Here is a 72,089-nt window from a genome sequence, read left to right as displayed (position 1 = left end):
ATTGTACTATTTGCAACACTTCTCTTTTCACGCTTGCCGATGCATTATTTCAATCGTTTATATCTTTAATTAGCAATATGTAAAAATTATAAATGTTAGATATTAAAATAGTATAAAACAAAACGAATCTAACAAGATCACACATGACTATATTTTTTCTTAGCTATAAATCGTCAAAGCTAGTCAAAGTGGAGTACATGAATAGTGTAAAAGTCAAACTGTTGCAAGTATAAGAAAACGGAGGAAGTATATGTTATGTCTAATTATTTCAATTATAAACTATAATACAAACAATATAATTTTTTAAGGGCGGTAACATAGATGAAATTTGATCTCATATCTTGAATATTAATCCTTTGAAACTCGAACCAATTATGCTAATTGATCATCCATTTAACGTAGTGAAGTAGTATAGAAATATACACTAATAAATACTGCGTATATCCTTAGTGCGTGTCTTCTATAGTTCTATAAGTCATAAGATTGAATATAATCAAGGGTTTCTTACGATCTTTTTTTTCCTCAAATTAATGGTTTTTTATTAATTTTTTGGGGAAAAAAAAAACAAAAAAACTGCTTCGATTATATTAAATCTAGGTTTGCTATAATAACTAGGAATTTTTTTGGGTAGATTCTGAATAAGAGTGAAACAGAAAATTCACTTAAATACGGAGTAGTATTCAAGCTTAAAAATTGTCTTTTGTTCTAAAAAAAATATATAAAAAATAAAAAAAAAATTTTAAAAAAAAAAAAAAAAAACTTGAAAGGTCTACAATTGAAATTAATAAGACTTTTATAACAATAAAAGCATATGTTGTCATGCGTAGGGTCTGTTCATATTTACTGAATTGAGCCGAACTGATTGGAGCTTAACTGAACTGAACTGAACTGAATATATTATGAGAGTAGGAAATTAGGAGCTGAACTGAACTGATTTGATTGGAACTGAACTAAACTGATTGGAACTGAATCAAATTGAAATTAAGCTGAAGTGAACAGGCCCTACGTATGATTAAATAAATGTATTAAGAATCTTATGACTTATATTCAATATGAAATCAATTCAAATGATATTAAACACGTCATTTAATTTTTCCGTAAATGTAATGATTCATTGATTGTTAGTGTAAATAAAAATTTGTGAAAAATATATACAGGAATTTTTTTTTTTTTTTTTTTTGACATATACAGGGAACTTGGGGTGGTCATACCATCATCTAGTATAGTCAAGGTCTCAAAGATAAAATTTCATAGTACATGATGTACTCCATATTATTTGATCTTCTTACTAAGCATGCATGTAAACCAATAGTAAGGAAGTTGCAATAATAGTTGTATTTTGATTGGTAATGACGGCTGAAGTGGAAACTGTGTACTAGAATAAACCACAGCAGTTGGTAAAAGGTTTAGAATGGTCAGCAACTTCACCACCCTTCACAATTTTGATATGCATGCGTACGTGTAATGGTCCTACTTAATTAATTCTTTTAAATATTCACAATTTTAAATATAAGGTGAGCTTCCTAATTAATTAATTCTTTTAAATATTCACAAGTAAAGTTGTAAGCTTATTTCCTACGAATATTAACTAGACAAATACAATAGTTAGTAAATACATATAAAGTACTTCATATAAACTATAAAGCGTTACCTCTTAATTTTTTAGAGTGCATCACTTTTATAAATTGATTGTCACTACATTTAACTCACCCCATAACTGTGCGTTAATAAAATGGGACGAAATAATAATATTTTGAAGAGAATATTGAAATAGTCGTTTTTGTACGCCACACAATCAGTCTGAACAGTGCTGACAAATATAACAGTAAAGAAAGATAAAAATAAAGAGAGCAGTTCACTAAAAGACAAAAACTCAGGTGTCAGCTTATTGATAAATCCCACACGAAGAGGGAACAATAAAGTAATCATTGATTCATCGCTCGATTATTAATAAGAGGAAAAATAAAAGAGAATGAAAGGTAAACCTTGTTTCACAGTACATTTACTACACCTTATGCAAATTTTACCCAACTTTTAACCTACCCTCGTTATTTATCTAAAATACATACTCCTCCATTCATACAAAGAGCGAAGGATAGCTCAAGTAGTTAAAGCTTTCCTTCCGATTTCAGGTTTTTCTGGGATCGACTCTCACCCTCGCTCTTATACCTTTCTAAACACCAAAAAAAAAATGATTCATAAGGAGTAAATAATTTTTATACTTTAATTTTCACATAACTTTGACCATTAATAAATTTTATTTTTAATTTTACTATCCTACATGATATATACAAACTACATATATTTTTTTTTCTATAGTATTATATAGAGTGAGAAGGGATTTTAGGTGATGAATTCCACTTTCCCAAAATACCCCTCTCATTTTTATTAAATTTTAAAAAAACTACCATTCTTGTAAAAAAAAATATACTATTATCCTTATTTTTTTAAAAAAAAAATACCCACCATCCTTTTGTAAAAATTATCGAGCATGAGATCGTGTGTGTCGTCCCTAGGTCCCTTAGCTTGTTATGATTAAATAATATAGAAAAAGTAGTTAAAGGAAATTTGGTAAATAGTATTATATAAAACTAGTACGAGTATTGGAAGAAAAAATAGGAAGTATGTGATTTGAGAATTTGATGTACTTGTAACTCTTGTAGATATATATGCATCTAGCAAGTTCTAACATGAGGGATATCACTATACCCTATACATCGATCTTCTTAAAAGAATTATCAAAGAAAGTTAAAATGAATTATATAAATACTGTAGAAATTAATAATAGCACTCATATTTCTTTTAAAAAGTGGGTTGTGGGAATTAATTTTGTATAGAACAACATTGTTTGATGCTTTAACGCAATGCAAATAATAACACTTTTTAGTACTATGTTTTGTTTACAGTATTTAAGGGTGTACAGTATTTTGTACAAAAAAGAAATTAAAGGTGGGTTTTCTTTCTCATTGAGACAATGATGTTTGATGTCCATAAATATCTGAAACCTCCTAGTCTCTTACTACAAAACAACTTAAACAAGTAAAAAAAAAAAATAGAGGTTGAAAATAAATAGTTACAGTCCTAATAGATGTGTTAGTACTTTAAGACATTACGTATGAAAGGGAACTTAACCCAAATAAATACAAATCTCAAATACATGACAAGAGTTTATAATAAAATAGTGATACTATAACACTAAGGGCCTGTTCTCATTAACTGAACTCAGCTGAACTGAACTGAACTAAAATGAATATTTTATAAGAGAAGAAAATTAGGAGCTGAACTGAACTGAACTGAACTGAGCTAAACTGAATTGAGCTGAATTTAACTGAACTGAACTGAATTTCAATGTAAGAAAACAGGCCCTAAATATATGAACTGATAATAATAAAACTAACATGGTCTAAATCGCCAATGATATTTAAATAATCTAAGACCATAATCAATCGTCACATTAACCACTTACACAAGTTAGAAATGGGGTGGTGATTGACATACATAGCTGATAGCTCCCATATCTGTTCAACATAACTTTAAAAATGAACATTATTTGAAAGATACATATATAAAGGGCAATGTAGTCCAAAGTAAAGCAATTTCACAACGACATTTAGCAGTTTACTACTTATTTAAAAATGTTACTCAAACTCAGCTCACATATACTTAACCTACAAATAATTCAAAATGGATTAGGTTATGCGAAATAATTGTTGATTACCTGATTATATATTGATTGCTTACTTTACATCATCCAATTGATACAAGTACAATACATATTAACAATTATATAGTAATAAAATATCAAAATGTTTATACAACAACTTCAAAGAACACTCAATTTATGCAAAAAATATTTAAAGAATAAAATAGAATACATATGAGAAAATCACAAGCAAAAACAAAAAATGAAAATGACCCACATCAATATCTAAATAATTATAATTTCTTGGTGGGGGGCCTAGTGTGTTAAATTGACACTCTTCTCCTCTTTTTATAAAGGCAGTCCCTCTAAACTGAAAAACTCCCTCACTCTTTTCCAACTCCCCTTTCTCTCTCTCTCCTTTTTTTTCCACCACTTTCTCTCTCCTCTTTTTCACTAAATTTCAGCACATCCGTGGGCAGTTTCACAGAAACTCAAAATTAAAATTATTTTTTTATAAAAAAAAAAAATAAAAAAAAAAATAGCTGAAAGTGGATAAAACTTACACCTGCGCAATTTATGGGCTTTACTGATTAACCCACCAAGGCACCAACCAATTTTTAAGAGAGAGAAATTCTCTATTTTTTTTTTTTTTTTGCAAAATATATATTAAAAAAAATTAGAGAAAATAATGGAAATGAGTGTTTTTTCTCTGTATTGGGATCAGGAAAACTAAATTCTGCAACTGATAAACTACAGTAGCAGCAGCAGCAGCAGCAGCAGATTCACTAGTAGTAGTAGCAGTTTTTAGGAGTATTAAGCTCTAAAACTCTCTCTCACATGGGTTTTGCATGTGGATTTTGGTGGTCCCATTTGATTCTTTGATCTTCATTTTTAATCAATTCAATTAAAGTTTTCATCTTTCAACCAAGTTACCCATTTCTTCAGCTGGGTTTTGGTTGGTCTTATTGTTGAGAGATCCAAGTTTTGATTTTTTGGGAGTTTTAAATTTCATCAATTTCCCAAGTTTTCTTCTTGGAAAAAGGTAATTTTTTTAGCTATTTTTTTTTTCTTGCTTAAATATGTATGGTTATACTACTGGATTGTGTGTTTTTTGACAATGTTTTGATTTATTTATTTTTTGAAGGGAATGCTGAGGAAAAGATCAAGACAAGTGACAAGTACACAAGGCATAATTGCTGATCATAACAATAATAGTTCATGGATTCCACCTGAAAAATCCACAAAACCCACTTCATTTTTCCTCAACTCTCCTAAATTTCTCAAGAGTTTCTTCTCTTCCTCTTCTTCTTCTTCATCATCTTCCTCTTCGCCTTCGCCGTCGCCGGCTTCTACACTGAATGATCCAATAATGAGTCCAACTTCAATCCTTGATACTAAAGCATTCACTGCTTTAGCAAACTCATTTTGGGTTGTTGACAACACTAATAAAAACCCAAAAACCATCTCAGCAAACTCACAACACTCTTGGGAACAACCCAACAACACAAAGGGTATTGGACTTGCTCTCATTGATGAAAACAGTTCTGAATCCAACAACACTACCAACAACACCAGCAACACCACCAACAACAACAACACAACAAATTCCAAGCAACAGAAAAGAAAATTAGTTGTGTTTGGTTCACAACTTAGAATTCAAGTACCTCCCCTGCCTCCATCCTCTGTTTTCCCCTGTTTTTCCCCTGAATCACCAAGAGAATTTGGGATTAAAACACCCAAAAACAGTTATTGGCCTTTTGGAAACAAGGATTCACAAGTTCATCCTCAGGAATCCAATGGAAATAATGGTGGAAATGATAATCTTTCATTGAGTGATATGGAATTATCTGAGGATTATACTTGTGTAATATCTCATGGTCCAAACCCTAAAACTACTCATATTTTTGGGAATTGCATTGTTCAAAGTTGTTGTGGTGTTGTTGGGTCTTCATCCTTTTCATCTAGGAGAAATGGGTATTTGTCTAAATTTGGAAATTCGATTTCATCACCTGAGAATTTCCTTAGTTTTTGTCACCATTGCAAGAAGAAGCTTGGTGAAGGGAGTGACATTTACATGTACAGGTATATACAAATTCACTCTTACTCTCGTTTTTTTTAATTTTCTATGTGAAATGTTGTGATCTTGATTGTGCTAATAATGTTACACTCTATTCGTCCCGAGTCCGTAATCATTTTACTCTTTAATAGTGTAATTTGAACTAGTAATCAGGGTCGAAACGAAAAAGAAAATGAGTATTGGTATTATTGATATCCATTGTTATCTTGATTAGTAGAAATATGATATTGTATAAGGTTTGCCATTATAGTCATATAGAGTAGTTTGTGTGTTAATTCTTAATATAGACTTGGTCCAATTAATTATTGCATTTGATCCAATCAATCATTGTACCTTTAAGAATTTGGCCTATTGATCTAAGCAAGTAGGCATAGCCAATTGAATATGTAGGGTACTTTATGAATGGATCACTACTTTGAATTCTTTACAATAATTAGTACTCATTGTGTTTTTAATAATAATAGGCTACATTTAACCTCTTTTTTAACAAATTTTGTCAATACTTGATCATTATCTTCTTCCCATTGTATCATTAAACAAAATCAAAATTGTTACCTAATTATGCTCTTATGAGAGCACCCATTAAGAAATCTAGCTCGCAGTGATTTTCATCGCGGTTAAACTTCATATCATTATATGTACATACATTATAAGAGACTACGAGTATATAGTAGGACTATTTTTAGTTGGTTAAAGTTAAATGTGATCTATTATTATTTCAATTTACGAGGCGTTTTCGATGTACTAATGAGTTGCACAATTTTTTATGAAATACAGAGGGGAAAAGGCCTTTTGCAGTCAAGAATGCCGCTGCCAAGAAATGCTTTTCGATGAAGTGGAGAACTAGAAGTTTGTTCTCAGAGAATTTCAGCATCTTCAAACCAGAATTAGCTACCTAAAAACCTCCCCAATTTTTCCTACTATTTTTGATTATATAATAACCTAATTAAAATCCCTTTTTTTTTTTTTAATTTTAATTTATCCCTTCTTTACTCAATGTTGGTTTAGTCTTTAAGAAGTTTTGTCCAACAATTTGTATAAGAGAGAGGAGAATAGGAGATGCTGAGGTATTATATTAGATGTGAAAAAAATTAAATTTGTAGAGTTGATTTCTGATGATAATGATGACCTAAATTTTGATTCTCCCAATTTTTATATTCCGTACTAAATTATTTTTATTACTACCTCTTTTTATATTATTAGCAATGATTAAATATTTTTTATTTATATTTTATGTCAAATCGTTATAAATAATTTGAAATGGAGATATTACTATGAGTATATTAGTAATAAATGATGTTGATTATGTTTTAATGATGAAATTTTCTTCTTTTATCTTTGAAAAAAATGATTTATTAATACTCAATCATGCAATATAAACAATTAAAAAAAATAGTAAAGTGGGGTCCCTTAGTAACTTATTCCATTAAAGCTATGTCCTGTCTTGTTTGTCCATCTTGGTTGATCAATAATTATATCTCAAGACTCATACCAATTTTTTTGTCCATTTTACTTTAGTTGAGTAATCATCCAAACAACTACCACAATTGATAAGATCCAAAATACATGACATAATAACCAAGGAAATTCAATTATTTTGTTCATATAATTGAGTTGGTAAAAAAGACCCTATAAACATTACTATCATTATTTGTAAGTATTTGTCTTTAAGCTCTCAGCAACTTTGACGTTGAAGTAAAATATTGTTGTGTATCTCCATTAGAGTTCTTCGATTAGCTTTAAACGTGAATACGATGTTTTTTTTTCACAAGTGTCTATAGTCTAGCTACTTGTGCTATCTAAACTTTCCGCGCGTCTATCTTATTGATCCAAGCTATACTCGAAAGTCGAAACAAACATAAATTTATTACATGAACTGATTTTATTTGTTGATTGAGCTTGAATCGAATATAAATTTGATGGTTATTAATTGACGATAAATTTAAATATGACTTATTCAACTTAAAATCGATCAAATTGTCTTACTTATTTCAAAATGATTCAATCAAACTCAACAATCTGCAGCCTGACTATGACCTATGTGTCTGTTTTTAGTCTTGCTAAACAACAATTTAAATTACAATAAATGTTATGTCTAGGTCTCTAAATTCTTAAAGCTACAATAATTTTTCATGATTAACCTCTCACATCACTAAATATATCGACATTTACTAAAAGCTTTATGAATTTATTTCCCCATTTCCCTAAAAGTTAGACCTAAACACTTGAGTTTAGTTCCCTTAAACCTCATTCTCATGATTATCCTAACATTAGGTATAAGGCCTACTTTTAAGGGCATGCTTGGATTGGGGGTAAAACATTAAGGGGGTAATAAAAGTCAAACTTGAAAAAACAAAAGTAATTAGAGGTGTTGTTGTAGGAGACATGGTGCTTACAAATGAAATAAACTAGTTGTGCCATGAGGAAAAGAGAGAGATGGAGGAATTATTACTCTCAAAATGAGGGTAATAGTTACCCACCCTCCCCCTAGTGTAACTATTACCCCCAAAATGAGGGTATTGATTCCTCTTTCTTCACCTCACACCATACCATCACTACATAATCTTCTTACACTTACACCATCACTATCTCCTTCTTCCCTATTTTCACATTCATTTTGCTTAGTTTGACTTTTATTACCCCCTTAATGTATTACCCCCAATCCAAGCATGCCCTAAGTGATTCCCCTACATCACCAACATACAATAAGAACTACTTCGTATATATATATATGTAGCCTTTAATTTAAGGGTAAGGGACTTGTAGCTCCAAAACTTTATCAAACATGTCCTACATATTAAGGGTATGTGGCTTTTGAGCTAGTTAATTATTGCTTAGTAGCCTTTATATAAATCTTTAAAGAAATATTCTTAGTAGCTAGTTTCGTGCCCTTTTATGATCATGTCATCGATCTAGTGGAGTTGTGGCGTGACCGCGTGAGGGTTAATTGTGGAACCCATTAACGATATTTTTATTTTATTTTATTTATTTATTTTTAGGGAAATCGAGTAAATTTATTAATTAAGGGACATAAAGTATTTAATTCAATTCAAGTATTTGCGGGAACAATTAGCCATCTTGTGACTCGAAAAAAATAAATTAATTAACTACTACGTATGAAATATTTCGTATAAATTATTAATAATGATTGTTATGAGTAATGTTTGTCCTGCAAGTATATTGGGGAAAATATATCACACGTCAACTAGTGTATGACATGCTCAAATTATATTGCACACTCAACTCCATGTTTTTTTTACTTAAATGATGCATGATTTGGAGTAAGTTGCACCAATGTCACACCTTTTAATTTTATGACTAAGGTAAGATGTACACTTCTAAGCTAGATTAAACTAGTCTTTTTTAATTTTATTCTTAAACTAGACTACTACTATACAATAAGAAGTACAAAGGATAATAATTTATTTGAAGAGGTATACGTTAGGGTAACTCTGGAACTAATTGTTTTTTTTTATTTATTTTTTTTTTATTTGTTGTCTAAGTTTATAATTTACTAGGTAAGCTAATTAAAGGAACATTAAGTTAATGTCAATTTGGAGATCAAAGAAGACTATATACTCCTCTTTATAATTTACATGGCCTAAGAGAAACTCTTGGCTACTATATCCATTTATCCAAAATTTTATCCATATTAAGCTATTATCCATTCAATAAATTATGCTATCAATTCAATTTATCTAACGTATGTATGTAGACTTGCTAAGTTTGAAGTACTCCGTATTACATATTTTTAGAGGCGTGTTACAAGAAAACACCCTATAAAAGTCAAAATAAAGGAAATTAAATGTTGTGTAACTTCTTAAGAGTACATTTAGAGTAGTTAATGATAATGGAAATTGTCCCTTGTTCATCACCCAATAATGTATATTGAAACCTTAATGTGAAATTAACCTTTATTGAATACGCGTAACGCGTATCATAAACACAATATGCTTATAACCTCCCATTTTCTCTTGCTTTTGAAAGGTAGATACTAAATACACCATAATAGTGGGCTATGAGCCTATGAAGGGTAAATAAGTGGAACAAGATTAAGTTAATTTCTCTTTAGAACAATATAAAGATTTTTTTTTAATTTTTTTATTTTTTTTAATCAAAAACATCAATATAGTAATATTTAAGAAATGAAATTTTAAATCAATTCAAATACCCCATATATGGAAAAACAAAACCTTGGTTTAGTGCCAATATTTAATGTTAATATATTATCTGTGGGCTTCTATTCACCTTATTAACACAATTATGAACTCAATTAAGGTGTACCACCCACCGTTATTAAGTGGTCCAAAAAATATCTCTATCTTACAATCAAATTTAAATATAACACTCCGTACTTAATATAGATGATTGCTGCCCTAATGCCCTTGATTGTCCACCTCAATTACTACTCTATAATAATTACGATCTAAAACTCCAATCAAATATTTAAATTCATTTAACATTATTATCATTGTTTTTTTTTTCCTCCATATATATGAGTTAGATTACTTAGTTCAACCACTTATTGGCCGACGCCTTGGAATTTAAGAAATTAAGACTACCTACATAAATAATAATCTTTTTTTTTATTCTTCTTTTACAAGCTATTTTGCATGAAATAATAAATCAAATCATAGCTTGATCAAGATATATCATATATAAAGTACTTATATTATGGTTGTATATATCTTGAGTTAGGGACATACATACCACGTTCATTATTCACTATCAAAGCTAGCTAGGTGTCATACAGCTCGATTATTGTTCCTCGTATAATGCTTGAAAGAAATCGTTTATTAATATCTTTCGCAAATTATTCAAACTAAATTTAAGGAGGCTATTTGAAAGCGCAAGCCAATTGGATATGAAGATATAATTTGTCGTTTAATTATGTTTTGTGGAAAGTGTTGGGAAATTCCATCAACAATTTTAGGTGATACCAATTCAATTAAGCCTATTAAGAAGTTGATGTATCTTGAATTTGACATTAATTTGAACATTTAACATAAGGAGAAATTTAAATATTGATACATACGGAGTATTAGATAATATAAACGGTCAAACACGGCTTTACTAGTTTTATTTTTCAAAGATATTAATACATTTGAATATTTAATTGTTACACATAATCTAAAGCCTCTCAGAATGATGATATTATCCTTTAAATAATCCATGCATAATCGAACTTTACATATATTTTAAATTAATTTTTTATAATTGGAAGCAAGGATAAGGTAGTTATGTTGACGAGTATGTACATACTACGTACTTGTCATAATGTCATATCTATACTAAACAGTATGAGTGTTCGATTAACCAACTACTTTGCATCTACATCATGAGGTTCTAGGTGTACCACTTATCCATTCGACAATTTTGTTACTTTCAAATAGAGAAAGGTGATGGAATAATGAAAAGAATGGAGAGAAATGAATCGATCCAAACACCTTCAAACTAATTTTGTTTTGTTGAAAAGAAGAATAGAATAAATTTTCCTATGACATTGTTGGCATCATAACTACTTTCAGTTCCTCCATCGATCTCAAATTTTTATCCGCATAATGTACATTTTCTAATTTCATGTCACATCTCTAAAATTTTCATTACACTATCGTTGATATATAGATTAAAACGAGTAAAGGTTCGAGTTAGAAAATAATGAGCTTTTAACCCTATACTCCCTCTATCTTACAGTACACTTGATGTGAGAGAAAAAGAGGATCATAATGCTCGAATGGATCAGAGATAAATAAATTTGAGGGTGAGAACTTGTGTTTCAAAAAAAAAAAAAAAATTGAGAACTTTCTAAAATATATATTTTAAATAAATAAATAAATAATAAATAAATAATTAAAAAAAAAAAAACAAAACAAAACAAAAAAAAAAAAAAAAAAAAAAAAAAAAAAAAAAACATCTAATGCTTTTACAGTTTTACTACAACGGATGGAAGATAAAAGAGGAATTGGGCCAAAGAGGAGTTATACGCAACTCCCTTATGCCATTCACCAAAGGGCCAATTTTCATTTTGCCCAAGATTATGGAATGTGGCTAATGCAAATGGGTGGCGATAATGCAAATACGAGTCGACAATCAGATTGGATGCTGATCTTCAGACCGACTTTATCCTTTCCCACCATGGCTTTGCTCAGTTTGGATGCTGTTGATTTTCAGATCTTTAGTTATTCCTTACGCTCTGTTCTCATCTTCTCAAATTGGCAGTCATGAGTCTCATGACGCTCATTAACGGTTTCAGGTATTAAGGACTTAAGGTGTTTATTCAGCCATCAGACTTTGCCAGATGCTGATGACAAATGGAAAATGCTTGATTTCACAGTTATAGTCCTTCAGAGTGTGCCCCCGGCCTTAAGGTTAAGGGAATGAAGTCACTGTCCCACACTCCTTAAAAATTTGTTCGAATTGGCTTATTTAAAGCAGCACCCTGCATCTGCAGAGGTTCTCAGAGTTTAGAGCTGCTTGTAGAAAGTTTATCCAGGAATTCAAGAGGTGTCATTGTAATAGATTTGATGTGAATATGAATATATGATGTCCTCTATTTGCAGCTTTTACTACGTTCGTGGTTAAGACAGAACTATACAACACATGTGGTGCACGGTGCATCCTAGCCTCCAGCAGTACACAGAGCATAAGAAACAACCTTTGCATGATATTATTGCACCACCTAATGGCTTTGCATAATTTAATTGTAACCAACAGTATAAGACATCAGTTGAGAAACTCTGCATAAGTGCATTGATCATGGCAGCTGACCAAAACTTAACATTTAGGAACAGAACATTCACCATTCAAGTGAGATTATGGATTACATTTCAAGCGAGAGCATGGATTAAATTTCCTCAAGTAAGGAGCCAAAGGTAATTCAAAAGCAACAACTCCGAGATTCAGAAGATGCAATGTCAAGGATTATAGTGATGTGATAGATTTATATCTTAATATATACTTTAAGCCTATTTAAGCTACAAAATTCATCCTTTACCCCTGTATAAGAGGCTTAAGAACGTTACTAATACACAGGAGTACAGGACTAAGCAAAAGAGTTGGTAACATACAACGCAATCAGGTTTAATCACTGTCCAACAGATGCATCCAATTCTTGCATTTAAAGTTCAGAAGGCACGCCCAAGATGCTCATACAAACAACATATCTCTATAAAAAGCATTCCATATTTTGTGTACTACGATCAAGTACACCACTACACCAGTTTTTGTGCAAAATAAAACATAGCAACAGACCAACAGTACCATTCATATTTAAGAAAGAGCATGGTATAACAGGGTATAATTCATCAGAAACAACAAACTCGAGCCAAATGGAAATAAAAACATCTGAAATATTAACGAAAAACCAAGAGTCTACAACGATGCTTAACCCACAACAATGAGGGAAAAGGTCTACGCAGATGCTCGACTGAAAATGAAACATAAATAGTCCAAACCACAAACTAGAGCTACTAGTTCAACAAAGATACACTAGTACACAAGACGAACTGCCAAAACAGCTAGAGCACAACAGACGGTTCCACAAAGTGATCTACATAGATGCATACTAACAGAGCAGATGCACCAGTCAAAAGCAGAACTCTAAATTCTTCACTGACTGATCCATTCAACTGCACAAGAAAAGAGAGAAAGCAATCAATCCCACATCTTAATAAGATTAAATTACATAACCAAAAAAGGATTTGATTAAAACATTCATCTTACCTTTAACAAAGCTTCAGATTGCCACGAGCCAGATGAAGGAAGGAAGGAAGCATCTTCTCTTAAGAAAGACTGAAAATCCAAATATTGAGGAAGGAATTGCGACAGAGGCAACATAAAGAAGCTCTGCAGAAGAAAGAACAACTACAAAGCTATTTCTTAGTGCTGTGCCATCTTTACCTCTCAAAAAACCAGTAAAGAAGGCCAGCATGGATGATCTGACACTACTGTTAACTAGAGTCAGAAGCTAACTAGAAGCAGAAAAGAAAAGGAGCAAGATAGTGAAGAAACTATTTTTAGAATAGCAAAGAAAATATTGGAATGAAAAGTAAAGATAAGAGGCTAAAGAGTTAAGAAAACTAATGAGCCTAGGATTAAAAGATGAAGAAGATAGAATCTTTGATTGAATAAGGATTAAAAAGAAAGTATAAGAAGAAAGTCGAGATCAAAGGAGTCAGTATGTTCAGTAGTCTAATTCTCTACAGTATGCACAGAAATGTTAGATTTCAAAACTACAGCTAAGAGTAATGATCAGAGAAACTTGAGGTACATTAGATTGAGGGAATTAATCTATACTTGGCACGATCAAGATAACCAAGCTGAAAAGATTGTCCTTCACAAGACCAATGGACAAATGGATTACTAATTCACCCACGTCATAAAGACATGGAATAAATCGTCACGTCTTTTGTTTTTCTTCTGCCTCTGAAAGTTTCAAAGAGATTTAATCATCCACCAATGTGACACTCCCTCCACAACATACTTCTTTCTACAAACAAACACCAAAACTACACGACCACCACTAAACAGTAAGGAACCCCAGAGCCTGTTGACTACCAGCTGCAACTGTGATCTTGTGCCTTGTCCACCATAGCTACTAAACTTGAAACTAGCCTAACTGAAAGGCGATTTATTTCCCTGTATATACACATCTACGATACTACTAGTACTTAACACCCCCGCCTCCACTCAATCATCAGCGATATCAAGATTGAGGATCCGACGAAGAGTCTTAGTAGCAGAGTCATCATCATGGAGGAAACTAAAGGGTGAGCGAGCAGATTCTCTACTCGGGGAAGCAGGGGCTGACTTAGGCATTGGTGGCAAGTTCAGATCAGACTCCAAGGCAGGCAACTCAAGTGACACAGTCCTCTTAGGTTTCATAGAGAACTTGGGCATGGGCAGAGAACTCGGAGGAGGCGAGTTCGAATAAGCAGGTCCTGCCCATAACTCCGAAAAGGACAGACTTTCCCTTGATGGTGTCCCCTTCTTACCATCCCCCTTCAACTTTATAGGGATTGGGCTACTCCTCACCAATCTTTTCGAGGTCTTACCATCCTCACTCACCGGTTTGCCACCACTCTTAGCACATGGGGTTTGAACTTTTGGGGACACGAAACCCCGGTTCATCACCGGAGAACCGTAACCCTTAAAAGGGCTGGGAAGTAAGCCCATCCCAGATTCAAATGCCCTACAATTGATATCCCTAAACCCTCCAGAAGGTGATGAGCCACACCCACCCTTTCCCCTACCACTGTAGTATTGATTCCTATGCTGTGCTACAGCTACAAGGGTTTCCATTTCAAACAGCAGACAAAATACACACAAATTTCACCAAATCACTGACAATTAACCTCCTCTTTCTGAAGCTAAAATTATCAAAAACTGACTATAATATCTTTCAAATAAAACCTCTTTCTTCCTCTTTAACAAACTAATTTCAGATCTAACCAAAATATAACCAATTTCTATAGCATCAAATCATCAAACTCACACTTTCAAGACCACTAAAACAAACCCCAGAACAAAAAAAACCTCAGATCTCCACCAAAATCACAACAAGAACAAATTACTGGTATAACTCAGCCAAAATCGACAAATTTACCCAGTATTATAAGCCCTTTTTCCTGATCAGATCCAGCAATCAACCAACCAACCAACCAAATGAAAGGCTTCAAAATCTGCGAAAACACAAAACAAAGATCAGAAAATACTCAAATCAAAGCAGATTAACACACAAAAAACCTCAAATCAAAGCCAAAAACTCAAAGAAAAATCGCACTAACCAGATCTGGGAGTGAGAAGGAAGAGAAAGAGAGAGACCCTTTTGGGGTGGAAGAAATGGAGATGGGTTTAAGAAATGGGTGGGTGATGTTAGTTTTAAATACGAGTACAAAGTGAGTGAAAGAGAGGAGACAGAATGAAAGAGAGAGAAAGAAGAGAGAGAAAGTGAAGGAGTGAAAGGGGAAGTTAAGGAGGAAGATGGAGAGATGATGGGAAATATGGCTAGGAAGGAACTGTGGTGGGTCTTTGGTCAACACTGGTGTGTGGATTGGTTTGTAACCATTTTACAAATGTGTCGATCTGTGAGAGATTTCGGTCCAATAAAACACTTCTTTTGAGTTTTAACCTAAAAAAATATTATTTCGTATTAATTAGGAGTAATGAAGTAAATTGAAAATGAAACAAACTTTAACAAATATAGAGAGTACACTAAAAAAAAAAAAAACAAATGCGATGTATTATACGAAATACTTATATATATATATATATATATATATATATATACACACTAGCAGTACTACTTACATGACTTTTTTTTTTCTTTTTGAGGAAAACTAACATGATTTTCTTTGATAATAATCTTAATGTGAAAATCCATATGAAGTACTTATTAACGAACTCCACTTAAAAAGTATTCAATATTGGACTATGGCTTAAATAATGTCTAACTAAAATCAAATTGAGCATATAATTCACAAGTGTTTATGGTTTTCAAAACCATTTTAATAAAATCATATGTATGCATGGCCACATCTTAAAGGTTTTCAATCAAATAATCATAAACCGTAGACTTTATTGGATTCTTTATTTTCATATAATGTGAATCATTTATGTTATAATTCACATATTAGTGGTTATACGGTTAGCATATGCATTTAAAGTTTCACTTCATCACATACTTGTATTTTCACTACAATCACATATGAATATATAAATGTAATCGTGGGTAGAGCAAGATTTCAAGGTCTTCCTACGTTCATCAATTCATGCATGCATAGTTGCTTACTTTTTTGACGGGAGTTAATATTTAATTTGAGACCGTTTCTAGGAGAATAAGATAGAGACAATGTTTTGACTTGATTTGTCAATGCCTCTCATTGTCATGTATTATTGATGTACAAGTAGTGTACATTTGTACAACACTATAAAAGGCTATTAAATTAAATAAAACTAAGCAATCTTAATTTCTTCTCATTATACTTGCAATGAGCCAATTTGATACACATTTAAAAAATTTACCGTATTAGTGTATAGATAGAAATTAAAACGAATGAGTTGAAAATTATTAAAAATATTGCAATTAATTTGAAATAACTTTCAATAATTATGCGACAATTAATTTGAGACGAAGGGGGTTTTATTTTAATTTTAGGTAGGAGGATGCATGGGAGGCAAGAACAACTGATTTGAGCTTTGATTAATTGTGAGTTGATATTGTTTTTATTCAAGTATCTAAAGTTTTGTCAAAAAATAAAAAAATAAAAAAAAATTAAAGTATCTAAAGTGGTCCAAATTCGTTTGTTTAGTTGAGCAGTTCACACATCAACACCGCCCAAATGGGGAAAGACGAAAGAAAGATAATTCTAAGATCAAGTCTTGGCCAAATATTTTTCTTTTTGAAAAAATTAAAAAAAAAAATCTATGGTTGAATAATGGGAACAAAATACATAAAATGAAAAGTTCATTACACATATAAAGGTGATGAAAGGCTATTTGCAAAGTCTTGAAAGTTTGAATTAGTCTAACTTTCCAGTAATGGACTACTAATACTTATACATAGGAAGTCAAATCAGCTACTAATCGTAAGGACGAGTGGAAGACTGTTGTAGTCTCATCCACATTCAATATTTGGTATATACTTTGTCCTTTTATTGCTCCGCACTTAATTAATTCTAACGTTACGACTTTGCACTATTTAATAATTTTGATTATCTTTGGTGACTTAAAAATCAAGGCACAATTATGAGAGATTTTATATTTGTTTTAATATGCATTCTCAAAATATAAGTATATATAAATTTTTTAATAATTTTTCTACTAAAGATTAAAGATTTGAATTGCAGAGTTTATGCATCAGCATTAAATGTAAAAGTACGACAAAATATTACAAGTAAAATAAAAATATTAAATAGGAATTGTTTGTCTGTTTGATTATTGGAAGCACTAGTTAACCTAAAGGATACTACTTTACAAATTAATGAGATATTTTCTTGTAAATTGTCACTATTTTACTAACCACTAAACATAAATAATGTCTATCAATTGGGCGATAGCTAGGAAGAATTGATCAGTTTTATATTTGGCATTACATAAAGTATAAAAATTTGATGGATATCTTTAATTATAATTTATACTAATTCAAGTGACAACTTTACACATCAATTTGTGTAATTCGATCCACCATAATCTTACAATTAATTAACATCAAAAGTTCAAAACATAATGCACAATTTGTTGACATTGTAATTATTACATTACACTTAAATTGCTATTTCTAAATATATCGCACATACCAATACTTCGTATATATGTTGTAAATTTTAATATTTAGATGTCAACCGAGTGTTTTTTATTTACTCATAGCTTATTCAATTATTGAGCAATAATACTCGATTTGCAAAATGAATCGAGACCATTTAATCTATTATGCCTACGATACATGCATGTGTTCCAATAATAATAGCCTTTGCTCATTCGGAGAATTTTAAATAAACGGAAAATTATTAAATAAATAACCCAAGCAATGCCCATGTACCCTAATTAAGTACAATTATGTATTTGCACAACTAATGAAAAGGCAGGCAATTCAAGTATAGGTCCTCTGTTTAGTGGTTAGACGACAATACTAGAGAATAAAGAGGGGCGGGGAACATCTTGATTAGGAGATACTCTACAATCTACATTATTAATCCAAGTAAGGCCCTCCATTAAATTACCTTATTATTTTCCCTTTTCATAATTATATTTATAATTCTTCTCTTTTTGTCATAATCGCGTTACAGCTTGAACAATGAACAACTTGGGAGACAACTTTTTATGAAATATTGCAATAATTAAGGGTAAATTCGTAATTTTATGTCAACTTTGTATTGTTTGACTTATCTTTAACTCATTAAATCGTACAAAAAATAAAAAAAATGAATTCATTGTATATTTGTATTGTAGGAGACCTAGAATAAATAAGGGTGTGTTCTATTCACCTGAATTTTACTTATCTAAACTTATCTGAAAATTATTAAACACAACCGTAAAATTAAAACATTTCATTTATAATTTTATTAATACTAAAAAAAATTAAAGAAAGGTTACGAAAAAATAAATATTTCATTATTTAAACACTATTGGAAAAATAAAATGTTTCATTTATAATTTTGTTTAAACAGGATGGAGTAATATAAAGAATATGTTTATATTGTTAGCTGTTACCGAAAACGCTAAAACTAAAAAGGGTCTTAGGAACTGTTTGGTTGACATGGGGATTAAATTCCTATAGGAAATTGTATTTCATGAGAAGTTATATTCTTCATTTATTTGGTTGGCAATGTAAGAATTTTCAATTTCCCTATTTTTACTTTTATGTGTCAACCAAATAACTTTTCAATTTATCAAATCTTATGAATTTTTATTTCCTCATTTTATGTTGTCAACCAAACAAGGCCTTATTCGTATGACTCATTAATAGATTGATTAAGACAAGGGAGAAGATGGGCAACCTAAAAATGGCGGTTGTTGCGAGGTGGTCCACCGGCTGCAGCCGGTAAGGCAAAGTAGTATGCAAAGGGTATCGTGTTTCCATTTTGGGGCCTGGATTAAATTAAAAAAAGAAAGGATTCTTTACTTGTGGGGTACAGAAAGTAGAATAAAGGCAACCCCATTTTTGCCTTTAATATCAATTTACTATACTTAGTTCCTACTCGTACTACCTTTTGTTTTCACGCCGAAAGCTACACTACACAACAATTCTATCTTCAATTACACTTTTGCCCTTTATGACTTGTGACTTTGTAAGAGTTTTCGGATTAATAGAGAATTTGGTATATGTTACTTCGTATTAAAGTTTAAGTACTCATTTACTCACCTATCCGTATTTATTTCCCCACTTTAATCCACTCTACAAATTCGAGGCATCTTAGATATTCTGGTTAGCACTTCTTAAACTCACCAAATTAGTGTTGCGATTTTTTATAACATTCCTTTTAGTAGGATGTATGTTATAGTTTCAAGGGAACAAAGGAAATATGTACGGAGTACTAGTTATAGTTGTGCTAAGCTAGCAAGTGACATACATTATGTCTATAGTGTACTATACATACATGTTCCAAATGAGAAACAAAATATTGTGATTGTGCGATGTATATGGTCTGCTTAAATAGGAGTTTATCTTTGAGACCTTAAATGGTGGGGTAAGTCTTGTATGTGGCTAGCTATACGGTGTGGCCACATTAGTTTTTAAGAGTAATCTCCATTATATGTATGAGTAACATCATTTTTTCATAAGAGTAACCCCATGTTGTCTATAAAAGTAACCCTTCATATACGAGTGAAATCAAGTACTCCGTAATTAAGAAATAAGTAACCCTATTTGTTCATTCGAAAAACCTTTATTCCTTTTGTTTTAAAAAAAGAAAGAATAATTTCACTTATTTAAGAGAGTAACCCCTTTTTCTCATTTACATAACCTTTATACGTTAAGTTAACCCTATTTGCTCATTATAGTACCCCCTATTACTTAATTAATTGTCTTATATGTGATTATGTGAAGTGGTCACACCATGCGGCTAGCCACATATAAGACTCTATGTATATGGTGTTAGATATACAATTTAATTCAACACTATCCCTCTAACCACATGAACTACGCCAGTTCCTTGATTAATTTATAATAACTTATCCAGAAGATATACTTGATTTATAGCTTCATTCTTAATTCGATTGTTACGGTGTAACAGATTTAAGTTTAATTAGGTGGATCAAATGGAGTTGGTGGCCTTGGTGGAGTGTAAAAGATTGTTGGTGCGGTGGATCAGAGATAATAGGAATTGGTGCAAGTGTGTAACTAAATTAATTAGCACTAAGCATAACATGTACATTCATGCAATCTACGAGAAGAGTAACAGCAAATTTATTTTATTATCAAAAGTTGACGTTAATAAATTCCCATAACCGATTGAATAATATAAAGTATGTCTTGACCAAAATTTAGATGCCTGCAAAAGTCCAATGTAAATCATGCTTATTTGTAAATTAAGGAAGTATGTTTATTTATATATTTTGTACAGTAAGGAGGACCTTGACCAAACCTCAACTCTCAGTTTTTTTGGTCTAATATTTACGGACCAGACACCTAAAGGCAAGGAGAAAAGGTAAGAGATCCTCACTCATAAGTATCACAATTGGGAGAATTCCATATTGTGACCTCACACTTCTTAGACTTCTTACCTATAGATAAAAGGTAAAAACTGGCGCAGTTAAATTGTTAAAATCAACTTATGTGAGTAGTTATTTATGACTAACCATCCCTAAGAAGTCATACTTATTGCGTGTAGCAAGTTTATCCAAGTGATAGGTATATATAGAAATCGCAAAAACTAAGGAAAAATTTTAGGGGGTAGGTCATCTTCCAATATTTGAGAACGACATTCGTATGTATGATACTATATTATATACTCCCTATATTAATACGTCTCTTTTAAAAACACTATTGATGATAAATGACATGATACTCATACTACGTAATGTTGCTGCATGACAATGCGACAATTTCTTTTACTAAATCCGAACACAAATTAAATAGAGGTAATTAGAGGGATAGTGTTGAATTAAATTGTTGACGTGGTTGATGGGTATGTATAAGAAAAAACTAAAAGATAACGTAAGAAAAGGTTGAAAAAAATAAGTTGGTACTCTGTTTAAGAAAAAGGTGGATAAATATGAAAGAGTGACTCGAAGTGAGTGAAGTTTGTGAGGGATATGAAGTAGAGTTGTAAAAGATTTTTGTCAAAAATGGAATAAAGTGAATATATTAGGAGCTTTTGAAAAAATATAGACAAAAACGAAAAGTATTAAGAACTTTCAGAAAAGGAGGTACTACAGTCTACCACTACTCGTATTGCCTTACTTTATGTTTGATGTTGTGATTATTGGATTGTTCTTCACTTAGAATTTATGTTCACTTAGCTCTACAAAGAACTTCTTGATGTACTTGTGAAAGAAAAAAAATACTTGATGAGTTGATGTAATGCTCATTTAAGGCCTATTCTGATTTGTTGACTTGAGCTGAATGAACAACATTGATTAGAGTTGAATTGAACTGAACTGAACTGAACTGAATAAAGCTGGAATGAATTGTTTATGAGAGAAGGAAATTAGGAATTCACTAAACTGAACTGATTGGAGCTGAATTGAACTGAACTAAAATTAAGCTGAAGAGATATGCTCTTAGTATTTGTTGCTTGTTTGGGGTACCAAAGGGCCTCATTCTATTTAAGCCCAATAAAGAATGAGAAATAAAACCAAAACCACCATTGGGCTAGCTACTTTGTGTCCAGGCCTTCCTTATAAAAATAAAATGCCAATGTTTGTTTATTCTCTCAATTTTATACTCCATATCATCCAAAGTCTTGCCATTTTAAAAACAAATGACGGCCCAATTATTCAATTAATGGGCTTTACTATGATTGCACTAGTATCTATTTGTTAGAAGTATCTAAAAATACTAAAATAGTCTTCGATGATTTGGACTTGATTTTGCTTGGCTGGTTTACATAGATAACAATGTAACTGTGTAAGTACCTTATACAATGATCCCTTTTCAAATTTGTGACTAATTATTTTATAATCAAAATGAAAAAGTATCACTTTGTCTATTGACAGTGTTGAGAAGCAAGGTTTTTGCATATCATTATGACCGAATAATGTGGTATCGTTATATTAATCTACCCAGTCAAAAGTTTTTAAATTTGTATTTCGATCTTTTTTTTTACGATTTTCTAAAATCACTTATTCTTTACCGGGGAAGAAGATAAGATGGTGATTAATACAGCAAAGAAACTCATGCCTTTATATATTGACCAAAAAGAAGATAAGATGATGATTAATACAACTACACAACAAGACATGGCACTTAAGATTGATGAAGGCTTATTTATTAGCTGCTGAATCCTGAATGTGTTGATTAAAATTAGGAGGAAAAGTGGCCCAAAATTTGAGACAAGTCACAAGCTTTATGATCATCTGTTGACTGTTGTTACATGTGAAAGTATGAAGAGCTGAAGGTACGATGTGATTGCAGCAATAATATTATGGCTTTATCATAAGCTACAAAATGTGGATAACAAATGAAGTGATGCATGCATGTACGTGTAATGTAATGCCCTATGATGAGGTACTTCATTCAATTAATTATGGATGATTAACTCAATTGGGTTATTTTCGATAGTGAAGATCGAGTTTATGGTTAAACAAGACACGACGTGCTTGACTAGATTACAACAATGTTTCTCAATAAAATGAGAATTTAATTGGATATGAAAGATGTATAGTTGGATACTCTCTTAAATTGAATTTATGACATTAACAATTACTTTATGATGTCCTTCATACCAATAATAATCCGACTTAATGAAATTTTGATATTCCTATAAATTGCTCTTTATGTGAAGTCACGATGAAATATGTGGCCACCTAATTTTTCATTACCAGCAAGAGAATTTTGGGATTTCACATGTTTCGCCTTAATGCGTATACTTTGAGTTTGTTCTCGAGTTTTTTAAGTCAAACTTAGTAATGTTTGCTTGTCCGGAGTCTTAAATTTCCAATTCAAACTCAAATAGTTTGCGAGCTAACTTGGCTCGTTAACACCCCTATTTTAAGATTAGAACAAGAAGTTGAGGTCGTACAATCTATTTTCCACACATAATACGAAGTACACACTAGAAACATACGGCATAACATTGATCATGAGCTCATAACACAAAGATTTGGTTTGGCTTTGAATCTATGATGTTGCATGAATGCACATAACTAAGGTCCCACCACCTCAAACTTCCAAAATGAAGATCAATTCAAGATAATCATAAAAATAAAAAATCCTCACATAAAATATTGTGTGTGTAACTGTGTATATATTCGTTTAATTACCATATTTACCAAGTATAAATTCCTTTTTTTTTTTTCTTATCTCCAAAAAGGAAAATCAGTTACCCAGAAAAAAAAACCAATCAAATAAAATCCCCAAATCTTCAACCACACACACATTCACTGTAACTCTTCTTCCATCACTTTTGAATTTCCGATCTTCAATCAAAAACCCTAATTAATTTCATTACAATTTCTTCAAATTCCCCCAAAATTTCCCACGATTAGGGTTCCGAATTCGCCCCAAATGAAGGTCCACCCAGCACCGAAGAAGCGTAACATAGCCCTGCGATACGACATCGTATCATCATCGTCTTCAACAACACCTTGCAGAGGTCAAAAGAAGCTTCGAAGACTTCCCCACATCTTCGCGAAGGTTCTAGAACTACCCTTTTGCTCAGACGCTGACGTGGACATCGAAGAAACCGTTGATTTCTTCAAATTCACGGTCTTTGACACGGATGTGGCGTCCGATGTGGTGGCGGATACGGTGGAGATTCACCCAGGTGTCACGAAGATAGTGGTCCGAAGTAATTCGATTGCTGACGTGGCGATGACGGGGCTTGAGCTCGATTTATGGCGGTTTCGGTTGCCGGATTGTACTCGGCCGGAATTAGCGACGGCCACGTACGACGGCGGCGATTTAGTGGTGGTGGTTCCGAAGGAGGAGGAGGAGAGAGAAAATGGGAGAGAGGTTGTTTGGGGTGAGGGCAATCTTGTCATTGTACAGTGAAATTGATGACTGGTGAGAGAGCTTAAATCAAAGCTTTTTCTTTTTAATTTTTATTTTTTAGTTTTAATTTTTCTTGGTTTGGTTAGTTTCCCTCGTTTTTAATTATGTTTCTATAGTTGAATCATATGTAATGTGGGAAACAAAAAAGTTTGCAATGCTATTTTGGGCCTTTTATGCTTTCAATTTAGTTGATCAATGTTCAATTATGATTTTGAATTAATATTATTATATTGGGTACTTTGATGCTGGGATTGTGAATTTTCTTTAAGTATAGTGTTATGATGTGCAATTTTTTTTTTGGGAAGTTCAAAAGTTGGGTACTTTTTTTTGTGATTGATAATAAAGTATAAGGCTTTTTTATTGGAATGATGGGTTGAGCTTACATTGTTTGTAGAAGCATTGTTAGGAAGATTTAGGTGTTTTGATGGGGGTGATAATGTTAGTGTTAGTTTGAACTTCATTTAGAGACCATCAATGGCGATTTTGATGCTACTATACTATGTTGTTATAGCTTTATTTTACTTGTGGGAGATGAGACTTCAGAATTCATCCCGTAACATGTTGTATCCCCTCTCACCAGACAAGCATTGAAAACATAATGAGGCGAGCCCTGTTACTTGGTCATGGTAATAGTGTGATTACGGTGGCATCACTGGCATGTTGTTAGATATTGTTGTAGTTGCATTTGGACACTAGGACTGTTCGACTTGTATTGCCTGGCATGGGCCTTTGATGGTGAAATGGTGTATGTTTTATTGAATTAGAAAACTCAATTTGTATCTAAGTTGCTTCTGATTAAATTGTGGAGCCCTGGAAGTGAGGTCACAAATGGGGTATCTATATTTGATAGGAATTATTTTATGGTTAAATGCTATTCATCTATTTTATATAGAGTAGCTGATAGGTTTCTAGTTAGATGCTAGTCTGATAGTCTCTGTTGGAATTTCATCTTTGTTTCACTATCCACATACAATGTCCTCTGTTTTTTAGTGCTGTATTATTGTTCATGATGCTGTGTATTATTAGTGTTATAGTTGGCATTTGTTTTGATTTATGTTTATGGTTAGATAGAAGATTCCCCTCAAAGTACTCACTTTTCCGTTGATGCTTGTAATATAGAAGCATTACTTGTGTGTGGTCAAGGAATTTGTTGCCTCTTCTGTTTCTCTGTTATGGCGATTGATTTCCAAGCATTTTGTAGTGGAGAACCTGAATTTCTGAATGCAAACTTGCTAATTTTCTTCCAACTGTTGGTGCGTACATAATTGCCTGTTTTTTGGCTTTCTATGAGTGGTATCCATAGTATGATTATTGTAGTAACTCTTGTAAGTAGTTGAAGTCTAATATACCTGGAAATATCAGATTCTTCGGGGTAGAGGAACTGAGGAAGGAAAGGTAATCCTCCCATCCTCTTGATTTCCTAGTTGGGATTTGATCCCATGACTTCAAGGTTACAAGAAATAAACCTTGATCACTAGGCCCATAAAAGCTTGGTATTTGGTGATTGCACTTGTTCATGAGAAAAGCTAGCTTGTATTATCCTTTTCTATTGCAGCTTTATCCTTTTCATAAAGCTAATTATTAATCTTCTCAATTGTAGCGTCATGATTTGGGACTTGCTTTATGTGTATAAGAAAAGATTGCCTTTTATGAAACTCATTAATCCCAAACTTTGTGACCATTCTTTGTCATAATTGTGGGGAGTTCTTGACTTCGTGTTTAGTTTCTCTCACTTTATGCTTTAAAAATTCTATGATACCTTACTTTACCAAATGTCTCAAGGCTCTTCCTCCCTCGTATGTTTCGAGTTTGTTCATCTTTGTGACTAATGCAGTATTGCCGGAGCAGCAATGGTCCCGTAGCACGTGCCTCAACGGGCACCGCCTTTTATGCTATGCGACTCGGTGAAAATTGAAAGAAAGTGGAGGTGGAATGGAGGGTGGTCCTGGTTTGCAAATGCACTATTTTCTGCTACAGTAAGCTACATTCCCTGACCCACTTATGTCTATCTTTCGCCATCACATATAACTTGATTTACCTGATCTTCTTTTGAAAGCACTCCATACATGAAATAAATCTTCAGTAGTTTTATTTTATTTTAAAAGTGTTTTGGCATTTCATTCCTTGAGTCCATATGCTGTGTAGCATTCTAGGAACAGTTTCTCAGAAGTTGCATTCCTTGGCTGCTTCTTACTGTGTGTGTGGCATCAATGCTTCTTTTTCTGGGACCCTCATTTTATTATCGTTTTAATTGTTTAACATTTGCTTAATTCGTGTGATGCTTAAATGAGTCAAGATTGTCTTTTTGTTTGCTTCTTGACCTTTTTTGATGGAAAGTTAGGTTAGCAATTTTCTAGCTATATTCCTGTCACTTTATGCCGTCTTAATTTAGTCAAGAATGCTAATTTTTCTTAAGTTTTTCTCTTTAATTTTTTTTTTTTTTTTTTAAAAAAATATTTTTTTTAGAGGTCTTTAAGTTGATTTTTGACGTCTTTTTTTGCATTGGATAATAGGCAATAGTTGGGAAAGTCGGTGCCTAATAGTAGAAAAAAGTGTTTAACATCATTCTGTTTGTGGTGACACCTTACCTTTGCTTCATATATACTTGCAAGTATTTTTTTTTTTTTTTTCATTTCGCCAAATGTGGTATCGATACCTGTCAAATTGTACATCTTTATGTGTTCTTGAATTAGGTCTTTAGTGATGATGTGGGTTTAGTGAACCTTGCTTGGCTCTTCCCATCTCTGTGACATATAACAGAGGCTTATTGTTTATGTGTGTGGTCATCCTTTAAAAAGTGTAGTTCGTATCAAGCATTATTTAAGCTTGGGTCCAGGTGTTGGGTTGATGAAACAAACTATGTTTTATTAAATGTTTTTTGAGTTAAAGCTTTTTGAGATCTGGACATAATCAAAGCATGGGGGGATCAGATTCTGTTATGGGTCTGAAGGATACTGGGAGAAAACTTTTCATCAGTGACTGATGGTATGATGCATTGTATCAGTGTGATTTATGCTTCTCTCTGACATTGCATTGGGCATCTTCCTTGTTCTGGTTGGACGAGCAATGACTGTTAGTGGCTTTGCACCTTTGATTGGTTTGTATGCATTGTGCAACCATTTGGGTTGTGGGTTGTGCATTTGAGGCTGAGTGGAACAGAGGTAGTTTTAGTGGTAGGGTGGAGGGATGGGGGTTATAAAATTGTAGTGTTATCTTAGCTTGGCTAAAATCATGACAAATTGAACAGGTTGAATTACTGAATAATCATCAGCATTGAATACAAGTATAATGGTTCGAATGAGTCATATGACTAAGTTAGTTGGCATCTACAATTGTCAATTAAGTACCACATAAAGGAGTGAGTTTTTTTTGTTTTTTTTTTTTTTGGGAAAATTTTTGTATGAGAAACTTCTTGATTGGAGTGCATATACGAAGTAGTGATTAGTGAAAGTACTTACTAGTAGTAATGTACACGAAGTGTAATTCTAATTTTGTTGGGAAACTTAGCATAACAATGTTCTAAACCTATGAAGTGAACATACAATTCTTTATCAAGTAGTAAGATACCCCTACCTTCAGTCTGAAGTTTGTATTTGTGGTAGAAGAGCTAGGTGGGATGCAAAGTTGCAAGGCAAGTCCTAGCATTTGAATGTAAACTTATGATGTAGTAGGTGTTTTGTTCTGGTGAATTTGTCTTTATTCAAACTATTAATGTTACTTTTACCTCATCTATCATGAAATTTTCTTGTATAAAAACAGACTTTTTTTAAGATATTCTACAATTGTACAATTAATGCCAGATTGACCTTTAATGTTACTACACCAAATAATGCATTTATAGGGCTTACATCCTATCATTCATACAAGTAGATTTTACTTAGAAAGGATTTTCTACCAGTAAATTTTATATGTATTTCAATACCATCAGAGTAACCTTTGTATGTAACAAAACTCGTTCATTGGCAAAACTTAAGTGCACATAAGCAAAAAACAAGTCAGATTTTACCAAGTTCTAAACGCTAATAGCATCAACTAATTTACTAAATACGTGATTCGATGAACTCCATTGTTGCAAATAATATGAAACGGAGGTAAGATATACTGCTATATCGGAATGGATAAGGCTCGAAACTCGAGCACACAGATCTAATTGTTGACATGCACACACAAGCGTTGTAACCTTCTAAGTGGTGAATTTTCAGCAGAAGATCACCCTCAATGATGATCCAACACGTGTAGATAAAAATATAATTACCCCCTCGAAACTTGGACACTAAGCACACAATATATAGTGCCACTCGTCAAACACACACTACACTTGCCATATTCTAGCATACATTACACTTTAGTTTTGTACACAAAAATCTGGTTTATTTGATCAAAACTTGAAACCCAGAAAATAATGGCGTATGAACAAGAACGACGAGGAGAAATGGGAGCAATAAAGTACGGTGATGTGTTTGAGATGTCGGGGGAATTGGCGGAGCAGCCCATTTCTCCGAGGGATGCGGCGGCGATGCGGTCGGCCGAGACTCGGGCATTTGGGAAGACTATCAAAGGTGGTCCTGCTTCTCTTATGCTTGAAGCTGCTGCTAAGAATGTGAGAGCTGGTGTTGTTGTGCCTGATCACACTCTTAATTCTGATCAAGACCTGGTATTTATTTACTCTTTTGTTTATCTAACTTTGTTATTGTGTAGATCTATTTCCGTTTGTTCGATATTAGATGTCACATTGTCTTAACCTCTCGTAATTTAGAAGATGCTAACATGATTTTATCGATTGATGTTAGTGTCGCGAATATTTATAAAGTTTTAATGTATCCTGAATTTGGTAATATTTTTGAATGGTTATGGATTTATTATAGTGTAATGTGTATGTGCAACCAATAAAATAGTAGAAATCATTTTAATGTTTGTTATGTAAGTTAAAATTGATTGTGTGTAGATCTGATTTTGATGCAATGATATGAAAAGTAATGTCAAGTCTTCTAAATTATTGTTGAGCTAGGGTTTTGTTGAATGTTAATATTTGAAAATTTGGAAGTGAATGATACATTGGGTGTTGTATGGCTATTATTGTGCGAATTTTATGATGAAAGATTTTGTAGTGTTATTGTAACAAAGGTTAATTCGTAAATTTGTTAGTGCTTGTATAGTCTAGAAATACTGATTGAATTGGATGGCGAAAACGGGACTGCTTGATTTGCATTTTCTTTGGTGTTAGAACATAATATCTTGAAATGTGTATAGGCAAGGCAACAGGGCAAAACAATAGTCAGATCAATTCCTGGCAATATCCATGAAAATCAATGGTTGTTCTATTGAATTATGAGTAATGTGCACAATGCCTTTGTCCTTGATTACCAATAGGATATGACCTAATTAGTAATCTTAACTATCCTTATCAGGATGATGGATTTAATGAGGTTTTAAAATCAGTGTTTAGATGATTTATGTCGTAGGGGCGGTAGGTGTTGGTGCATACTTCACTCTTGCCTATGGATGAGAAGAAGATGAAATGTGGCTAGTGCTGCTGAGTCGCATACATTTGAATTTTGATGCTTACTTGGTTTCTGATTTGTGCACAAGGTGGATGACAACCCATGGCATGAATCTCAACTGTCACATGAGCAAATGGAATCGGCTATGTCAGTGGAGGGAATGGGATCGGGTGCTGCAGGGGTAACAATAGGAGAAGCACTGGAGGCAGCTGCTGAGGCTGTAGGAGACAAACCTGTAGATCGATGTGATGCTGCTGCAATACAAGCTGCAGAGATGATCGCCACTGGATATAATGCTGGTTTTGGTTCTGGCTTAGGCGCTGAAGCTCAGGCTGCTGCCACTAATAATGCACAAATGATGTATGATGAGGGCAAGACTAAGCTCTCTCAAGTCCTCGAGGTATACATCTTATCTTTTAATATTTCTGAGTGTCATCACATTTTTTTTTTCCTAATTAGTGTGAGTATTACCTATATAATTTTCATCAATGATAATGACTTTCTAGTTCCCAGTTTCCTACCAACAACAATTATGCATAAAACTGACATGCTATTAATTTGAAGACAATGCTATTAAAAGTTTGTGACTTACATATGCCCCTAGTCTCCCATTTGACCATGTGTTTGTGAGAACCTTTTGTGCGTACACACACACACACAACTGTGGAATGCATCCCTTAAAGAGTCAGGATCTATTGCATGTATTTTTGTGGTACCTAACCTCTGATGACTCTCAGGAAGCAACAAATATGCTCACAGATGACAAGGTAGCAACAAAGTCGGATGCTGAGCGCATAAAAGCAGCTGAGCTGCGAGGTCATTCTGGAGGGGCTAGCGCAGAAGATTCGCTGCATCTCTGCGGTGTAAAACAGACCACTACTCCTGGTGGAGTGGCAGAGGCTGTGGAGAATGCGGCTAGGATTAACCAACCTGAGAAGTGAATGTGAATTACTACGTACCGGCTAAATATACATACCTGAATGCTGTCTATTTTTGTTTCCAACTTTTTTGAGCTTTGTTTTCCACATGTGCTGTGAATGTGGTGTAATGTGGGATCTCATCTTAAAACAGGGCATGATTTCGTGATGATGGTTTTTTTTCATGTGTCCCACTTATCATTATCAATTAAGATGTTATCTTGTAAGTCTGTATATGTTCTTCTGATCATACAATTTAAGTGATGCATCAAAAAGTTTAGTTTCATATTAAATGTTGTGAACAAATTATGTCACTATGTCAATCCATGACCATGGTAATCAAAACCGTATGAGCACTGCCTATGCAGGTGTGCACTTGGAGGAAGATCCTCCATGCTCGTGGGAGTCTAGTGTTTGAGGATGCATCCCCTATAGTCTCGATATTTTTCAACACTAAGTCTCAAAACCTTTGAAATTGATCCAAAATTATAGTTTATAACCTTTAATGTTGAGCTTTTTAGACTTGAAAAGCAAAGAGGTTGAAGTGTTTTCCATTAATCCTACGACATCTCTAGGACCTTTCGAGAGATTGGAATCGTGCTTTTTTCTTTTAAACCTTTCGAGAGATTAGAATCGTGTCTTTTCCTTTTAGATAATCACTACGACTATTTTGGTATATGTTCTCTATTCTTGAACAAATGCCATCATGAACCTCTATGTAACAAATTAATGTCTACCAAAAATTTTAAATAACATTGTATGATCTGAAGAAGTGCCCCTATGATTTTATTAGTCAACGCCGAGAGCTTCAAATGAGTGTAGTTCGATTTCGTGTATACTGTAACTTTCAAATTTAGAGGTCGCAAGTAAGTGGACACTTGTAAACCTGTAAACATTCCAGAAACAACACTTGTCAATCCCCAGTAAACACCAACATAAAACCATATTTCCTAAAACCTCATTTGTCCACGTTTCAATCGTCATAATAATAATAACTCGACTTAAAACAGCCCATTTTGAATTCGAATTACTACTTGTTAAAATAAATAAAAAAATGGCAAACGAAGAACCAAGAGCGGCGATAACAATAGGAGAAGCGCTAGAAGTGGTTGCGACGATCGTCGGAAATAAACCCGTGGACGACAGCGATGCCGCCGCCATACAAGCCGCCGAGATGAGGGCCACCGGCGCCACCTCTCCTCCTATTGATGGTATCGGCTTTCAAGCTCAATCTGCTGCTATGGTCAATGCCAGAAGAATTTATGATGAGGAAAAAACTACCCTTGCTCAAATTATTGGGGTTTGTTTTTCTTTCCCATTAATTTATTTTATATGATTAAGTTATTTAATTATTTGATTTGTTTAATTACTTAATTGTTGCAATTTGTAATTTTTAATTAGGTTTATTTAGGGTTTTAGTTTTCTTGTCATTTGATCTGTTGCCATTTGTGGGAATTTATGGGTTGGATCTAAATTTGAAGTGCTTGTAAATTATTGACACTAGAAATTATCGAGAGCTATGATGTAGACGGGATTAAAGTTGTCACATTGTTATATACGGCCACTATAAATCGAAATAGAAATTTTTCGGGAGTAGAAAGACAATGATATAGACGGGATTAAATAGTTGTATCATCGGTCACTTATAATTGTTGTAGGGCAATAAAAGGAGTTTAGTTGAATAGAATATTCACGGGATCAAAGAGTTGAAAATTATATAGATTGGAAACCGAAATTATGGATTTAGGCTGTGAATTCTTCCTTTGTTTCGAATATAGGGAGGGAATTGTGATTGGATATATGAATGCTTGAGCTATTCTTGGTGATTTGAAGAGGATATTATTGATTTATTGATACAACTTTAATCTCTGATTGGAATGAGTACAAAATTTGGATTTATGTACTAAAATCACTTGAAATTGTTTTATGTGTAGGATGCAACAGAGAAGTTAGAGAGTGATAAGCCAGTGACAGTGAGGGATGCAGAGAAGGTGAGAGCAGCGGAGTTGCAAGGGGATGTGGACGGCCTCGAAAGCGATTACATAGACGCTCCTAAGGAATCGGTGACTCCCGGAGGTGTTGCTGAGGCTTTAGCCACTGCTGCTAATATTAATCAACCTCCTTCCTAAGCAATCTTCATTGTAGTTCTCTTAATTATGTTCTTACATGTACATGGTTTGGAGTCTTCTTCCATTGTTTATGTTCTTAAAAATCCTCTGTTTTTTATTTTGTAATGGAGTTACATTGGTGGAGGGGTTTTCTTATGTTCTTGAGTGTCTTCAATTTGTTATCCCAGGAGATTGAGATGTTTTGGCATGGTTGACATGATGAATGAGTATATGGGTTTCTTTGACTCTGTCTTTGTCAAATCTATCAGTAAATTTTTTCGAATTTTGATCAAAGAGTTATCTTGAAACGCAATTTGCTTAAGATAGTTGCAAGATATATACAAGTGTATTGACCATGGTATGATTTTTGTACAACTAGTGATCAAATAACAAGCATATACACGAAGTATATAAACATGGACATTGCCGGTATAGTAACGTGAGAAGTTCTAAAAGGTTATTTGTGAATAGAATACATCGTAACATTAACATATTCTAAGTTTTAATGTATTGACCTACATTATTCTAAGAATTAGGCCATCTCTATCCTCCATACAGACAACGTGCGCGCCGCCATGGCAGAAGAAGAAGATTTGCCATTGCCACTTAACACAAAAATCTTGGCATGTGTCACACTAGCATATCAACCTTTGCTTCCAAATCTCCACATCATGCTATGTTCACCGCTTAATACTTCGATACTACTACTACGTATATAGTACATAAAACTAATTACATACAAAACCAATTAGAAATAAAACAATCTTAATCATCAAATTAAAACCGAAATAAAGAGAATAAAATCAAACAGCATGTCTCAAGAACAAGAGCAACAGCAGCAGCAGCCTATTAAGTATGGAGATGTTTTCTTGGTGTCTGAGAAGATTGCTAATAAGCCCATTGCACCATTAGACGCTGCTGCTATGCAGTCTGCTGAGAACCAAGTCATGGGTCAATCCCAAAAAGGTGGTCCGGCTGCCCTTATGCAGGCAGCCGCGGCTAAGAACGTTCGAGCCGGGGTTACCCCTCAAGGTTCAGCTTCAGATGTTGGGACAGACCTAGGCATGAATGTTACTGAAACCATAGTTGATGGTCAACGTTTCATTACCCAGTCTATTGGTGACCAGGTATCTCTATTTTCTTTACTTTGTTTAATGATAATACTCTTATGTATAACAATGTTACTATGCTGTATTAAGTTATTCTATCATAATACTAGCATGTGTTAAGTTACAAAGGTATATTCTGTTTAATCTATTGTAGGATTGTAAATTTAAGAAATGATTACGTGCTTGTTTATGTACATTTTTTCTACTATTACAAAAGTCTTAATTGTTCTAACATTTTGCATAATGGACATCTTGGATTTAAATGTACCCTTAATAGTACTTTAAAAAATGGCAAATCCTAGATAGAATTAATTCAATATATATTTTTTGGAGAAAGGAAGATTATGTAATTGGTCAGGACTATAGATGACGTGATACTGTGATAGTAATAAGGGCAGGAGTTGTAGAGTTGAATAAGGAAGTAGTTTACCATTCAAATCTTGTACATTGATGCTTAATACGGATATGATATACATACAGGTGATAGTGAGATGTGCAAACCCGAATCCAAACCCAACCGCGGACAAGATGGTGGCTCCACCAGCGGCAGTGGACAGTGATGCAGTGACCATAGGAGAAGCCCTGGAGACATCTGCAATATCTGCAGGGGACAAACCCATAACCCAAACTGATGCTGCTGCCATTCAGGCTGCCGAAATGCGGGTCACAGGCCAAGGCAGCACTCCCCCTGGTGGCCTTGGTGCAGAGGCTCAGTCTGCTGCAACTAGGAATGAACAAATTATGTCTTATGAAAATAAGATCACTCTTGGAGATGTTCTTACAGTAACTATTTCTAACTGTCTTTTCTTTCCTGTATAATAAGCGGATATTAACATTATACACTTGGAAGAATGGAAGTAGATGCATACTATTTTGTTATATGATATAGGTGTAATAATAGTTCATTTTTTGGATGATTGATAAAAAACTTTGTTACATGTTATAGGATGCAGCAAGTAGATTGTCAGATGATAAACCAGCAACTATTCAAGATGCAGAAAAGGTGATAGCAGCCGAGGTGAGAAATGACCCAAATTTGGCAACCAACCTTGGGGGAGTCGGCGAGTCTGTGGCCGTAGCAGCAAGGATGAACCAGCAAAAGTTGAAGTAGTAACTCAGTAAATTAAGCATTATACTGAAAAAGAAGTTATGCACATAATGCAGTAGTGTACGTATGCTTCGTAACATTATTCAAGTATCGAAAGCTATGTAATAATTCAGTAGATTGGTAAGCTTTTTGAGCTGTGCAAAATAGCTGCAAACTACTTAGTAACTAATTTTATCTTTTAGCTTGTAAGAAATGTGTGATTGTACATTTGTACCATATATGTATAATCCACTAGACCTTTTATTTTTTGAGAAAAATTACATGCGACATCGTATGGCTCCTTAAGTACAGACTACATAGTGACAAAAACGACAATATTTGCTTAGGCCTTATTATCGGCATGTTATTGTGCCAACACTAAAGCCAATGAAGTTAAGGAGAGATTATTAAAGTATTTTCAACCGTTAGAATTCACCCCATTTACAGGTCTAAAAGAGGTTTTTTTTATTAAACTTAATTGAGAATAATTTATTCAAGTAATTCATTCTCTACTTCGTTCAATTGGGGGAAATCACATCAAGTGAATTATAATGGGATTTCAACAAATTCAATAGTTCAATTTGTTACACCTCAAACTTCCTCTAAATTCTCCCATTATGCCTTGAGGAAATCCAAGCAAAAATTACTCCTACACTAGCTCTCCTTATTTTTCTTTTCTTTCTATTTACTCTTGTGTGATTTACAATGATTATCATATCATACCTTATCCTTCACAATTTTTTAGAGAATCACTATCCATGCACCTCTAATTATTTTATTTTGTACCATAAAAAACAATTAGGATATAGCACCGAACTAGATTAGATATACACATCTTATTGACACTTGTCCTATATCCTTGATTAGGTGTCCAAATTATACAATAGCTTATAGAGTTATAGCTCCCTATTTCCTCTTGTACCAAAAAAAGATAAGGAAATAATAATAATGATAATAAATTAAGTGTGGACAAATGTCATAAATTTATGAGCTAAGTAGCATACAAAATCCACATATAAAAAGGCTAAAGCATGACTAAACAAAAGTGTGAATCCATAAAATTAACAAAATAGCTGTGAAAATGGCTTCAGAAGGGAATCAACAGCAAAGAGGCCCAATCAAAGAAGTGGGAGATGAAGCGAAAAAGCCCATGAATGTCAAAGTTGAAGCATCATTAGAGAAACCTGGTGCAAGTGTAAGGCAAGATGAAAGTGGCAATAATAAAAATGGAGGAGAGAGAAAAAAAGAGAATAGAAGTTGGGCTAGTGTTGTAAACCAAGGTGTTGAAGATGAGGTGTTTCCTTATTCTACTAGTACCTTTTAAAACCATGTATCTTTGGTTTCTAGCCTTTTTGTAGGAATAATGCTTGTATGATTTCGTGGATTAGCTCCATAAATAAAGTCATATCTCATTTCGAGTAGAGTTTGGAACTTTGTACTTGTACTTGTTTTTGTTTCATCTATAATATACTTCGTATTCTTTTTTAGTGTATGCCGGAACAATTGTAAAGCTATAACCACTTGAGCTATCCCTCGTTCTCTTGTCCGTTTACTTGTAAGTTGTGACACATCATTTGATAGTTTAAGATGTTAATACTTAAATTTGTTCGATAATCTCATAAGTCATAGCTATGTATAATATGTATCAATCTAATCAAAGCCTTGATTCAGTAAGTGAGGATATTCATGTACAATACTACATAAAACATGAGTGAACATAATCAATGTGTGTACAAAACTACAAATGTACAATACTCATCTTAACGTTGTTAGAGGTACTGTATATTTCTATAAAATAATTATTTTCGAAAAGAAAACATTTTTTATTTTTTTTTGAACAAAGAAAAGAAAACAATTTTGAGTTTGAATAATAGAAAAGAGAACATTTACTTGCACTTTTCACGGCAATTAATTAGAAGCGTAAATAAAGCTAAGATGTCAAAATTTTAGAACACTTGCACAATTTATCCCTTAACACATGATAAATTGATCACCCCTTAATAAGATTGATCTCTTCTTTTTGTTTTTTTGCATACAATTTTATGGTAAGGTCCTACACATTAAGGGAGTAGTTTGTGTTTACATGATGACCGAAGAGCAACACCAACCCGAAGTAACGGGCCAATATGAGGAGCCCATCAAATACGGTGACGTGTTCATTGTATCGGGCCAAGTTGCGAATAGGCCCATCTTACCGGAAGACGCCGCTGCCATGGAGGCCGGTGAGCGTAATGTTATGGGCCAAAGCCCACTTTTTGGCCCAGCATCCGTTATGCAATCCGCTGCCTCTATTAATGTGCAATCCGGGTATTGTGAACCGGATTCAAACCCGATCCATGAAGGGGTTCAGGTGACAGAGTCCGACGTGAATGGGATTCGAATCATCACGGAATCTGTTAGTGACGAGGTTCTTTTCCTTAAACTTGTTATGTATACCACGTATTATGTGAACCCTTTTATTAATTGTTTCAATTTCTTTATCTCCATTTATAAAACGTGATATTTTAATCGATACTGTTTAAGTTATATAAACATTGACATTTTAATTATACATTGAGACGAATTTTTAAAACTTGATCCAAACGATATGAATTGCGCCATTTATTAGTTGGTTATGGGGCAGGGGTCCAAATTAGTCCATTTAATTTGTTTTTAACATGATATTACTACCAAATATAGTACCTTTGTCATAAGGGACTAAAATATAACTTTATTTTAAGATTTTGGTCTAGGTTGTGCTAATTTTTCTTTGTAAAGTTGGCCAAAACAATTGATTGCTAGTATAGTGTCATGTTTGATCAATTGCATAAACAGGTAGTAGGGCAATATGTTGAACCAAACTTTACCGGACCGAGTGCGACTTCTCCAGCGGAACAAGCCCAAGAGAGGGAGTCAGTCACAATTGGTGAGGCCTTGGAGGCTGTGGCACTTTCAGCTGGTGACCACCCCGTTGATAAGGCCGATGCAGCTGCTATAGAGGCTGCCGAGAAGAGAGCTCTTGGCGTCGACACCATGCCACACGGAGGCCTCGCTGAGGAGGCTTACATTGCAGCCGCTTGGAATGCTAAAACATTGGGATATGAATTTAGGACTACCATGGATGACATCCTTAGGGTACGTACTACGTACCACACTTTTTATATACATGAAAATAATACTCTTGTTCCTATTTTTTTTTTTTTTTTTTTTTGGTGAATCTATACCTTCAAAGTTAACTAGATATCATATAATTTTATTCAAATTATTAATCTATATACTATGATTATTTGAATGTAAAAATGTAGGATGCTAGTGATAAATTGTCACATGATAAGCCTGTAACGCATGAAGATGCCAAAGAAATATTAGAAGCTGAGGCCAGAAATGATCCAGCCAATGCTATTACTGCTGGTGGAGTGGGTGAGATGATGTCTGCAGCTGCAAGTTTAAATATTCCAAAATCCTAGGAATAAATACCTAGCTAGTGTTGCGTCATTAAATGCTATATAAAGATATATGTCGTGTTACATGTACAAATTAAATACAAAAACATTATACATCCGGGTGTACCTGTATCTATAATGGACACTCTATACATTCTCGTGTACATATATTGATACTAATTTGCCGAGATGATAAGTGTATATATATAATATAAAATGTTAGTGATGAGCCTTTCATTGTGCTCAGTTTTGGTGTGTGTTGTTACTCTCATATAAGCAAGCATCAATGCTTGGAACTTATTAGCCTTTTTTTATGGTTGATGTGGGACATATATATCATATTTATACACTAGAAATTGGTATTTTGCCCCACTTGAATGTATATGTTTTATCTACTATTCCAAAAATATTTACTGCTCATAAAGAGACAATATATTATGACAGATTTTTGATATATACAAGAAAATATCATCACAGGAGAAAAATGAATCAGTCTTGAATAGTTAGTTGGATTGATTTCTCAATACCGTAGGTCCATTATAGAGAAGAGTCCAACTAAGTTCATAAAATGGTTCGTGCTTGTTTTTTTTTAAGAAGCTTGTTTGTAACTACGACGTACGTGTGTATTATAGAACAAGCGGGACTCAAATGAGTCTTACATGCATGTGCTCATCACAAGCAAAGTCGAGTCGAGCCGAGTTGCCCTTGACACATGTATATATGTGTACTACAAGTGATCTAGAGCTTCCTACATACTACAAGTAGTAACTAGTTCAAGTCACAAGTTCACAACACTATGTTCGTCTATCTATATATATTGAAAAATAGCATAATGTATCTACTTATATCAGTTATATGTGTTTTGCATTATTGCATATATATGATCATGATCATGATCAAGATCAACACCTAACATGAATTTGTTGGATTGGAACAGTAACACATATTTAAATTTGTAGTGAATAATAATCAGTGTAGTTTTTTTTTTCCTTTCAAAGTTGAGGGACTCTCATCATAATCTATTAGCCCATCTTATACGAGCCAGACACTTGAAAGCGGGAGAGAGATAAGGGATTATCGACTGGCATGTAAATGTAAAACAATCCCTTTTTTCTTAATTATTATTATAGTTAATGAATACATACCAAGTATGTGGAAAAAAATAAATAAAAGCATTAATATATATGTAACATTGAACGTTCAACCATGCATTATAATTGAAGAAAACAGCCAAAACCATTCATGTATATATGACTGATGTCTGACCTTATTAATTATTAAAAAAATACAAGACAACTAAGGATGTTGGGATCCCACTGTGTACGTTTCCAAACAAAAAACAAAATCCACAATACACTAAGACAATATGCTCTGAATCTTCGTGCATTCATCAATAATACATAGTTTTGCTGTCTCTACATAGTAGATGAACCTCTGAATCTCAATGTCTGTTACTACATGTATTATATACTTTAATAAACTTTATAATTTATATAACTGTATAAATATATTCATTAGGGTCACAATCACCTCGCTTTTTAGCTATGTAATTTGGCCTAATCACTCCATAATTGGATGATTAATCATATTAGCTAACCTCTTTAGTTTAGGTAGTTTCCGTACACCCTCCTAACTAATTAGCTGGAGAGGTTGTTGTTCTATAAAATATTTTTCAACGTGTGGTCTTACAATATTAAATGTAATGTGAAATATCAAATATACGATGATATAGATATACATTAATACATGACCATATTGTTATACATTATGATTTAATAAGAAAAAAAATAATGTAAAGGATAGTTCCTAACAACGGTGTTTGTGATTATGTTGGGCATGCAAATCTAAAATGTGTGTATACATGAAGCTTCATCATCATAATCGAATCCTTGTAATTTATTTGATCTTGATGCGTGGAGCCACTATAGTTAATTGCTAGTCTCAATAGAAATCAATCTTGGAACTTGCATATACTCTTTATCTATGTAGTAAACCTCTTGATCTGATCCCGCAGACTAACAAATTTTCAACTTTGATTGTAAATATTTGTCACTGACATGTAGTGAAAAAACATTTTTTTAGAAAAATAACTTAATTTTCACGTGCTTTAATTTCTTCGTTTGTTTCATATTTTTACAGCATTCTATTCATATTATCGATATAAATATGTATTTTTTTTTTTTTTTTGACAAAATATAAATATTTACCTATTATTATGTATAATAAGATTAAAAACTATAATATACTAATAATTTTTTAAAAGTACGTTTTAAAACATACCTAACAAGTTTATATATGATTTTTAGATTATTTTTCTTGTACAAAATACAAGTATGTACTTTCTTTCTAATTTATTTTTATTTATTTATTTTTTTTTTTTTGTGACAACTCTTTTTTTTTTGAAGGAAGTGACAACTCTTACTTAGCTTTGAGTCTTTGACCACATACGTATAAATGATAAGCGTAAAAACAAAACAAAAAAAATTGGTAGTAGTATATGATAAGATTCAAATTTTCAAATCATTCAAACATCCCATATGTTTGGATTATTACTACTAGGCCAGTGTCCTTTAAAATCGGATGATAGGAGACTAAAATTTTGGCTGTATATTTGAAAAATACAATTATAAAATAAAGTAGCTTAGCTTTTACAGTACATGCAAAAATAATATAGGGTGCATTGGTACTTTTATATTGTTGCTTAGCTTACCCCATGCAGGAACCTTCATGTGCATGGGATAAGATAGTCCCACCTGAATTACATCATAACAGTAGTTTATACAACATATTATTGTACATTATTATCTTATTACATGCATATGTTATTATTTATTTCTTAAATATCTTTTTTTTAATTAACTTTTACGTTAAAATGAATGGTTTTTAATCAAATGTTCATAGTAGTTGTTAAAACGATATAGACAATTCGAGTTTGGAGGACAATCATATGGATGTACTCTATCAATTCTAGCACTTTGGACCATATTCATCAGTCACGCAAAAAGGGTACGTTCAATTAGTTATTAAACATTTTGTTTGCCCACATTTGTCTTGCATGATGCTCTTGTTGTTTCCTAATAATTGTCACCTTTCAAAACTATATATACACAGTTTTAAGAATAGATACGGTTATTAATTAGTTAATAAATTGAAGATTGGTATATATATATATATTAACATGTCATAGTTTATGCATTGATATTATGAACAAATACGAAGTATATGCTATTGTGTGTAGAGAGAGCGAGTCTCAAAGGATAGCGATTTAAACGAAATAGGAAATTTTTTTTTTTGGGATTTTAATTACTACCTCCGAGAAAATTTAACTAAATAATTAAATTAGTTAACATTTACTACTGTAGTTTATATTTTACAAAACTCTTCCTTTACACTTAAGCTCTATACGAATACAACTCTAAGCTACTTAATTGAGCTTGTACTTGGAATCTTGGAGATGCTCTAAAACTCACTCACATCAACTACATTTTTCCGTTATGGTTTCCTATCATATACGAAGTAAGAATGATAATCATAAAACTACTCCATTTGCTCCTCTTTTAGAATTTTTGGTCATATATTATTTAATATATTCGTGGTCAAAGATTATCATTGAAGAAAGTAAACTACAAAGCGTAAATATAAAGAATAAACAGAGGGTTTAAACACTGATAGATAATACTCCGTGATTGAAAAGATTAAGTGCCTAGAATTAGAAGTGCATTTATTCCTTTTATTTTTTTAGGTTTGCTAAATTTGAAAACACACTAGTCAACTATGATCGTGACATTAAATTCTTCATACAAGTCAACTAAAATTAATTGATTAATTGATAAACAAGTCAACAAGTCGAGTAGTAAAAATTTTCTTGATCACGACAATAATTTTCCAATTGATTTCTTTCTTCAGATATTAATTAGTTTGGACTTTTCAGTTTTATTTATTTGTATATAGGAATAAATTAATACCTTTATTATTTTCCCATACCAGACTACTACTGAACTACTGTAATAATTATGTGTTAAATTTTAAAATATTTATTAATACCTTAACAATAGAACAAGAAATTTTAGAACTTGTATTGTGTACAAATCCTATCCCCAAAATTTCAAGGCCAAAGATCATCAAGTTATAACATCAATTAGTATCAGCAAACTTTGACCTTGTTATAAAGATCAAATGACCTATTTCAAAAAGTTATTATTCACATTATTAGCTATTCTAGAGATATTGTGACTATTATAGAAAGTAATACTCATCAAAAGCTAGCTGAATTCTTCTAGGACATTGAAAGTGACCTTGTGATTACTGTAAAACTTTAAAGAAGAAGAAAAACATCAACTATTTCATAATTTATGAAGTTTAGCATTATTGTGGTACAAATTACGAATTTAAAAACACCTACAGTACAAATCAAAAAAAAGTGAAGGCTAATTGACATTATTATTAAACTTTATATAATAAACCAATTTAAGGAATGTGGAATTACAACAATTGTGATCTTAATTAAAATAGAGTTGATTATTGTGCTCATACTAATGCGCTAAATATGTATCCATAACCATTTTTGACTGAAAATACATATCAAATTTAGCTGGTGGCATAATCAAAATGAATGAAAAATTAAGATTTTAAAGAACTCAAATTTAAGAAAATTGTGTATTATGTTTAAAATAATTATATTAGTACTCCCAACATTTGTGATAGAAGGAAGGCCACAAATCATGATCGTGATAGTTGCAATAGGATTATCTGAACTACTGGCGCTTTTAATTAGATGTAATGTTCAATTGATGTAAACCATGTTAGTTGGAAATGTATATGTACAAGTTAATAAAAAGTGGACCAATTTGGACTCTCCCCACCATGTGCTCCAGTTTTGCTACCTTCATTAATTTGTTACTCATATCATTAATTCTTACTCCTTCCATTTCTTTTATATTTTGTTAGAAATCTTGCGTTGATTCACGCTTTGAGATAATAATACTCTTTGAATCTCAATATATTACCTCCGTTAAATGTTATGTGCAATTTTAAATATTATTTCTAAGATATAAAATATTTCAAAGTTGCATATAATATTTTATAGAGGTAGTATAAGAAAGGAAACAGTCATGTGGATAACTAGCATTATCGATGAACAAAAAAATACATTGATTAATATGCACAACTAAAACGTTAACCTAAAAAAGAAATAAACATAGGAGTATTATTTAATTTGTAGTATGTTAAAATGTCTCTTTTTTTTTTCCTCTTATTAACAGTTAAATATGAAATCCTTGCATATTTTATACGTCCATTTTAAGCTATTCTTTAAGCTAAAATTAGAAAATAAGTTGGCTTGCTTATTCAATTTACTATATTGTTGTGCATATTTTAGGAACTTTATTTTAAAGCTGGCATAGAGTAGTAAATAATCACAAATATATCTGATTTGGACACGAGTCGTTGTAATGATAGTAACTTCTAGCTAAGTGAGTAAAATGGAAAATACGTTGAAGGTAAAATTATCAATTGTTTTTGTCAAATTGATCAAATTATGCAACGTTAGTTCATTCGTTGTATTCTTAAGGTGAGTTGGTGCACTGTGTACTGTGAAGCGTGAACTATTTTCTCTAATTAGCGATTAGCATTAATTTTCTTATATGATTAGGTGGGTTGATACTTTAATGTAAAAGGCATGTATGAAAGAAGCAATTAAACAATCAATATTTCTATTCATTAGAATCATGAAGATACATATGTACAGCAATTTCTACCTAAGCTAAGACCACCTATTTATCTATGATCTCAAATAGTATAATGATTGAGGATTCAAGGTGAATAAAAATAAAAAGTCGCTTTGAGAAATTTCTTATTAGAAATAAAGACACAAAATCTTGTTAGAAAAGAAATGAATAGTGAAATTACAATGGGCTGCGGGAAATGATGATAATGATTATTGTAGATATCTTATGACCACACACAGAATTTTTACGGATCGTGAGGTCATTGCATGATTAGATTATTCAAGTTAAAGGAGTCACTAAGCCAACCAAAAATACGATAAAATTTGTAAATTTAACTAATTTTATATTGGTTAAGATGTAGGGACTAGGGAATGATAGCTAAGATTTAGAATAAAATCAAGTGAAACATTATTTTCACAATTTCGCCTGTAGCTCTTTAATAACCTCTTTTGAGTGAGGTAGGGGAGTTACTAACAACGATATTATTCTTAATTATGGTTAATTAAATTCCTGGATTAGGGTCATTTCGTGATGAAAGAAATTCTTGCAGTGTAACGTGTAATTGGTGTTGACAAAGATAATAGTCCACTCAAACAATTAGCACAAGCACAACTCCACTTTGGATGAAAATCAATAAGTGGGTTTTCAAAGAAAAAAAATCAATAAGTGGAATGGAAATTTGGAGATTACAAACTCCACTTTGAATGGAATATTGGGCCCATACTTTCTCCACTAACTACCGCAAGATATGGCAAACTGAAATTCAACTTATTACCCATTTCTATAATAAAATTACAATATACTCCACAAATAAAATTCAAGTGTTTTCTTGAATGAGAAAAGAGGGCATGAAGGAAGAAAATTCATACTCTTTCCACTTATGCTTGTCTCTTTTGTATATTATCTCCATTATTCCCTTAATTCCGAACAAAGGGAGTATTGTTGATAGGTATTTGAAACCATATTGTCATGGACTTCTCACCATCTCACTATTCGACGAACAATTTCTATATGTCTAAATTGATCAATACATTAAATTAGTTTAAGTAACTCTAAATTAATTTATAACTGTAAATTTCGCACAGCACCAAAATAAATACTCCCTCCGTATTTAGATATCAATCTCCCTATAAATTAATAAATAAATAAAGTTGTCCTACATGTCTGATATTTACTATATGATCGAACACAATTGATTTAGAGAGACCTTGATCAACTAATAATTAAGCCTCACCCCACCTCACTTTCCTCTCTCTCTCTCTCTTCTTACTACCAACACCCTTAAATACAGCTCACACACGATCACCTCTCTCTACAACTTAACCCACACACACTTATACTTTGTACTTCTCACTAACTCATTTTCTAGAGAGAGAAAGTAAACTCAACTCAACTCAAACATCCTCACTAATAATTAAGCTATGCCAAACACACTAGGCAAAAACCTCAACTTATGTCTCTCATTACTCAAACGCCCACAACCCCAATTCACCCTTTCCCCACAACACCACCCCTTAAACACTAATTACAACACCCTTTTCGAAGATTTCGACTCCGTCCCTCCTCCCATCAACATCACCACCACCTCCTCCCCGTCCTCCGTCTCCACTGACTACATGGAGACGGAGGACTACACTAATACTGCGGCGGTAGGTCCTTCTACTCCGGACCTAACCGCCGCATACGCCTCTCGTAGGTTTTTCATCTCATCCCCTGGCCGATCAAACTCCATTGTCGACTCTCTATCTCTCTCCTCATCAAATTTATTCTCCTCTCCTGCAGGGGAGGAAGCAGAGGATTCCTCGTCTTCCTCCCCTGCACCACGTGTGGCCGGGGGAGTACCCGTTCAGACGTACTCCCCCGACCCCTACGTGGACTTCAGGCGATCCATGCAAGAGATGGTGGAGTCACGTGATTTGGGTAACTTAGAAATCAAAGAAGTTTGGGAATATTTACAAGAGTTACTTTTGAGTTACTTGTCTTTGAATCCTAAGAACACTCATAAGTACATTGTTGGAGCTTTTACTGATCTTGTTGTTAATCTTATGTCTACTCCTACTAATCATACTACTAATCATCCTTCGTCGTCTTCGTCTTCTTCGTCTTTTTCCTCTAATGGTGGTATTAGGTATGTATTATCATAGGTTATTATTGTTAATTACTAGCTATGATTAATTAAATCATTCAATGTAATTAATTAATTAATTATGTCATTAATTGAGTATTATTACTAGTAGTGAGACATTATTATATTGTAATTTTCTTCTTTTTAACTACTAACCTCGGCCCACTACATTATTTCTTGATTTCAACAACTTGGGATTATAAATCAATAATTGGATGTGAAAAATTAATAATTGTGGAGAAAATGTCTAATTTGGTTGGTCGGTTTTAGAGACAAGATCGGATTGGTTGGCTGGCTTGTTATGAGATATATGACACCTCTACAGTTATTAGACAAGCCAAATTATCAAGTACAACTATTTTTATTTTTATTTGGTGAAGGGTGTGCAAACAATTACAGCATTTTTCATGCAATGTACTCTGTAATTATAATTTTAGCCTTTTAATTATATTTTATAGTGTTGTTATTACTAAGGATGGTGACTTGTGAGAGAATTGCACGACTTACTATTATTAGGTATGAAATTAAATTATGGTTTATGGATAGAGAGTAACAAGTAGAAGTGATAAACGGCATAAATGAAATTTGATACGAAGTGTATAATATAATGCTTACTATAAATAGTTTTAAGTGCTCAAAAAAAAAAAAAAAAAAAAAAAGTGCTCAAGCAAGCCATAATCTTCCCTTCTCTAATTGACATTATTATGAGTTACAATGGCATATACGGAGTAGTTAAAATAGATTAAAATTTATCACATAATAATAACTAATTTTTTTTTAATAATAATACAGTTTTATGTAGGACTTGACTTTACTTAGCTTGAGAAACCACTATTTAAGTGTTTTTTTTTTTTTTTTTTTTTTTTTTTTTTTTTTTTTTTTTTTTTTTTTTGTTCACCCTATATTATTTTTGTATATACACTTCGCGATTCATCACATCAACTTTTTAATTACAAATTAAATGCATAATTATAGATGAGACATTTAAACAAAGAAAAGACTATAAGATGAAATGTAAAATGGAACATTAAAACATAGTCTCAATCCAATGCTCAATGTCTCCCACATATTTTACAACATTATATTTATTATAATCATACCAATTAATCAAAATCATAAATGAACTTCAGCTTTCTCTCGTCATATTGCAAGATTTCTATAGCTCTGCAAATCGGATATATATGTCGTGTAATTATTATTATATTGACAAAAATTGTGAAATATATAATACAACGATGATTTATAATAATTTACCATGAAACAAAGGAGACTTTCATTTTATGAATACATACGTAGCTACTTAGAAAACATGTTCCATAATGTATATATGATTATATAATACTATTCCGTAATACAAGTTACTTCGATAAGTTTATCACAGACTTGTAATACATAATTTTTCAAGGACAAAGACAACTTTATAATATTGTAGACTCGTAGTACATAATTTTTCAAGGACAAAGACAACTTTATAGGACGTACAATGGGCATCTCTTTAACTTTCCCGGAAAACTACCACATGATCGATGAGTCATTCCTATTACAAACAACATATACGGAGTACTTAATACTTATTATAGCCAAACAACCTAAACAAAAATTGACACTAACGGACATTTTGGAGCATATATAGCTACATTGTAGTCCTTATCATACAATATAAAACTAATGATATGTATATATATATATATATATATATATATATATATTTTGATGTACATGGCTTCTTATAATCAATTGGTCTAAATAATTTTACTTACAATTTTTGTCCTTTTATCGCCTAATCTTGCTGACTATTGTATACAAATTATAATATGTTTCGATTACATTAAATATTCAGATTTCATCTTTAGTATCTTGGAAATAAGATATAAAGCCAAAATAAGTGGAAATAGGAAAAATAGGAGGAAAGAAAAAGTAACACGTATGTATAGAAGGGACCAGCAAATGTAACAGTAATACATATGACCTATATGTTGGTCCATTTTATATAATGGCAACTAATTAGAATTAATGCATAGATTGAACTACTGAAAATGATCTGCTAACTATTTTCTAAAATTTGAGAAAAGTAAAAAAGATTTCGTGCTAAATGTTGGTCCATTGTATGTATATGTGCCAAATTGTCAACTTTAGACAAACATAACCTAAAGTTGACGAAAGCAAGCAACTTACTTTATCATTCTAGCTTAAATTTGGATTTTAAGCCAACTAAAAAGTCATTTAGTTGCCAAAATTTTTTATTGGTTTGACCACGTTGTCAAAAGCTCATCAGCAATATAATAGCAAAAGGTTAATTAGCAAACAAAGGTTTATGTCAATGTGCTTGTCGTTTGTGGCTAAGTTAATCCTTCGTATATGATCTCTGGTAAACATATAATCGAGTGATCGATTCTCATGGTTTGTCTAAACATCTAAGAAGTTGTACCGTTTTATTAAAAAATATATACCATTTTTATGGTTATGAATTTTAATTATATAAGATATTAAACTTTTTATGCTAATTTAATAACTATATGTATGCGGGAAAAATGATGAAGTTATGCTAATAAAACGAATAAATTATACTACAGTACAAGAAATATGTCCTTGATGAGTTGATTAAGTTAAATTTGCTACTTCCAAGGATCAATTGGCTGTTTCCTTAGCTTGACTAATATAAGAGTACAGTAGTTGTGCTATCTCTATTATATTATTGAAAGATTAATTAGGAACTTTCCTGCAAATTGTAGAAATTCCCAATCCAATCTAACACTGACTTTGGCAAGTACTCTACCATTACCGACGTAGGTTACGTACAGTCGTGCACTCGTGCTCTTAAACAACCGTGTTATGATACAATGGTGCATTCATTACTAGGTACTAATAAGCTAAGCACACTACCACTAGCGCTTCTAATATACGTATGAGCACAAAATTGTAACAATCCAAATTATGAACATTTTAATTTATCTAATTTTATAAATCAAATACGACTTTTATCTTTAAGCTATGTTAAATATGGTAACTTTTTCATATAGACAAAAGAAAAATAGAAAACCGAATGACAATATATACACAAATTTTTGTATGCGGCTGGCCACATGGTGCGGCAGGGGTTACTTGTATGGTGTTACTATAGGTGTTACTTGTTTCTGGGGTTACTTGTATGGGTGTTACTGGTTTTGTCAGGGGTTACTTGTAGGTGTTACCTGTATTCCGGGGTTACTTGTATGGGTGTTACTGGTTTTGGTCAGAGGTTACTTGTAGGTATTACTTGTATTATGGGGTTACTTGTATTGGTGTTACTAGTTTTGATCAGGGGTTACTTGTAGGGTGTTATTGGTTTGGTACGAGATTTTGGTCTGGGGCGGTTACTCAACCCATTCAAGTGTTCCATACAAGTAACCACAGAATACAAGTAACATTTTACAAGTAACACCTACAAGTAACTCCAGAAACAAGTAACCCAGAATACAATTTTTTTTTTCAAGAGTTACTTGTACGATGTTACTGGTTTTGGTCAGGGGTTACTTGTAGGGTGTTACTAATTTTGGTCGGGGTTACTTGTAGGGTGTTACTGGTTTGGTATAGGGCATATGTACAAGCAGCCCTTGAACAAGTAACTCATACAAGTAATCTTGAATAAGTAACTCATACAAGTAACCCATGCATACAAGTAACACTTATATAAGCTAGTAACGTAACTCATATAAGTAACCCTTGAATAATTAATCATACAAATAACCCCTGAATAAGTAATCCATACAAGTAACCCCTTAAAAAAAAAAAAAAACAAGTAACCCCTAAAAAATACAAGTAATCAGTAACTCTTGAAAAAAATAAAACAAGTAACCCCTGAATGATACAAGTAACCCCTGAATAAGTAATATATACAAGTAACTCTTGAAAAAAAAAATATAAGTAACCCCTAAATAAACAATCATACAAATAACTCATGAAAAAAAAAAAATACAAGTAACACCTGAAAAATACAAGTAACCCTGACAATACCAGTAACTCTCATTATTTTTGCTGACTTGGCAGCAGGCCACACCATGTGGCCTGCTGCACCAAAAAGGCACCACAATATATAACACTACCGAAGTATTGGTTATCTCAAACGACTTAAAGAGGGTCTAAGATTTATTTCAAAAAATTAATGTAAGAGTCAAATTAATTAAGACGGTGTTTAGGTATGGAGGGTTTTGACCTAGTTAATGTAAGTAGTGTGGTCCAATAAGCTAAGGTTTCCTACGCTTAAAAAGAGTGACCTTAGTTTACTTGGGAACAAAATTAAAGGCATATGGGGTTGCGGTGTGCGGCATTAAGACATGCAATCGTGCATTATCATTTCGTAAACGCGTGTGCATCATTTGAATGGCAAAAGGGGGATACAATTTGTGAGAATATATGTTCTAATTAATGAATGCAATTTGTGATGTTATATGTTCTAATATCTCACTTACGGAGTACATAAGAATCTTGTTGATTGTGTAATTTGAACAGTGTATTTTAAACTATTAACGCGACAATACATTTAGATCTTGATTGTTAAATTTATTGTTATTGATATTTAGGGTCTGTTCACTTCAACTTAATTTCAGTTCAGTTCAGTTCAGCTCCAATCAGTTCAGTTCAGCTCATAATTTCTCTATCTCATAAAATATTCATTTCAGCTCAGTTCAGTTTAGCTCTAATCAGTTCAGTTCAGTTCAATTCAACTCCAATCAGTTCAATTCAGCTTAGTTCAGTAAATGTGAACAGGCCCTTAGTTAGGTTTTGTATTGTTTTTGGGGTTGTAAGTGGTTGAATAACCTAAAAGTGATTAGAAATATGTAAATGACTTCTCACATAACTGGGAAAAAAAAAAGAAATCATGTAAAGCCAATGAAGAGATGAATCAATAATAAGTAAGTACCATCCCTCAAGATTTAATCTCAAATTTTGAGTATGTACCACCCCTCAAGATTTAAACCAACTAAGCTACTTGATCATCCACTACACATTATTGGGTAGGTCAAATTAAAGGGATAATTAATTTAAAAATATAAGATTGTTATTTAATTATGCTATGTACACATCGTCCGTATAATTCATGTTTTTTTCTTTACACACTAGTTAAAGAAATGGAGTAAATAGTACTCTGAATATCATTTTTAATCAATTTATCCATTTGGAAATAATTGTTACATTATAAAAAATTATATTAGTATAATTTCACAAGTAACATGTCAATTCAACAGAAAATAGTATATCTAACTGAAAATAAATTCGTGGTTTTCAGCAACCATATACGGAGTATATATACAACTGTAGTGTATATATATCCTATACGATACACTTAAAAAGAGTTACTACCATACCCAAGTGTATCTAATTTAATTAGATGGCTTGTGTCATACTCCGTATAATTTATTTATTTATTTATTTATTTTGAATAGATACTCCGTATAATATAATGCAAAGAGATGCCAAATTTTATTTTAACTAACTTTAACAACTAACTTCACTCCAAAATTTCCTATCCCTCAAAAAATGCAAATTAAATTAAAATTCATCATCGTATTATGTGGTCCAATTTCCAACTTAACACAATCCCAGGTAAAGTTAAACTTTGTCTGATTAATTAACCAATCATTCAATTAAACAACCATGAACTATTATTTAAAAATTCACTACTTTGATGAAACAAATTAAATCTAACGTAGGAATTAATCAGCAGCACGTGCAGTACGTAATTATTGGAGTTTCATCTAAAGTCTAAACCTTTGTTTTGGAGGATTGATTGTTCCACAATGATGAAAACATGATATTACTGAGAGAACACGATTAATTGTTGTTATTACTAAGGCAACTTCAGAATAGTTCTTAAAATACTATTTTGGGTGATGCTAGCTACATGTAATTCTGCATATAAGTGTAATAGAATACTTTCGTATTAGATACATTTTCTGCATGATATAAATATAAGTGAAGTTTTATAAAATATTTAATTGCCCATTTTTATTAACAAATAAGGATAATTTTTTAATGATGGGTGAGTATAGTTGAGTTATTGTCCCATCGTTATTGTTGAATTTGTAATTAATTTAAAACCACGGCTTAATAATATATAAGTATAATACAGGAAATCGTAGAGATTTAGGAGGTGTCGGGAGTTGTGTTGGAATTTCAAGGAACACTATGGGATGAATCCCGGGATCATATAATATTGTGTGGACCCATATATGACCATTATCCGGCAACCTAAAGGCCCCATGAGAGCTTATAGCCAATACAAGGAGGCATGTACGAAAACGGGTAAAATGATCATTTAAAGGCAAATTCGATGGTTCCACCCACCCAATTAAACTCTCAGAGGATATTGGAGACCATGGTAAACATCTCAGCAATTTTTATTTCGGGCGAAAAAGATAAAAAAATTAAAAAATTACCAAATTACAAAAAATTACAAAAATTACCATGGTCCCTAAAATTTTACCCGTTCGCAACTTGCACTGATTTTGTAATATAAGCCTACCACGGACATTTATGACAACATATATGATCATATATGTTTCAAACGGCATTATATATATGACCCCAAGATATATCTCTTAGGGTCTAAAGCCTTTTCGCCACCGGTCCCCGAAACCTTAAAATTACAGAAAAAGCTTAGATTATAGCCTTCAATTTTGTATTTTTTTTAACCTTTTTTCGCCCGGAAATAAAAATTGCCGAGATGTTTACCATGGTCCCTAATATCCTTCGGTAGTCAAATTGGGTTGGTGGAACCATCCAATATGCCCTTAAACGGTCATTTTACCCTTTTACAACTTGTAATGATTTTAAAAACTTAAGCCTACCACGGACGTTTATGACATCATATAATGGTCATATGTGGTTTTAAACAAAATTATATGACCCCGAGATGTATCCCTTAGAGTCTCAAGGATTTTCGCCACCGGGCCACGAAACCTCAAAATTCCTCAAAACGCGTGGATTATAGCCTTCAATTTTGTAATTTTTTTATCTTTTTTTTCCCAAAAATAAAAATTTCTGAGATGTTTACCATGGTCCCTTATATCCTCTGGGAGTCAAATTAGGTCGGTGGAACCATCCAATATGCCCTTACCCGATCATTTTACCCGTTCGCAACTTGCACTGATTTTTTAAACACAAGCCTACCACGGACGTTTATGACAACATATAATGATCATATATGGTTTCAAACGGCATTATACGACCCCCAAGATATATCTTAAGGGTCTCAAGCCTTTTCGCCACCGGGCCCCGAAGCCTCAAAATTCCTCAAAAAACGTGGATTATAGCCTTTAATTTTGTAATTTTTTGTCCTTTTTTCTCCCGAAAATAAAAATTGTCGAGATATTTACCATGGTCCCTAATATCCATAGGGAGAAAAATTGGGTCGGTGGAACAATCCAATATGCCCTTAAACGGTCATTTTACCCGTTCGTAATTTGCACCGATTTTTAAACACAAGCCTACTACGGACGTTTATGACAACATATAATCCTCATATATGGTTTCAAACGGCATGATATGACCCTGAGATGTATTCGTTAGGGTCTCAAGGCTATTCGCCACCGGGCCCCGAAACCTCAAAATTGCTCAAAAAGCGTGAATTATAGCCTTCAATTTTGTAATTTTTTGACCTTTTTCGCCTGGAAAAAAAAATTGGCGAGATGTTTGCCATGGTCTCCAATACCCTCCAAGAGTCCAATTGGCTCCGTGAAACCATCCAATATGCCCTTAAACGGTCATTTTATCCTTTCACAACTTATAGTGATTACGTAAACTCAAGCCTACCACGGACGTTTATGACATCATATAATGGTCATACGTGGTTTTAAACGGAATTAAATTATCCCAAGATGTATCCCTTAAGGTCTCAAAGCTTTTCGCCACCGGGCCCCGAAACCTCAAAATTGCTCGAAATGCGTGGATTATAGCCTTCAATTTTGTATTTTTTTTTTTTTTTTACCTTTTTTCTCCTGAAAATAAAAATTGCCGAGATGTTTACCAAGGTCCCTTATATCCTCCGTGAGTCAAATAGGGTCGGTGGAACCATCCAATATGCACTTAAACGGTAATTTTACCCGTTCGCAACTTGCACCGATTTTGTAAACTCAAGCCTACTTTAGACGCTTATGACAACATATATTGACCATATGTGGTTTTAAACGGAATTATATGACCCCCGAGATATATCCTATAGGGTCTCAAGGATTTTCTCCACCGGGCCTCGAAACCTCAAAATTCCTGAAAAAGCGTGGATTATAGCCTTCAATTTTGTATTTTTTTGACCTTTTTTCGCCCTGAAATAAAAATAGCCGAGATGTTAACCATGGTCCCTTATATCCTCCGGAAGTCAAATTGGGTCGGTGGAACCATCGAATATGCCCTTAAACGGTCATCTTACCCGTTCGCAACTTGCACCGATTTTGTAAACACAAGCATACCACGAACGTTTTTGACAATATATAATGCTCATATATGGTTCCAAACAACATTACATGACCCCGAGATGTATCCCTTAGGGTCTCAAAGCTTTTCGCCACTGGGCCCTGAAACCTCATAATGCTAAAAAACTGTGGATTATAGCCTTCATTTTTGTAATTATTTGACCATGTTTCGCCCAGAAATAAAATTTACCGAGATATTTACCATGTTCCATAAAACCCTCTGGGAGTCCAATTGGGTCGATGGAACTATCCAATATGCACTTAAACGATCATTTTACCCTTTCACAACTAGTAGTGATTTCGTAAACTCAAGCCTGCGACGGACGTTTATGAAATCATATAATGGAGATATGTGGTTTTAAACGGAATTTTATGACCTCGAGATTTATCCCTCAGGGTCTCAAGGCTTTTCGCTGCCGGGCCCTAATACCTCAAAAATTCTGAAAAAGAGTGGATTATAGCCTTCAATTTTGTAAAATTTTGACCTTTTTTCGCCCGAAAAATGAAAATTGCAGAGATGTTTACCATGGTCCCTAATATCCCCCGAGAGTCAAATTGGGTTGGTGTAAACATCCTATGTGCCCTTAAACGGTCATTTTACCCATTCGCAACTTGCACCGATTTTGTAAACACAAGCCTACCACGGACGTTTATGACAACATATAATTCTCATATATGGTTTCAAACGGCATTATATGACCCCGAGATGTATCCCTTAGGTTCTAAAGGCTTTTCGCCACCGGGCCCTTAAACTTAAAAATTTCTCAAAAAACGTGGATTATAGCCTTTAATTATGTATTTTTTTGACCCTTTTTTCGCCCAGAAATAAAAATTACCGAAATGTTTACCATGGTCCCTTATATCCTCTGAGAGTCAAATTGGATCTGTGGAACCATTCTATATGCCCATAAACGGTCATTTTACCCGTTCACAACTTGCACCGATTTTGTAAACTCAAGCCTACCACAGACGCTTATGACAATATATATTGATCATATGTGGTTTTAAACGGAATTATATGACCCGAGATATATCCTATAGGGTCTCGAAACCTCAAAATTCCTGAAAAAAAACGTGGATTATAGCGTTCAATATTGTATTTTTATGACCTTTTTTCGCCCGAAAATAAAATTGCTGAGATGTTTGTCATGGTCTTTTATATCCTCCGGGAGTCAAATTGAGTCGATGGAACCATCCAATATGCCCTTAAACGGTCATTTTACCCGTTTGCAAGTTGCACCGATTTTGTAAACACAATCCTACCACAGACTTTTATGAAAACATAAAATGATCATATATGGTTTTAAACGGCATTATATGACCACGAGATGTATCCCTTAGGGTCTCAAGGCGTTTCGCCACTGGGACCGAAACCTCAAAATTGCTCAAAAAGTGTTATTTATAGCCTTCAATTTTGTAATTTTTGAACCTTTTTTTGCCCGGAAATAAAAACTTTCGAGATGTGTACCATGGTCCCTAATACTCTCCAAGAGTGTAATTGGGTCGATGGAACACTCTTTATATGCCCTAAAACGGTCATTTTACCCGTTCACAACTTGAAGTGATTTCATAAACTCAAGCCTACCACAGACGTTTATGACATCATAAAATGATCATACGTGGTTTCAAACGGAATTATATGACCCGAGACGTATCCCATAGGGTCTCAAGGCTTTTCGCCATCGGGTCCCTAAACCTCAAAATTCCTAAAAAAGTGTTATTTATAGCCTTCAATTTTGTAATTTTTTGACCTTTTTTCTCCCGGAAATAATAATTGCCGAGATATTTACCATGATCTCTTATATCTCCGGGAGTCAAATTAGGTCGGTGGAACTATCCAATTGCCCTTAAACGGTCATTTTAGCCGTTCGCAACTTGTTCCGATTTTGTAAACACAAGCCTACCACAGACGTTTATGACAACATGTAAAGATCATATATGGTTTCAAACAGCATTATATGACACCGAGATGTATCCTTTAGGGTCTCAAGGCTTTTCACCACCGGGCCCTTAAACCTCAAAATTGCTCAAAAAGCGTGGATTATAGCCTTCAATTTTGTAATTTTTTGAACTTTTTTCGCCCAGAAAAAAATTGCCTAGATGTTTACCATGCTCCATAATAACCTCCGGGAGTCTAATTTGGTCGGTGGAACCATCTAATATGCCCTTAAACGGTCATTTTACCCCTTCACAACTTTTAGTGATTTCGTAAAATCAAGCCTACCACGGACGTTGATGACATCATATAATGGTCATATGTGGTTTTACACGGAATTATATAACCTAGAGATGTATATCTTAGGGTCTCAAGGCTTTTCGCCACCGGGCCCCAAAAAACCTCAAAATTCCTTAAAAAGCGTGAATTATAGCCTTCAATTTTTGTAATTTTTTTACCTTTTTTTGCCCGGAAATAAAAATTGCCGAGATGTTTACCATGGTTCCTAATACCCTCCAAGAGTCCAATTAGGTCGGTAGAACCATCCAATAAGCTCTTAAACGGTTATTTTACCTATTCGCAACTTGCACCGATTTTGTAAACACAAGCCTACCACGGACGTTTCTGGCAACATATAATGATCATATATGGTTTTAAACGACATTATATGTCCCCGAGATGTATCCCTTAGGGTCTCAAGGCGTTTCGCCACCGGGCCCCGAAACCTCAAAATTGCTCAAAAAGCGTGGATTATTAAAACTTTCAATTTTGTAATTTTTTGACCTTTTCCTCCCGGAAATAATAATTTTCGAGATATTTACCATGGTCTCTTATATCCTCCGGGAGTCAAATTAGGTAGGTGGAACCATCCAATATGCCCTTAAACGGTCATTTTACCCGTTCGTAACTTGCACCGATTTTGTAAACACAAGCTTACTGTGGACGTTTATGACAACATATAATGATCATATATGGTTTCAAACGGCATTATATGGCCCCCCCAGATATATCTTTTAGGGTCTCAAAGCTTGTCGCCATCGGTCCCCGAAACCTCAAAGTTGCTCAAAAAGCGTGGATTATAGCCTTCAATTTTGTAATTTTTTTACCTTCTTTCGCCCGGAAATACAAATTGCCGAGATGTTTACCATGGTCCCTAATACCCTCCAAAAGTCCAATTTGGTCGGTGGAACCATCTAATATGCCCTTAAACGGTCATTTTACCCGTCCACAACTTGAGGTGATTTCGTAAACTCAAGCCTACCACAGACGCTTATGACATCATAAAATGATTATATGTGGTTTCAAACGGAATTATATGACCCTAAGATGTATCCCTTAGGGTCTTAAGGCTTTTCGCCACCGGGTTCCAGAACCTCAAAATTTCTCAAAAAGGCGTGATTTAGCCTTCAATTTTGTAATTTTTTGACCTTTTTCGCGCGGAACTAAAAATTGCCGAGATATTTACCATGGTCCCTAATACCCTCCGGGATTCCAATTGGGTCGATGGAAGCATCTAATATCCCCTTAAACGGTCATTTTACCCGTTCACAAGTTGTAGTGATTTCGTAAACTCAGGCCTAACACGGACGTTTATGACAACATATAATGATCATATATGGTTTCAAACGACATTAATTATATGACACCGAGATATATCCCTTAGGTTCTCAACACCTTTCGCCACCGAGCCATTAAACCTCAAAATTTCCTCAAAAAGCGTGGTTTATAGCCTTCGATTTGGGTGTTTTTGACCTTTTTTTGACCGAAAATAAAAATTTCCGAGATGTTTACCATGATCCCTAATAACCCCCGGGAGTCCAATTGGGTTGGTGGAACCATCCAATATGTTTTGAAACGATCATTTTATCCGTTCGCAACTTGCACCGATTTTGTAAACTCAAGACTACCACGGACGTTTATGACAACATATTATCATATATGTTTCAAACGGCATTATATGACCCCTAGATGTATCCCTTTAGGTCTCAAGGCTTTTCGCTAACGGGCCCCAAAACCTCAAAATTTCCTCAAAAAGCTTGGATTATAGCCTTTAATTTTGTAATATTTTAACCTTTTTTCGCCCGGAATTAAAAATTGCCGAGATGTTTACCATGGTCCCTGATACCATCCGGGTGTTCAATTGGGTCGGTGGAACCATCCAATATGCCCTTAAACGGTTATTTTACCCGTTCACAACTTGCATTAATTTTGTAAACTCAAGCCTACCATGTACGTTTATGACAGCATATAATGATCATATATGGTTTCAAACGACATTATATGATCTCGAGATATATCCCATAGGGTCTCAACTCTTTTTGCCATGAGGCCCTGAAACTAACCTCAAAATTTTCCTTAAAAAGTGTGGATTAGACTAATAACCTAGTTGCTTCTTCGTCTAAAATCAAATAAAAACTGACCAAAATTAAGAAATTTGAAAACTGACCATTATTATGCTTGGATTGAAACTAAATCCGACCAATTTGTGACTCTTTTTATAATTAAAAATTTTTCATTAACAGTATTGAAATCATAGTAACTAATCCGCAATAATTATAAAAGTGTATTAGTTTTAGATATAATAATACATACTTGTATTAGTTTTAAACCGAAAAAGGTAAAATTTCAAACCGGCTACTCAACCTGTTAAAAGTATCTCAAACACCACCAAAACTCTAAAATCAAATTAATTAAAAAGTTATTGACGAATATGACTAGTTAATTATTATTTATCTAATTCAGCCGTTGGTATAATTTTATATATCTATGTACTGTTTTAGTTCTTAAAATTGAATGATATTGGCTAACACAAATTATGTGCATGTTGTAACCAGACAAGGCAATCCAAAAATAATTAAATCAGATCATCAAACACTGGACAAATATCAGGAATCCCGATTTTTGTTGTTTTATTCATAAAAGTCTTTTTTTAAATAGTTTCCTAATTATTTTTTTTGAAAATTTTAAACTTGGATTAAACCTATCAAATGATCTTTGGTGCATAATTTTGTCACACACCCAAAAGTTAAAATTTATGCCAATTATGAAAATAATTATTTGATGCCCATAACCATAATCAACTTGGTGCAAAAAATATGGTGAACATTCATTTTTTTATTTATTTATGTCGTTAATATAATGGCTACTAGGTTAGGTCCCGTGCCATGCACGGTTATTTTAATTACTCTATATTTTCTTATTATAAATTAATTTATGGCATACAAAATAAAAAGCTAAATATCTTTGTAGAATAAATTATATTCCACCATAATTACATCTTCTGTAAAAAGATTATTTATTTCCTTATTAATCCGTATTTAATTGCGTAATAACATAAGAAAGGTAAGTATTATTGCTTGTTTATTTGGTTGACAAAAAAACTTTTCTTTTAAATAACTTCCCTAAATAATTTTTTTTAATTAATTAAAAAAAATAAAATGCTAAGGACACCAGGAGATGACACGTGTCATTGCTGGTGTGTCTTTTAGTATATAGTTATTGATGATTGATGATTATTGAATGGCATATATTCATTTCTTATAGAACCAAAGTGGAGTACTAACTGTCTAACTCCGTTTCACATTTTTGTACTTTTTTTAATATTTATATTTCACAAAGGAAATTTTGACTTTTACCACCAAAAAAAATCAAAAAATTGTTTTTTACCACCAAAACTTCTAAAACTTTTATTTTACCACCAAAAAAAATTCTAAAAATTGTTTTTTACCACCAAACGGCAAGAAAACCGTTAAATCTAACGGCTTAAAAAAATTTCCTTCGAATTTCGTGCGCAAAATATGTTTTTCATGGGTTTAGGGGGCCACTTTAGCCCTATGGGTCCAATTTGAGGTCAAAATTGACAAAAAATGATCGGAAATGCCTCGTTTTGCGTGTTCACGCAAATCGAGGTTTTTTTAAACACGCAAAACGAGGCATTTTCGATCATTATTTGTCGATTCTGACCTCAAATTGGACCCATAGGGCCAAAGTGCCCCCCAAAACCCCAAAAGAGCATGTGTTTGACACGAAAATCGAAGAATTTAAAAAATTCCGTTAGGTATTTGACGACAGGTGGTAAAAAACAACTTTTAATTTTTTATTTGGTGGTAAAATAAAAGTTTTAGAAGTTTTGGTGGTAAAAAACATTTTTTTGATTTTTTTTGGTGGTAAAAGTCAAAAAATCCTTTCACAAATAATACTCTAAAACTGCAATTAATATGAAACGGAAGTATAATATTGAATGATAAATAGGATAAACTAGTACTTAATGAAGGTTATGCCACTATGTTTGACATGTGGTTTCATGTGATCTAATCCACATCACCTCTGTTTGATCACCATCATCAATCAATTTTAGTGACAGTGGTCCAATTACACGATTTGTTAAGATTTGTAATAGACAAATTATCTTCAATACGAGTACTGGTTGTTGAAAATTAGTTGTCTCGAATCAAATTGCTAGTATATTACTTATGGCACCGTGAATCAAACTGCACATATATTTACGAGTACTATTTTAGATTCTACGAAACAATGGCAAGCTTTTAAAAACTTTGAATGGTGCACAAATTGAGTAATACTTCGCTTTGTAAATTGTAATTTTGTATAGAGATAAATAAGTGTTTGTTATTTTAGTGTTAGATATAATTTTGCACTCGAATTATAATTCTAGTGATAATATGGTACTCTATACAAAATCCAATCAAAATGTTTTCTTTAAATTGTCAAATTACTTGATCAATTTGGGCAATTGGGCGTTATTATTCAGTTCCACATTTATCTAATTTCCCATCTTATCTAATACATTTAATGGAAGACATGAATTAATTACAAAATCAAAGTAGATTGTAGTAAGAATTAATGATGTAAAGGATGTGCCTAGCTACACAAAAGGATCCATGAGATTATAAGAAGTTTTCCATGGAATATACTCATTACTCAACATAACGAAAAGGATTTATCAAGCCTGTATATGGTTTTAGTCTTTTAGACTTTCTAAAACCGGAGTAAATTGAAAAGCAATGCAGCGAAGAAAAGAATGTGTGTACTAAAGGATTAAGACTCTCCGCCTTCCTGTCAAGATACTGAAAACTGGTTACTGTCACAAGCTAATACTATACCAAAATGTACATTGGTAAAGGTACAATAATTCTCGGTCTGTCCTCGTTTGATGCTTTGGTTCTCAGATTGGATCGAACAGGACAAAAGAAGAAAATGAAGATAGAACTGCAAACTACTACAAACTGCACGTCTGCACACTGTACAGGCTATGAACGAGGTGTGAGAGTGAGTTACGCAGAGCTACCTTAGCAATGCCACTGCCATGAAACATACCAGCAACTCAGCTCTGACCAGCAGCATAGCTCAGATTACATGGACTCAGAAGTGACCAGTGCAACCCTAGTGCATGGCACTACTAATGAATTGGACTCAGAACACTCGGTAGTCGGTACATTTTGTAAGCAACTCGGCTCCAGCAGCATTGGACCACAAATCACGAGCTTTACTTAAAACTTGATGGCCCTGCTTCAGCATCTACGTTTTGGCTTGATCACTTCCAGAAGTTTATCATCATTCTCCAAGACCTCCCTCCAAAATAAAAGTCATTGTTAAGAGCCTTTTCCTTTCCTCGGAACTTCCAACAGATTTAGCATCCCCATCTTCATCATCGTCACTTTCAACAATACTGACATTAGTCAGACGAGAAGAATCTGAGGTACTTTTGTTACCTCATCAGAGTTCATGGTGACAGCCATGACTTTTCCCATCAGAAAAAGGCTCATATTCTGCCATCAAACTCAAGTCAGGATGCAGGGTCCTAACCTCAGAAGAATTCATGACAATATTAGACACCACAATACCACCTCATTATAGTGGTATCAATACTAAATTCACGAGAACAAAGATATTGAAGAGCAAAGACAACAGCAAGCATTACGGGTGAAAAATAGAAGTTCCAAACAATACATTTATTGAGCAGATAAAATAAAACCAGTGGTAGAACATATGCTCATGGCTGTTCATGAAGTTTGATAATCAAGGAATCAGAGATTAAGTCACTCAACAAATCATCAGAGAATTAAGTGAACACAGCTGATGCCACAGGAATCAGAAAATGAAATGCTTCTCCACCATAGTCTATGGAGTGCAACCAGATAACCAGTACATTCCTAAGGCCAATAGTTCTTTTGGTTCCTTTTTGAACTATAGCATGTAGTCTTTCACTTCATTTGCAAGACACTAGAACAAACAATTCATGAAGTTGCTGCAGCAATAAAAGAGAACACAACCAAAAGCTCTAACTCACGTAACATAACAGGCATCAAAGAGCGTAAAACAGAGTCAAAGAAAAATTAATCACGATTCCACCATTGCGAAACAAAAATGTTCATAGAACTCTCGACATACTTTAGAGTAGAACATACAAGCTGCTATAAGTCTCAAAATCTTTCACTAAAGCTATCATTGCTAACTGGAGTAGACAAGTAACAAAACAAGTTGATAGGAAAAAAATTGTCGATAGTTGCAAAGGACGCTGCACCAAAAAGAAAACTGCACCATCGGTGTATACACCATCCTCAACATAACTACTTCCTTATTTCTTCTTTCCAGCTTCTGCCGCTTTAGTCTGCCAAAACAAACATGAGATGGGTCAAAAAAACATGTACGGCACTCTGCACCATACAAATTTGAAAAAAATAGACTCCATAGCATGAAAGGGTTATATATACCAGAGAGCCAAAGCTCAACAGAACATAAAGGGGGAAAAAAAATTAAGTCAAAGTGACGATAATACAAGTGCATAGTCCTACCTTCTTAACACCACGAATCTTCTTAGCTCTGTTCTTTCGTTCCTTCATTTGTTTCCTAGACTTCTCAACCTTGGTGGCCAATCCATTCTGAACCAAACAAAAGGCAAAGGAAGGTGGGCAATCAGAAAAATATACAGAGCATAAAGAGTAAAGCACAACAGCTCATTCCTCATTTCAATAGGTATATAGAAGAGAAATGGAATGAACATATTTACCCTGATCAGCCTGTATTTGGGCTCGTACTTCTTTGCACTATCGACAGAATCATAAATCAAACCAAATCCAGTTGATTTACCACCTCCAAAGTGAGTACGGAACTTGAAGACGAAGATGGAGTTTGGATCATTCACATCATACATCCTAGCTAATTTTTCTTTCAACTCCGCCTATGAGAAAGGGAAAGAATGTGGTAAGACATTCATCAACGAGATGCAAAAGGCAACACAGATTTATATTACAATGAAGATTGTGAAAGCTACAACAAATTCATACAATCTTCTCAGCAATTTCAAAATATACTACTAATACACAGTAAAGATAATATCAATACTAACAATGTAAATTAATAAAGCAACAACGCCCTAATAAGTAAACATACATTGAAGGAAACACACTGAAAATGCAACAATCAATAAGCAAGACTGCAAATTGAAACCCTCTAAAGGTAGGTATGGCAGTATTCACACTCACAAAGATCGATAAAAATCTAATGCCAAAAGTTAATGTAAGCATAATTCGGACATGTTCAAGGATATGAAGGCGATATGAACACCACAATAAACTAACAGCATTACGCTTGCATAAATTAACAAGCTACCAGGGTTTGGCAGAGGTAAAGACGCAGCAAATTCAAATTTCTGGTAATGCCACGATTTACATTATTAAAATTCACCTACACTACACCTAGCACATGTTTCTAATCTTAATACTAATGTCCACCATACAATAAGAATGAAATAAGCACCAGAGTTAATAAACTATGTTGATTAAAGAAAAATCAATGAAGAACACCTAGTTAAAGCATAATCAATCACAAAAGAAATGATATACTATTCAGTTAACCTAAGTATATTAATGTTGAAAATTTCATCAAATACTGATCAATTAAACTAAGTATATGTTGCAAATTTGAAGTGTGCAAAAAAATTATTGCAATTTCTAACACTGAAACAAAAATCAAATAAATTGCGAAAAAAGAATCGAGAAAAGAAGATCAAACCTTGGAAACGTTAGCACGACCAGGGTGAAGAACATCGATGACCTGAAAGTAACAAATTAATAACGAAAAACAAATTAGGGTTTAAGAAATCAAAGATTAAGAATTAAAAGTAAGGAAAATGTAAGAAACAAGGAATGAAAACAGACGAATTGCTTCCTAGAAAGAAGACGATTAGTCATGAACTTGCGAGTTCTGAGTGTGACTGCCTTTTCCGCCATTTTTGCTTTCTCTCTCTAGTTTCTCTCTCCTCTGGTGCAGGGGACTTGCGGCTGATTTCCAACTTCAAGGTTACACGGCGAAGATGAGAGAGTGAAGGAAAAAGAAGAAGGTGAAGAGCTAACTAGGGTTTTCTTTTATGTGGGTTTACGGCTTTTGGGTTTTGTAATTACTTTTGTTTGGGCCTTTTATTTGAGCCCAGTATTTGCCATTGTCGAGTAGCCCACTAAACGAGCATATAATTAATCAACGTCTGGTTTGCATGATTTAATGACACTCTATTTCTTAGTTTCTTGCACAATGGGTCAATGGCTACATGACTACATGAGTGCAGCCGTGCAGGGTGTTCGGGGCTTGTGACGGTCAATCAGGATTAATGCATATTTCTTTTATTGATAAACATAACTAGTATAAGTATTTTAAAGGGGTATTTTATCCTTTTTATTAATCGGGGGTAAATTTGTGATATCAGTGATAACAAAAGTTAATGTTAATTTTGTGAATGATGACTAAATTTAGAGAGCTTGTTCAATGGAGATTTTAGAAGCTCAAGGATTGCTTCAATAGAGGAACATGACACCCTTATTCTTTAGTGTTGACCGTACTTTGTATTTCACTCTTTTTTCTTAGGGTTTTGGCTTAATTTGGATGTGAAGTCGACGAGAATGGTGGTGAACTGGTGGATATGTTGGTTGAGACGAAAGGTGTAGGAAATGGTTGTGTCGGTGGATGATGGGTGAGGATGAAGAAGATGTAAGTGGACAAAAGCTCAAGCTCCTTCAACTGAGTTTGCTGAGGAGTAAGAATAATAATGACGGAGATGAAGGTGGATGGGAAGAGGAGGAAGATTACGAAATGTAAGTTAACGGTGTTGAATCAACAAAAAATATACGAGTATAAAATATTGATAGATGTAATTATATATATTTACATTTATGTAGTCATAAGAGAAACATCGTACGTTTCTCAATTGAGAAACTAGGGCTCCTTCATCAATAGGGTCAACATAGACACAAGCTAAGTAAGACTGATTCATCAAGTTTTGAGGTATCTTTGTAATTTAGAAAAATATAATGAATGTAATGACACAATATATATTAGTAAAAGTCTAAAAGGTTTGGGTAGGAACTATCACTATTGGACGAAGCTTAATTCTAAAATAGTCATACAAGTAAAAATTGGGTTTACAACTTTACAATAATATGACCTAAAACACTTACAAAAATGACCTAGAGAACAATTACAAGCATTAAAGACATTCAAAGGTAGATAATTTTGGATTTTAAGACGTATTAAGAGCATCTAACTATCTATAATCATATAAAAAGGCGAAATCTTGAATGACACACGTCATATTGGGTAAAAAGTTCTCTTGCCAATTCTCTTTTTTCTAATTTTATCATGTTATTTTAATCATTACTAAACCTAGTCATATCTTAAATTACTATTTTCATGGTTAAATGTTATAATATCTTTTTCGGAAACATATACATCTTTACTTATGTGTATAAAATTACAGTATTCAAAATTTAGAGAGAAATCAAGTGGAAAAACATACTTTATGAAATGAGACAAACATAAAAGAACACGTCAAAACCGTAATGCGAATCAATCTTAAGGGACAAACTAGAGTACACTCCGTAAGTCCGTAATATAGTACTCCGTATTTAATTATTGGAGAATGTTATACATAGCCCTTAGGGCTACATATAGGCATTAAAAACGCACTAGAGAATTGTGTAAAGTTAGGAAATCATGAAAATATAAAAACTAATTAATTACACTGATTTTCGCATGTTTTTGTCATAAATTTCTAATTTTATACTCCATCCGTTTCAAAATGATATTCCTATTTACGGAAATCGATGCAAGATTTTACCCATCTTTGACTGCAAAAATTTCTTTAATCTTACGCTAGCAAAAATTATAAAAGTTAGATATTAATAATCTACTCATCAAGACGAATCAAACTAGATCCCACATGACTATATTTGTTCTTATAGATTAAGAGTAATTTAAAAGATTCTCTCTTATTTTTAAAAAGTCAAAGATTCCAAGAAGGAACATCATTGAGGAACGGAGGAAGTACCATTTTCAAGAGTGTATTAAATGATTAAGGGTCTGTTCTCATACGTTGAAATTCAGTTCAGTTAAGTTCAACTCAGTTTTTAGTTCAGTTCAGTTTAGTTAAGTTAAGTTAAGTTAAGTTCAGTTCTACTCCTCATTTTCTTCTTTTATAAAATATTCATTTCAGTTTAGTTCAGTTCAATTTTGCTCAGTTCAGCTGAGTTCGATCAATGAGAACAGACCCTAAATATAGCTTTAGGACTACATAAAACATTACCCTTAATTATTTTAGGGCCGGGGCGTGGGCGCGTGGCTGCGTGGGCACTTTGTATATTGGGAATTCGAGTGACCAGAGATAATCTTGAAAATAGAGCTTAAAAATGGCTGCTCTTCCACTAATTTCTCTTGCTCATCCCTTTCAAACCCATCTTCTTCACTTGCCCTCAACAAAATCCCAGCTCCAAAATCAAATTTCATGCCCTAAATTCTCATCGGGTGCCCTTCAATCTGTTAAATTTCGCAGTAAAATCACGAAATTGAGAAGCAAGTCCAATGACCCAGCTGAGGTTGATCGTATGTTCAAGGATGAAAATGGCGTTGTTAATGATATGGAAGGTTACCTCAATTCTCTCTCCCTCGAATATGATTCTGTTTGGGACACCAAACCCTCTTGGTATTATTTCTATTTGCAATCCAGCTTTTTTATTTTTGATTACATTAATACAGCTGAAATTTCTTTAATTGATATCTAATTGTTCAATTTCAAGTTTTTTTGCTATAAAAAATCATTACTTTGTGTTAAATAGCTTAATTAAGTGGTTGTCAATTGTTGTCATTGAGCACTTTTTCTTGTTTGTTTGATGAAATTGAGAAATTGTTTGCTACTGTATATTTTAGCATCCACATTTGATTATACAAGAATTTACCATATACTTATATGCACTGTTTAATACTGAAAACATGAAATGCCATTTATGCCATGTAAGAGGCTCTCTTCTCATAAATTGTTTTCCAGTTAGTTGGAAGAAATATTTTGTGATCACAGCAGTTCCTCTATACAGTTTTTTTTTGAGGAAACAGGATAATCGATGCCTCTTAGTGTAGATTTTCTTTATACTTGTATCTAGTACAAGTATGAGATTTGAGCTTGGACATGAAGAAAGGGTAAAAAGGGTTTAAATGTGTTAGTAGATAAGCAAATTAAACGAAAGTACTTATCTCAATGTTGTGTAGACCAATTGACAATTGCCGCGTCGTGGTAAACCACTGACCTAAAAGACGATTCCGCGCTACCCCGGTGTAGTAGACATCAAGCGGTCGCCCTCCAGGATAAGCACGGCGCCGGAATTTGTGTGCACTCACAAACCCGACTGGAATTCAGAATACTTGCCCAAAACCGAAGGGATATATTATTAAGAGAAGGTAAGAAGTTAAAGATGGATGGTTTTTTTGTCATATATTTCGGAGGTGAATAATGTTGATTTATAAGGCAATGGAGGGAGTAAAAACAGCCAGCAATTAAAGGGAATGGTCATCAATCAAGTGGTGTAACATCCACCCATTAATCCCCAATAAGAGCTAGCTTTAATCAACATTAAAAGGGTAACGGCTAGTCTTTAAGTAACAACATTAATCAGCAATAATGCCCATTAAATTAGCAATAAGAGGAAGCTAAAATTAAGGGATTCCAATAGCCATTAAATCCCAACCGTCAAAAGAATAAACATTGTAACTTTCTTGGTTTTACTTCAAGAACTTCCAACAATCCCCCACAGGTTCGAAGAAGTGAAAAGAAAGAAAGAGAGAAAATTGGTTTTGGGCAAAACAAAACAATTGCATAAGTGTCAATGTCTCGCGACTTGAATTAACACATAGTGGACATCAAGCTATGATCCCTCACCTACCAAGTGACCTTCGTCTTGAACTTAATAGGGAGTTAGGGACCCGTCACTTTGAGCCACACAATTGAACATGTATAATATTCTGAAATTCCGCGAATAAAGGTGACGCATTATACTGGCCATACGTCCAGCCTGGATGCTCATAGGTGCTCTAGAGTATTAGCCCACCCAATACTCATAGGAAGCGGCCACACTTCCACACCTAAGTAGGTGAATCCCATCAAGTGTGAGCTACATCACACCACCAAAAATATGGATATGGGTTCATTAAGAGCCATTTGCTCATCCTCTTTCCATTTGTAGCAAGCACACATCAAACATCTAGGGAGGGACAAAATCAAATTTTGTGCTTCCGAATTATTTCATAATGTTCCCCTTTGAACTCATGATGAGTAGGAGTTGATTACTTGTAATTCATACTTTGGGCTTTTAGTCCCATCCCTTCCGATGTTACCAAAACTAGTTTTATACACAGGCCTTTATTAGTTAACGGATCCGTAACATTCCTTTTAGACTTTTTCTAGTCTAGTGATATCACCTTATATTCGACAATTTATCCTTGACATCAACCATTAATTATAGGCATGGTTCAATCAAAAGTAACTTCAACTTGCAAATCACAACGAATTCCCCTACAATGGGATATTTGCAAGCACATTTGCTCATAAGAGCCATATACTCTTGACCATCTTGCCTCATAATAACCTGTCAATTCAAGAGCAATAAATTTAGATTATTCCAAAACAAACATAGCAAAACAAGGTTGTTTAGCATAATTCCAAAACATAGCTCCACCACTTAGTGGTACAGACATAACCGCTTGAGTTTGAACTCATCGTCGAACTCCAATCACTCATGGAAACTTGCAATAGTGCAAACTCTAATCTTGTGTACTTTTCAAGTACCTATGCAACCTCCTCAAACCGATCTAAAGATCATTGCTCGAGTTAAGAGTATACTTTCTTAATCTACTTACATAATAAGCAATGTCCGACTAAGAATAGTTCCCAAGAAACATAGCAATACCAAATAGACACAAATGCTCACATATGATCAAGAAAATTCAAAATCTTTATATTGTAGCAATGACTCATCCATCCCAAGTTTAGCCATATAGACTTTCAACAAAACTCAGTGAATTAGCAACAAAAATCCATAGAAGTAATATCATGCATTACAATCCCCAAGAAAAAGATTGTGGAATTCTACACATAGTTAGACATAACCTAACTCATAGTCAACGACTTCTTCCACGGAAACAATCACTCATGACATTTCACTAGTTTAAAGTTGATACTCTAAAGACATAACGATACCAAAACAAACTTGTAAGGCAAACACCATAAAAACCGTCTTTAGCACAATTAATCACTTTAAGGCTTTGCATTAAATAATAGAAAACTCTAACATTAATACCTCTCATTACTACTATATTCAAATATCCACCACTAACAAAAGAAGAAAGAAATACATAGTTTCCCAATGTGAAAATCTAACCACTTGAAACATAGTAGTAACACACAAATATGCTCAAAGACAATTTATCCATATAAAGGATCAATCAGGCTCAGGATAAAGTTACTCTAAGTCTCGCCTATAAAGTCATAAACTAATCCAATTACTAATCAAAAAAAAATGAGCCAAGACCTTGAGTCCAACATTAATTCTTTATTACTTCCCCCACATTGGACGACAAAGTCCAATTCAAAGCCCTTAGCAATACTCCTAAAACCCACGTTCTCAATGAATGAAATATTTGGACATAAAACTCCCTCAAAAATCACATGGGGTCTTTATTAATATAGATTTCTTATAAAGAAAATGCATAAGTTTATAAAACATGAACCCCCACATGGAAGGACAAGGTTCAAATACCAAAATAGAGCATAAACAAATATATGGTTGGGAAAAATTCACAACTATGTCATAACACTGGGTATAATAACATATAAGGTGGACAAGAGCAGAGATCTTTGAAACATTGAATTAATCAAAGATAATAATTCAACAACACCTCAAAATATTAACTCCCAAGCCACCATATAAAATTCAAGGTATTTACAAATTACTCATGCTTTATTCATAAAGAATTATAACACAATAAAGAGTCATAGGCGGTAACCTAAACCATCATAAAATATTGGAAAAATCATAGTCTAATTCCCAAAATACTTTACTCGAAAAATTCTCCAAAGAAAAGTCATATAATCTCCTTAAGAAAAATTATCACATAATTTCCCTTCACAAAACTTAACAGATGTAAGAATTATAAATTCTACACTTACATGTTAAACCGAGAATAAAGTAATGAAATCAATTGAGTTATGAACAAAGCTTCTCAATACGAGTATTGCATATCATGGATTCAAGAAATTGACATAATACATCTCAATTCCATGCTCAGCACATACATGAATCATGATAAAAGTAGTACTTGGAGTACATATATACATGTACCTCAAAAACATGTTAAACAATATTGCTCAAAACATCCTACTGAATAGCAAGTTAATCCAAAATGTAGAACCAACAAACATAATGGTAGCTTTAAATATTTACTTGACAAATTCAACATTCAACATACTTTGTCAACAACCACAAAAGCATATATTTGTTAACAAATTGTAAACATAATAACATGAGACTCGGTTTAGAGTGAACCTCCCTTGAATTAAATCAAGTAACATGTGCAAGACCTCTATGAGATGCCCAACCGTCCTCATTGTAAATAAGGGCCTCAAGATGTCAACATAACTTACTAATCTGAGCAGCTAGTGAGAATCCAACCGTTGAATAATAAGCCTCATGTGTCCCAAACATACTCCCAAAATTTCAGCCCAAACCGACCAAGGATGACCTTTGACCGGGGGTCATCTTTGGGACTGCTCCCGGAAATCCGCGAATAACGAACAAGTCCTAAAATCTCAAAAATATAGCATAGGCATTAGAGAATATCAACAAAAACTCCACAAAACAATGAGATTTAGGAAACATTATAACACTCCGTCATGTTATTATATAAGATTGCAACTAGTTATATTGCACCATATATTCAACAACATAATATCATTGATCAATTAAAATAAAGTAACCCATATTACAATATTAGTAATATGTACCAAAC

At 33.3% G+C, this 72,089-nt stretch overlaps 9 protein-coding genes across 9 annotated transcripts in view; 7 read left to right on the top strand and 2 right to left on the bottom strand.

The window, feature by feature from the left end:
• The first annotated feature begins 4,033 nt into the window (after positions 1-4,033).
• LOC145599149 (FCS-Like Zinc finger 8-like) lies at positions 4,034-6,898 on the top strand. The gene is made up of 3 exons (XM_081655559.1): positions 4,034-4,685; positions 4,788-5,725; positions 6,498-6,898. The coding sequence occupies exons 2-3, from the start codon at positions 4,791-4,793 to the stop codon at positions 6,565-6,567; spliced, it is 1,005 nt and encodes a 334-aa protein (XP_081511685.1). The 5' UTR covers positions 4,034-4,685; positions 4,788-4,790; the 3' UTR covers positions 6,568-6,898.
• Positions 6,899-13,049: 6,151 nt separating this feature from the next.
• LOC145599022 (uncharacterized) lies at positions 13,050-15,697 on the bottom strand. Its single transcript, XM_081655433.1, has 3 exons — positions 15,506-15,697; positions 13,443-15,400; positions 13,050-13,348 (listed from the first exon to the last, which is right to left on the bottom strand). Exon 2 carries the CDS (start codon positions 15,018-15,020, stop codon positions 14,409-14,411), a length of 612 nt encoding a protein of 203 aa, XP_081511559.1. The 5' UTR covers positions 15,021-15,400; positions 15,506-15,697; the 3' UTR covers positions 13,050-13,348; positions 13,443-14,408.
• Positions 15,698-28,754: 13,057 nt separating this feature from the next.
• On the top strand, positions 28,755-31,026 carry LOC145598369 (late embryogenesis abundant protein 32-like). The gene is made up of 3 exons (XM_081654712.1): positions 28,755-29,026; positions 29,962-30,273; positions 30,611-31,026. Exons 1-3 carry the CDS (start codon positions 28,775-28,777, stop codon positions 30,812-30,814), a joined length of 768 nt encoding a protein of 255 aa, XP_081510838.1. The 5' UTR covers positions 28,755-28,774; the 3' UTR covers positions 30,815-31,026.
• A 794-nt stretch (positions 31,027-31,820) lies between these two features.
• LOC145598370 (late embryogenesis abundant protein 47-like) lies at positions 31,821-33,109 on the top strand. The gene is made up of 2 exons (XM_081654713.1): positions 31,821-32,090; positions 32,725-33,109. The coding sequence occupies exons 1-2, from the start codon at positions 31,845-31,847 to the stop codon at positions 32,917-32,919; spliced, it is 441 nt and encodes a 146-aa protein (XP_081510839.1). The 5' UTR covers positions 31,821-31,844; the 3' UTR covers positions 32,920-33,109.
• A 601-nt stretch (positions 33,110-33,710) lies between these two features.
• LOC145597208 (late embryogenesis abundant protein D-34-like) lies at positions 33,711-35,136 on the top strand. The gene is made up of 3 exons (XM_081653362.1): positions 33,711-34,025; positions 34,488-34,790; positions 34,954-35,136. Exons 1-3 carry the CDS (start codon positions 33,711-33,713, stop codon positions 35,116-35,118), a joined length of 783 nt encoding a protein of 260 aa, XP_081509488.1. The 3' UTR covers positions 35,119-35,136.
• Positions 35,137-37,180: 2,044 nt separating this feature from the next.
• LOC145596531 (late embryogenesis abundant protein D-34-like) lies at positions 37,181-38,645 on the top strand. Its single transcript, XM_081652707.1, has 3 exons — positions 37,181-37,501; positions 37,909-38,208; positions 38,379-38,645. The coding sequence occupies exons 1-3, from the start codon at positions 37,181-37,183 to the stop codon at positions 38,538-38,540; spliced, it is 783 nt and encodes a 260-aa protein (XP_081508833.1). The 3' UTR covers positions 38,541-38,645.
• Positions 38,646-45,575: 6,930 nt separating this feature from the next.
• Positions 45,576-46,840, top strand: LOC145599282 (transcription repressor OFP16-like). The gene has a single exon (XM_081655679.1). It carries the CDS (start codon positions 45,664-45,666, stop codon positions 46,384-46,386), a length of 723 nt encoding a protein of 240 aa, XP_081511805.1. The 5' UTR covers positions 45,576-45,663; the 3' UTR covers positions 46,387-46,840.
• A 16,252-nt stretch (positions 46,841-63,092) lies between these two features.
• LOC145597438 (small ribosomal subunit protein eS24z) lies at positions 63,093-65,129 on the bottom strand. The gene is made up of 5 exons (XM_081653603.1): positions 64,928-65,129; positions 64,782-64,823; positions 63,778-63,948; positions 63,563-63,649; positions 63,093-63,378 (listed from the first exon to the last, which is right to left on the bottom strand). The coding sequence occupies exons 1-5, from the start codon at positions 64,997-64,999 to the stop codon at positions 63,346-63,348; spliced, it is 405 nt and encodes a 134-aa protein (XP_081509729.1). The 5' UTR covers positions 65,000-65,129; the 3' UTR covers positions 63,093-63,345.
• A 2,255-nt stretch (positions 65,130-67,384) lies between these two features.
• LOC145598426 (uncharacterized) overlaps positions 67,385-72,089 on the top strand; it is an 8,671-nt gene continuing 3,966 nt past the window's right edge. The window contains exon 1 of the mRNA XM_081654777.1: positions 67,385-67,737. Within this exon, the coding sequence (XP_081510903.1) occupies positions 67,445-67,737 (293 nt within the window). The 5' untranslated portion in view covers positions 67,385-67,444. The remainder of the gene's footprint in view (positions 67,738-72,089) is intronic.

This window comes from Chenopodium album, chromosome 20 (assembly GCF_948465745.1).
Source record: "Chenopodium album chromosome 20, dcCheAlbu1.1, whole genome shotgun sequence".
In the NCBI taxonomy this organism is placed as follows: domain Eukaryota; kingdom Viridiplantae; phylum Streptophyta; class Magnoliopsida; order Caryophyllales; family Amaranthaceae; genus Chenopodium; species Chenopodium album.
This window is presented reverse-complemented; position numbering and strand designations above follow the sequence as displayed.

What these genes read in the sequence shown, in the direction of transcription:
- LOC145599149 (XM_081655559.1), top strand. Translation starts at nt 4,791, where the DNA reads ATGCTGAGGAAAAGATCAAGACAAGTGACAAGTACACAAGGCATAATT. An exon ending in AGTGACATTTACATGTACAG is followed by an intron (nt 5,726 to 6,497) that starts GTATATACAAAT and finishes TATGAAATACAG; the next exon opens with AGGGGAAAAGGCCTTTTGCA.
- LOC145599022 (XM_081655433.1), bottom strand. Translation starts at nt 15,020, where the DNA reads ATGGAAACCCTTGTAGCTGTAGCACAGCATAGGAATCAATACTACAGT.
- LOC145598369 (XM_081654712.1), top strand. Translation starts at nt 28,775, where the DNA reads ATGGCGTATGAACAAGAACGACGAGGAGAAATGGGAGCAATAAAGTAC. An exon ending in TTAATTCTGATCAAGACCTG is followed by an intron (nt 29,027 to 29,961) that starts GTATTTATTTAC and finishes TTTGTGCACAAG; the next exon opens with GTGGATGACAACCCATGGCA. An exon ending in AGCTCTCTCAAGTCCTCGAG is followed by an intron (nt 30,274 to 30,610) that starts GTATACATCTTA and finishes GATGACTCTCAG; the next exon opens with GAAGCAACAAATATGCTCAC.
- LOC145598370 (XM_081654713.1), top strand. Translation starts at nt 31,845, where the DNA reads ATGGCAAACGAAGAACCAAGAGCGGCGATAACAATAGGAGAAGCGCTA. An exon ending in CCCTTGCTCAAATTATTGGG is followed by an intron (nt 32,091 to 32,724) that starts GTTTGTTTTTCT and finishes TTTTATGTGTAG; the next exon opens with GATGCAACAGAGAAGTTAGA.
- LOC145597208 (XM_081653362.1), top strand. Translation starts at nt 33,711, where the DNA reads ATGTCTCAAGAACAAGAGCAACAGCAGCAGCAGCCTATTAAGTATGGA. An exon ending in CCCAGTCTATTGGTGACCAG is followed by an intron (nt 34,026 to 34,487) that starts GTATCTCTATTT and finishes ATATACATACAG; the next exon opens with GTGATAGTGAGATGTGCAAA. An exon ending in CTCTTGGAGATGTTCTTACA is followed by an intron (nt 34,791 to 34,953) that starts GTAACTATTTCT and finishes TACATGTTATAG; the next exon opens with GATGCAGCAAGTAGATTGTC.
- LOC145596531 (XM_081652707.1), top strand. Translation starts at nt 37,181, where the DNA reads ATGACCGAAGAGCAACACCAACCCGAAGTAACGGGCCAATATGAGGAG. An exon ending in CGGAATCTGTTAGTGACGAG is followed by an intron (nt 37,502 to 37,908) that starts GTTCTTTTCCTT and finishes TTGCATAAACAG; the next exon opens with GTAGTAGGGCAATATGTTGA. An exon ending in CCATGGATGACATCCTTAGG is followed by an intron (nt 38,209 to 38,378) that starts GTACGTACTACG and finishes GTAAAAATGTAG; the next exon opens with GATGCTAGTGATAAATTGTC.
- LOC145599282 (XM_081655679.1), top strand. Translation starts at nt 45,664, where the DNA reads ATGCCAAACACACTAGGCAAAAACCTCAACTTATGTCTCTCATTACTC.
- LOC145597438 (XM_081653603.1), bottom strand. Translation starts at nt 64,999, where the DNA reads ATGGCGGAAAAGGCAGTCACACTCAGAACTCGCAAGTTCATGACTAAT. An exon ending in GTCGTGCTAACGTTTCCAAG is followed by an intron (nt 63,949 to 64,781) that starts GTTTGATCTTCT and finishes CCTTTCTCATAG; the next exon opens with GCGGAGTTGAAAGAAAAATT. An exon ending in CCAAATACAGGCTGATCAGG is followed by an intron (nt 63,650 to 63,777) that starts GTAAATATGTTC and finishes TGTTTGGTTCAG; the next exon opens with AATGGATTGGCCACCAAGGT.